Source organism: Lepus europaeus, unplaced genomic scaffold (assembly GCF_033115175.1).
Source record: "Lepus europaeus isolate LE1 unplaced genomic scaffold, mLepTim1.pri SCAFFOLD_3_1, whole genome shotgun sequence".
Classification (NCBI taxonomy): domain Eukaryota; kingdom Metazoa; phylum Chordata; class Mammalia; order Lagomorpha; family Leporidae; genus Lepus; species Lepus europaeus.
The window spans coordinates 15,059,635-15,118,269 of NW_026909276.1; the positions used below are offsets into that span (position 1 = coordinate 15,059,635).

The 58,635-nt window shown below is 41.3% G+C and overlaps 1 protein-coding gene across 1 annotated transcript; it reads left to right on the plus strand.

Moving 5' to 3' along the window:
• Positions 1–1,725: 1,725 nt before the first annotated feature.
• On the plus strand, positions 1,726–41,628 carry LOC133755246 (zinc finger protein 345-like). Its single transcript, XM_062185438.1, is given in 7 exon segments — positions 1,726–1,935; positions 2,148–2,224; positions 35,972–36,132; positions 36,372–36,464; positions 39,523–41,128; positions 41,130–41,395; positions 41,398–41,628. Coding segments are annotated over 7 exon segments (2,538 nt in total). The 3' UTR covers positions 41,523–41,628.
• Positions 41,629–58,635: the final 17,007 nt, after the last annotated feature.

Consider the following 58,635-nt stretch of genomic DNA (forward strand, 5'->3'; position numbering starts at 1 on the left):
ATATATATATATATATATATATACTATCTTGATATTAAACATAAGAAAAAAATGAAAATGACCATGGAATAATAGCAACTTTGAATTGCCTTCCTTTTTAGACAAGTTATAATCCTATGTTCTCTACAGTGTAGATTATTGTTTTAGGTACTCTTCCTCTCTCTCACATTTTTTTTTAAAGATTTATTTGTTTATTTGAAAGTCAGAGTTACACAGAGAGAAGGAGAGGCAGAGAGAGAGAGAGAGGAGAGAGAGAGAGAGAGGTCTTTCATCTGCTGGCTCACTCCACAATTGGCTGTAATGGCTGGAGCTGTGCCCATCTGAAGTCAGGAGCCAGGAGTTTCTTCTGGGTCTTCCACATGGGTGCAGGGAACCAAGGACTTGGGCCATCTTCTACTGCTTTCTCAGACCATAGCAGAGAGCTGGGTCTGAAGTGGAGCAGCTGGGACTCAAATCAGCACTCACATGGGATGCCAGCACTGCAGGAGGCAGCTTTACTTGCTTCACCATGGCACCAACCTCCCTATCTCTTGTTTTTTCCCCAGATGACAAATCTGGGGTTTTAGAAACTGAGCCCCAAGACAAAAGAATTTCTTAGACCAATATTATATTTTAGTTAGCTTTAACCTAGACATTTTAATAATATTGCCATGGGCAAAATCTAAACTCTTTGCACCTCAGTTTCCCCTTAGTGAACTCCTGATTATACTGTCTCCAGAATTAATCCAAGGTGTAAATGCTATGAGGTAAGGCATTTAGTCCCTTAATCTTGCTCCTAGAAGATACTTAGCAATGTTAGTTCAGTATCCAGTTCCTTTCTTTGTTTCTATGCTTGAGGAATTAAAAGATGGTGTAAAATAATTTGAGAAGAACTATAAACATCAGTAAAACACAAATAAAAATTGTATTATCAAATCTGCATGTTAAACTCTACCCTCTACACCTCTGCTAAAAGGTATATTGCTTTCATAATCATTTATTATTTGAAAGAAGTTTCCAGGAACAATGCAACCCATAAGATGTTTCCGGAAGAATACAGAGGTTATGAAGGAGCCAGGATTTGGGATCAGTTACAGAAGAGAGTGCCACACTTTAAGATTTTATTCAGGAAAGAACACCAACTAATCCTTGAGATCTTGGGGTGGGAAGGAAAAGAAGGAGGGATGTGAACAGAGCGAATGCCCTCTGCGGGCCAGTATTTCTCCATCCACTCCACACTGAAGGCCTTGGGGATTGCCCGCCGGTCTCTAAAAATGCGCAGCCTGGACTCCATTTCCCAGAGCCACCAGGTGCCCTGACATTCTGCGTTCCGATTGCCTGTGCGTGTGGACGCGGGAGTACCTGTGCCTGCATTTGCGCATGTGGGTGCCTGCCCTCTGGCGCAGAGTTGAGAACAGAGGAAGATCATTCACGGATCAGAGTCAGCCTGAGAGGCCATGCTGCTCCTTCTCCCGCATTCACTGCGGTTCTTGCTCTGCACACAATCCCAGGAAGTCTGCGGAGACACCCTGAGCCGCCACCCGCTGCTTCTGTGCCTCTTCATCTGCTGCCTGTGGGTCCCACATGCCGGGGACTTCTGCCCCACACTCTCCGCTTTGCTCCCTGAGTGTCCTGAAGCAGGGGGACGGGCTCCCGGGACTTCCCACGGCAAGTATGGAGAACAGAAGGGGGCACAGATGTGTGTGTGGGAGAGGGGTGGGCGAGAGGGCGGCTGGCGGCTCCGCCATGTGGCTCACTTGCTTCTCAGTGATCCTGGTGGCTTCCCAGGGCATGGACAGGGCTGGAACCTTGGCTCTGTGTCTCCCACCGCCACTGCCCAGCCTCCCAGTGCCCGGCCGGCCCGCGTGTTACCTGGCTCAGATTTTCCTCAATGTGCTTTATGTGGTGGTTACAAGACAGAGAGCACCGGTCAGGACAACTGCACTGGTAGGGCAGGTGAGAGGGCGGGGAAGGAAGCCGGTGAGGCTGCCAGTTCGCTCTATTTAAATAAGCCTGGCTCCCACTTCAGGTGGGTCACAGAATGCCTTCTGGCTGCTGCTTCTGCGGGGCGGGGCTCAGTGGCCTTCAGAGGAGTGCCGGAGGCAGCGGGGGTGGGAAGGAGGGCAGAATAGGAGCTGCTCCATGGCCCCCATTCTGCACCTCCTCAGGCTTTGGATTCCCCACGGACACACCTGGCAGCGGTGGCCCTGCTGCTGAGTTTTCGCCAGAGGGAACAGCGTGAAGGGTGAGCAGTAACTGCGGGTTGATCCTTCTTCCATGATTAGTTAGCAGACTTTTCAATCTGGAGTTTGAGGCCACAGAATCTTAGCTGACGATTTAATTGCTGCTTTTCAATTTCTGTTGTCAGCCCTTCTTCCTTCTGCTGTTAGGAAGGATGTCAACTGTCATTGCCTGCCGCTGACCCCTTTACAAAGTGAGAGCGAACTGTGCGGCCAACAACTGGAGCTATTTTAGTCTGGATTTGCATGAAGTGGAGAACTATAAACACAAATACAGAAAAATAGCACTTTCTCTGCCCAGTTCTTCAGTCACCCAGTGCTCCACCAGGCTGATTATTTTACAGTCCATACTTTTTTTTAAAAAAAGATTTATTTATTTATCTGAAAGTCAGAGATACAGAGGGGCAGAGGCAGAGAGAGAGGGAGAGGTCTTTCATGTGCTGGTTCATTCCCCAAATGCCTGCAATGGCAGAGCTGGGCTGACCTGAAGCCAGGAGCCAGGAGCTTCTTCTGGGTTTCCCACTGGGTGCAGGACCCCAGGACCTGGGCCATCATCTACTGCTTTCCCAGGCCATAGCAGAGAGCTAGATTGGAAATGGGGTAGCTGGGACTTAGAAAAAATTCTCCCCTCCCTTTGAAAACAATCCACCTGGCAAGGCCCATATTGGATGCCGGCACTAAAGGGGGCAGCTTTACTCACTCTGCCACAGCCCTGGACCCCACACTGAATTAACTAAGAAGTCCAGTTACTGGTCTTATTTTGGATTCTGTGTTTAACCCATGACATTTTTTGACATAAGACGATATTCTACATTTTCATAAAGACCATGGTCTGTGGAAGCATCTGTACAAGTTGTCAATGGGAGGAAGGGTCAAAAAGAAGAGGGGAAAGAAAAAAAGTTCACCCTTCCCCCCACAGAGATGTGGAGTAGAAGATGTGACCTTGCAAACTATTGCTGAGTCAGTTTCAGTGTAATGCAGTTTTCACATGAATAACTGAGAGATTCCAGTGTCCTGATAGAATGTCATTGTCACCAGATTACCAGCTTATGAAACTCATTTAGCATAATGAGGCCATCTAGGAAGTAAACACAGAAAGTGATTTCTGGATAGAGGATGTTAGGGTGACAGCATTTCTCCTCTCAACCCCAGTGTGTTGTTTGTGACCTTTTCTCTAGTGCCCTCCCTATCACAGTGCTTGTGAACGGACAAGCATTTTTGTGTTTCTGGTGGGAAGAGCTGTTTCACACCCATGAAACAACTGTAAGACCATTTTCTGAGCAACCATGTTGTCAATATGACTTGGAGAAAGCTGAGAACAGGATGCTTAGACTCATCAGGCTAACTGGCTGTCCTTGGCTCATCATTCCCCTCATGGCTATAGGTTTCTGGCAAGTTTTATAAAATGTGTAAGAGAAATATTTTCATGAGATACATAAGCTGGTAATGAAGTAGCACCTTGACAGTAGGAACTCCATTTTGGAGCACCTGAGACTCCATCTTGAGAAAGCACCCACCCCCCAACCATGAGACTCTGGTCTGAAACTATGATCTAAAGCACCATGCATTTGTGTCCCTTCCTCCTTCTTTCCTTCAATGCTGGAGCAGCCTGAACAGTTAAACTGGGCAGCTCTGGTCATTTTGGCTTTGGGTGCTTGGAAAGCAAGAGGAATTGTTTTTTCTGCAGAAAGGGATTGAGGAGGCAGTAGACAAAGTCAGCACTAGCTTTCTTGGCTCTATCTTATGTCAAATTGAGTCAGAATATTTGTGGTCAGTTTTCTTTTTTTTAAATTTTTTAAAACTTTTTTTTTTCAAACAGAAAGGCAGAATGACAGAGAGGGAATTTTTAAAATTTGTTCTCTTTAATTTGAATCTTTTTTCTATTCTAAGAGATTTTCGTCTTCTGGTTCACCCCCCCAAATAGCCACAACAGCCTGTGCTGTGCTAAACTGAAGCCAGGAGCCAGGAGCCAGATCTCCTACATGGGTGTAGGGGCCCAAGTATTTGATCCCAGGCCATTGGCAGGGAGCTGGATGGGAAATGGAGCCACCAGGACATGAACTGGTTCTTATATGGAATGTCAGCACTGCAAGGGATGTTTTCAACTAGCTGCACCACAGCGTGGACCCCCTTTTAAAACTTTTTAAAAGAAATGTATTTATTTGAAAGGCAGAGTTAGAGGAAAAGATAAACACACACACACACACACAGAGATATCAATCTTCTATCCACTGGTTCACATCCTCAGTGGCTACAACAGCCAGGGCTGCACTGGGTCAAAGCGGGAGCCAGAAGATTCATCCTAGTCTCCCATGAAGGAGCAGGGACACAAGCACTTGGGCTATTCTCTGGTACTTTCTCAGGCACATTACCAGGGAGCTGAATTAGAAGTAGGGTAGCTGGGACATGAACCACAGCCCATGTGGGATGTCAGTGTCACAGGCAGTGGCTTTACATAATATGCCTCAATACTGGCTCCACATATGCTGGAAATATATTTAAGGGTTATTAGAAGGCCAGTTGATTGCCATCAGATGCCATTCAGACCTGTCCTACAGAACCATTTTGAAATAAGAAACATTTCTCACATGATTGAATGTCGGTCTACAAGACTGCTTCCTAAGGGAGAGAGCTTCAAAGGGGGCAGTGATGTAGCAAGGGAGTAGGAGTGAAGGATGAGGGAGGAGGTGGAGGTCAGTAGAGAGGTTGGGAAGTACTCAAAAGCAAAAAGTAATAGGACGCAGGTCATTTGTGTAGATTGCCAAAATTAACCATGTATATATAGCTTTTTAAAATTCAGAGTTAATTTCTGACATAATTTCTGATATAGTTAACTCTCATTTCTGTGTTTTCATATGATAATGTTTATTTATTTATTTATTTTTTGACAGGCAGAGTGGACAGTAGAGGGAGACAGAGAGAAAGGTCTTCCTTTTTGCTGTTGGTTCACCCTCCAATGGCCGCCACGTTAGGCGCGCTGTGGCCGGCGCACTGCGCTGTTCCAATGGCAGGAGCCAGGTGCTTATCCTGGTCTACCATGGGGTGCAGGGCCCAAGAACTTGGGCCATCCTCCACTGCACTCCCTGGCCACAGCAGAGAGCTGGCCTGGAAGAGGGGCAACCGGGACAGGATCAGTGCCCCAACGGGGACTAGAACCCGGTGTGCCGGCGCCACAAGGCGGAGGATTAGCCTGTTAAGCCACGGCGTCGGCCCCATATGATAATGTTTATAAGCAGTAGGGAATGGGTGTAATTAAATGCAAAACCATACTCCTATATAAGAAATTTGTATTAGATACCAGCACCGCAGGCTGTATTATTTCCTATGAAATTATTCCCATGTTTCTTGATTAACATTCTCTGTTGGTTTAAGAGGATGGCAGGTTGGGAGACCAGGTAAAGAGCGAGCACCTGTTTTCTGTTCAGTTGTGCTGAGCTGCAGGGAAACAGTCAGGGAGGTTTGTGAGCAGGAAACCTGGGGTTGGAGGGTGAGAGAAGGCAGTGTAGAAGGTAAGTAGAGAGTAAATAATTGCAGAACATATTCACAGATTAGTTTGGCAATACACCCAAGTGTGATTAGAGACCTAAAAGAGGGAAAGAAAAGTTGAAGACAGAGAGAGAAGAAATGGGAAATTGGAAGCATCAGAAGGGGCTTTGACTCTGATTACACACATTTTTGGAAGGTGTGGGGAAACAGGCCCTTGCACTCACATTGGCAGGAGAATAACACAGTACTCTCTGTGGAGGATACTTTGGCAGATCAAAGTTCTTTAAATGTAAATGTCCTTTGCTAGGATTCAACTTCAAATTTATCTTACATATATTTGGTCAAATACATGAAGACCAAGTCAGTTCTTTGTAGTATTGTTGAAGATGGGAATAAAACAGAAGCAACCTAAATGTATATTGACAGAGAATTGGTAAAATGCATTATGGTATATCTGTTCAGTCAAATACTAAATATGTAATATGTCTGAAAAATTATGTAGGGACAGAATACTTATATGTAAAATAAGGTACAGAAAAAATGCCCCTTTGTAAAACAAAAGGACACATGCGTATGTATCTCTATTTTTTTAAAAAAATTATTTATTTACTTGAAAGAATTACATGGAGAGAGGCTAGGCAGAGAGAGAGAGAGAGAGAGAGAGAGAGAGAGGTCTTCCATCTGATGGTTCACTCTCCACTTGGCTGCAATGGCCAGAACTGTGCTGGTCCAAAGCCAGGAGCCAGGAGCTTCCTTGGGCCTATGTGGGTACAGGGGCCCAAGGACTTGAACCATCTTCTGCTGCTATCCCAGGCCATAGCAGAGAGCTGGATTGGAAGAGGAGCAGCCAGGACTAGAAATGGCAAACAGATGGGATGCCAGTGCTTCAGGCCAGGGCATTAACTCACTGAGCCACAGCGCCGTCCCCAGCCACAGTGCTGGCCCCATGTATCTCTTTTTATAAAATTTAATTATTCATTTTTATTTCATTCAGAAGGAGAGATTTTCCATTTCTCCCTGTGAATCTGCTGATTCACTCCCCATATGGCTGCAATGGCTGACGCTGGGCCAGGCCAGATCCAAGAGCCAAGAGCCAAAGAGCCAAGAGCTTCAACCAGGTCTTCCACATGGGTGCAGGAGTCAAGGACTTTGGCCATCTTTCACTGCTTTCCCAGACACATAAACAGGGATTTGGATCAGAAGTGGAACAGTTGGGACACAAACTAGTGCCCATAAGTGATGCCAGCATTAAAGGTGGTGGCTTAACCCATTTATGCCACAATGCCAGTCCTCTGCATATATATCTTTATGAAGGCACTTCAAAAAGTTCATGAGAAATGGAATTAAAGATGACATTATTTTGGTGCAAAACTTGTAATTAATGCACTTCTTTTCATAATACTACACAAATGTTTTTGAAACGTTCTTGTATGCATGGACTTTGAAATTAATTACAAGGGCCAGCACTGTGGTGCAGCAAGTAAAGCTGTCACCTGCTGTGCCCACTGGGCACTTGTTTAAGTCCCAGCTGCTCCACTTCTGATCCAGCTCTCTGCTATGGCCTGGGAAAGCAGTGGAAGATGGCCCAAGTCCTTGGACCCATGTACCCATGTGGAAGATCTGAAAGAAGCTCCTGGCTTTGGATCAGCTCAGCTCCAGCCATTGTGGCCATCTGGGGAGTGAACCAACAGATGGAAGACCTCACTCTCACTCTCACTCTCTCTGTCTCTGCCTCTCTGTAACTCTGCTTTTCAAATAAATAAAAATAAAAATTTCAAAATAAATTAATTACAGCAAACTAGATTTAATCATTTTATGGCATTTTTCACGATACTTTAAAATACTCTTGTATATATGCATATGAAATCTCAGAAGATAATGTAAGAAATAGTTAAGAGTAGTTTGTTCTGGGAAATATGACTACTATAGAATGAAGGGAGTCATGCTTTCATTTTATACTCTTCTGCAGTCTTTAATAGCTAATATGTGCATTGCTACTAAAGATGTACTTTTAAAGGTAGTTAGAGAGAGAGAGAGGGAGAAGTTGAGGGAGTGAGGGAGAGAGAGAGCTTCCATCTACTGTTTTCTTCCAGAAATGGCTTCAATATCTAGGGTGGGCTAGGATAAAGCCAGAGACCAGGAACCCCATCTGGGTCTCCCACATAGGTGATAGGGATCAATGTGGTGGAATGAGAAGGTGAGAAGGTCATGCCAAGATGGCCACTGGCAACAGAAACTGCCTGGCAACAGGCCGTGATTGGGTGGCTTTGGAAACCACATGACAACAGGCTGTGATTGGATGGTTTCAGAAACTGCCTGGCAACAGAGCCTGACTGGCAACAGGCTGTGATTGGATGGCTTTGTAAACTGCCTGGCAACAGGCTGTGATTGGTTAGGGCATAGACCACCCCTTGACCGGATTGGCTGCCTTGGCTATACAAGCAGCTGTAGCAACTGAAATAAATGAGTCTGCAGACTGCTTGCCTCAGGCCTGCTTTCACCTGACTCCTGGGTCTGTGTGGTGACTCTGCACCTCTTTCCTCCACCACGCTGTTCCTCTTAGAAACGAATCCACAGCTACAGGGATCTAGGCACTTGGGTCACTGTCTTTCCAGGTGCATTTCAGGAAACTGGATTATCAGGAAGCTGGAACAGGAGAGCAGGCAAGACTCATATCAGGCTTTCTGTTATGGGATACTGGTGTTCTAAGCAACAGCTCAACCTGCAGAATCACAATGCCACCCCCATGTATTATTTTTATAATTAAAATGTCTAGATTTTGATTTTAAAATGATAATTTGTGATTACTAAGACAGAAAAAGTATATTATGCAATAACTGAGGAATTGAAAATGAAATAAAGACTTTAGTTAATGATATGTCAATATCAGGGCCAGTGTTGTGGCACTATGAGTTAAGCCACCTCTGCATGCAAGCAATCCCACCTGCATGTTGGTTGCAGTCTCAGCTGCTCCACTTCCAATCCAGCTCCCTGCTCGTGATGTGGAAAAACTAAGGTAGATAGATAGTTCATGAGCTGAAAGCCATACCTCCTCCACCCCCAGGTAATCCTATCAACCCACATGTCAAGCAGACTATGTAAACACTGCCCTTTTGGAAGCTCATAAGGAGCTTGGTGAAGGGGAATGCATACTTTCTCTCTCTCCCCTCGTGGATATAGAAGAGGCTGGTATGGAAGTCTGTCTTTCCCCTTCCTGCCACACTCTGCTTTAATAAAGACTATTTGTTCCTATGAATTCTTCTCACTATAAATAAGCCTCATCATGCTGCATGTTGTATTTGTGCCTGAACTTTAAGTAAAACTTTAAGTAAAAGGCAGAACATGAAATTGAAGTTTGAGCCTAAGCTAGCCCACAGCACTAATGCACCTGGGAAAGTAGCCCAAGTGCTTGTGTCTCTGCCATCCGTGTGGGAACTCAGATGGAGTTCCGGGCTCTTGGCTTTGGCTTATGATGGAACAAGGACATAAGCTTCAGTCGTTTTAGGTTCTTGTTACCCCTGCCTTCTTTCAAGAGACCAGTTCAGTCTCACATCCTATATTGTTCCCACCTCACCCCCTACATTCTTCTCCAGGTTTGAAAGCCCTTGAAAAACTTAAGAAAAGCTCACTTGGCTTTAGACGACACATTGGGGACAGATCCCGCATGGGGTGTAAGTACACAGTGACTCCTGTTGCTGACTTAACAATTTGACACTCCTGTTCATGGCGTCAGTAATCTCCCTGGGCTCCAGTCATGAGTTGCAAGGGCTATGGAAGCCTTTAGGGTTCGCTGACTTTGATCTTATTCCGATAGGGTCATAGTCAAAGTGGATGTTCTCTCCTCCCTTCGGAGAAGGGTACCTCCTTCTTTGATGGCCCCGTTCTTTCCACTGGGATCTCACTCACAGAGATCATTCACTTAGGTCTTTTTTTTTTTCCCATGGTATCTTGGCTTTCCATGCCTGCTATACTCTCATGGGCTCTTCAGCCAGATCTGAATGCCCTGAGGGCTGATTCTGAGGCCGGAGTGTTGTTTAGGACATCTGCCATCCTATGAGTCTGCTGTGTATCCCACTTCCCATGTTGGATCTTTCCCTCCCTTTTTGATTCTATCAGTATTAGCAGATACCTATCTTGTTTGTGTGATCTCTTTGACTCCCAGACCTATCAGAGCTATCAATTGTGAGCTGAAATTGATCACTTGGACTAGTGCGATGGCATTGGTACATGCCATCTTGATGGAATTGTGTTGGAATCCCCTGCACCTTTCTAACTCCACCATTTGCATAAAGAGAATTGGAAATGAAAAAAAAAAAAAAACAACAACCTGGTGTTAAAATGGAAAAGGCATAGAAAATTAATTATTTTGAAAAAAAAATTATGTAGGATCTCTGTCTTTAATGTGCTGTACATTGCTATTTTATGCTATAATTAGTAATCCAATGGTAGTTTTTTCACTTGATGTTGCTATATGGGCAAAATGTTGAAATCTTTACCTAATATATACTAAACTGATCTTCTGTGTACAAAAAGAATTGAAAATGAATCTTTACACGAATGGAAGGGGAAAGGGAGCGGGAGGGGGGAGGGTTGCGGGCGGGAGGGAAGTTATGGGAGGGGGGAAGCCATTGTAACCCATAAGCTATACTTTGGAAATTTATATTCATTAAATAAAAGTTTAATAAAAAAAAAAAAAAGAAAGACAAAAACAAAAAAAAAAAAAAACCAAATTAAAGGTTTGTTAGACCCATGATTTTAAATTGTTTTGTGGAACAGTGGTATTGTGAAAGAGAAGTTGGAATTTTCCTCCGTTAATATTGAAGTTTTTTTCTTACTTCCAGGAGGTGGTTTAATGGTTAGAAAATTTATAATTAAATTGTCTACAAATTAGAAGTTCTGTTTTTACTACATTCTTTAAGCTAATCTTTTTTGTAGTTTTGATGTATTTACTAATTTGCTCTATAGATTCTGGATATTAAAAAAAAAAAAAAAAGAAAAGCTCATCTCCACCTACTATTCCCCACCTCTACCCTAACCCACATAAGATATAATAAGGCCCAGGCTACTGGGGTCTGGAACTTCAGCCACATGTTTGGTCTTTGTGCACACTGGCAGCTGGTCAACTTCTGCAAGTTCATTTTCTTTCTTTTTTTTTAACTTTTATTTAATGAATATAAATTTCCAGTGTACAGCTTATGGATTACAATGGCTTCCCCCTCCCATAACTTCCCTCCCACCCGCAACCCTCCCCTCTCCCGCTCCCTCTCCCCTTCCATTTGCATCAAGATTCATTTTCAATTCTCTTTATATACAGAAGATCAATTTAGTATAAAGATTTCAACAGTTTGCACCCACATAGAAACACAAAGTGAAACATACTGTTTGAGTACTAGTTATAGCATTAAATCAAAATGTACAGCACATTAAGGACAAAAAAAATTTTTAAAAATACAAAAAAAATACAAAAAAAATTTTAAAAAATACAAAAAAAATACAAAAAAATAAAAAGGATGGCTAGCAATTTTCTGTAATAATATCCTGGCCACATATAGAAGAAATTTTTCATTTCCATTATTTCATCATGAGCACAGTAAACATTTAAAATCTTCCTTTTCAAACCAAACTAAGGGAGAGAGGATTTTTTTTTTACAGGCAGAGTGGACAGTGTGAGAGAGAGAGAGAGAAAGGTGTTCCTTTGCCGTTGGTTCACTCTCCAATGGCTGCCATGGCTGGCGCACCACGCTGATCCGATGGCAGGAGACAGGTGCTTCTCCTGGTCTCCCATGGGGTGCAGGGCCCAAGCACTTGGGCCATCCTCTACTGCACTCCTGGGCCATAGCAGAGAGCTGGCCTGGAAGAGGGGCAACTGGGACAGAATCTGGCGCCCCGACCGGGACTAGAACCCAGTGTGCCAGAGCTGCTAGATGGAGGATTAGCCTGTTGAGCTACGGTGCCGGCCGGGAGAGAGGATCTTAATAATTACTTCAAAATTCATCACAGTTTAGATAGGATGGTCTTAATGTTTGATCTTACCTAGAGGGACATACCTTTCCTTATGGGCATAATCTTATCTTTCTTTTTTTATTTTTATTTTTTCTAAAGGTTTATTTTTATTTTATTTATCTGAAATAATTACAAAGAGAAAGAGAAGTCTCCCATCTGCTGGTTCACTCTGCAAATGGCCACATGAGCAGAACCATTCCAAAGCCAGGAGCCAGGAGCTTCTTCCTAGTTCTCCCACATGGATCCAGGGGCCCAAGGAATTGTGCCATCCTCTGCTGCTTTCCCAGGTGCATTAGCACGGAGCTGGATCAAAAGTGAAGCATCTGGGACTTGAACTGGTATCCATATGGTGAGCCAGCATTGCACGCTGGGGCTTTAACCTGCTGTGCCACAGTACCAGCCCTGGAAAACACTGTGATAACACGCCTGTGACCACAGATTTCTAGCTCTGGCCACCAAGGATTAGGGATGGGATTGAGCACCCCCTTGGCTGACCTTCCCAAAGGCTGCCTCTGTAGTCTATTTTAACAGAGACTAGGAGGAAATAGAGTTATTTAGGCAGCAGGACCAATGTAAGGATGGATGGCAGGCCAATTAATGGCTGCCTTACATAGGAATCTTCCACCAAGGAGACCCAACAAAGCCTGTCTACCTCAAATGGCACTGATTGGCAATATGAGCAGTCTGGGCATTGGGCAAGCAGCAGTCATGCTAGAAGATGGCTCCTGAAGGGGCCTGACAACTCTATCAAGAGTGACACTACTGGAAATGGAACTGCCCTGGAGGTTGAAGGACTCCAGGGTCAGAGCTGCAGACCCTGTTGGCCCTCCCTAAACTGAAAAAGCCCTTCACTCTTCCCAACTTCCAAAGTAACCAGCATGGTTGAAGGGATGACCTAGGATCAGTAACATTGCAGGCAGAGCTCTAAATTTCTTTTAGAGATGCCACCTATTAAAACTAATCTGTTCAGGCCAGCTCTCCTCTCAGGCCAGCTAGGTAATGGAAGTCAACAGGGTGTCTTCCCTAAGGAGGTTCCCACCTCATTTATGATGTCACTTCCAGTACCCCATGTGAAGAGATAGATAGGTCTGGGCCTCACTTATGCCTGGCCAGGCCTTAACATCAACCTGATAATGATCAAGCCCTTCTTGCCAGTTTCTTTTTCTCTCTCAGTGGGAAAACTCCCTCTTGGTTTGGACAGCACCTTTCTTAGATACTCTAGTACTGACTGTTGTGGTCTCTGTGTACCTAATTTGCTTGTTAGATTCATTTTCTCCAGACTTAAGCAGAGAAATTCTAGATGGTCATGCACAGGAAACCTTGAATGGAGACAGTTTCTGTGAGCTGGCACTGCAACCCCCTTGAGAGGCCAGCTTCTGCTGGAACGCTGTCTTGATCACAGGTCCCCGCTTCACCCCTACTCAGCTGGAAGAAAGAACAGTCTGCCTTAACCCCTGACAGCAGCCAGGGTTCCATACACAGAGGGAGGAAATGAGGGGCCCCAGGACTAGAAGGAGGCCAGACTAACTACCCCACAGCTCCTTGACTGCACATACACACTAAACAAAACAGGAGCACTCAGGCGTACATCTGTCTTCACATTAACTGGGCAGGACTCTTTTGCTCTCCTATATCCCTCTGTTCTCCTCATTTTGGCCATCTTTCCCACCATGGGCAATGTTTCTGATTTCTCCTTTTATCCTCATAATCATAATGCTTCCATTATTACCATGTATAATTAACATATTTCAAAATCTTTACAGGAGCACATGACTACTATATCCCCAGCAATTATACAGGAAAAACCCAAGACTGCTCTTCAATCAATCCAATCCAGAATATAGATACCCACTCCATGTCAATGGTTCAGATCAGCAAGAAGTAGCCAGAAGGAAACTGGCACCCCATGTCCTTATCTATACTCAGAGTCAGGACTGGTGGAACAAGGACATAAGCCTCAGTCATTTTAGGTTCTTGTTACCCTTTCTTTTTCTCTTTCTTCCTTTCTTCCTTCCTTTCTTTCTTTCTTTCTTTTTTCTCTTTCTTCCTTCCTTCCTTCCTTCCTTCCTTCGTTCCTTTCAAGATGTATTTTTAATTTGAAAGAGTTACCCAGAGAGAGAAGGAGAGGCAGAGAAAGAGAGAAAAAGAAGTCTTCCATCTGCTGCTTCACTCCTCAAATGTCTGCAATGGCCAGAGCTGAGCTGAGCTGAAGCCAGGAGCCAGGAGCATCTTTTGGGTCTCCCACAAAGGTGCAGGGGCCCAAGGACTTGGGCCATCTTCTAGGGTTTTCTCAGGCCACAGCAGAGAGCTGGATCAGAAGAGAAGCAGCCAGAGCTCAAACTGGCACCAGTAGGGATGCTGACACTACAGGCTGGGTTTTAACCTGCTGTGCCACAGTGTCGACCCAACAAAATTAGTTATCTGAATAAGTTGTTTCTTTTTTAATTAAGCAATGGATAATTAAATTTCACCATCCAAAAATCACAGACTCATAGGGAGGTACATAGTGAATAGAGTTTAAAAATGAAAGCCTTGGGGTGAGTGTTGTGTTGCAGTGGATTAAGTTGCCACCTGGCTTGTCCTCATCCCATGATGGAGTACATAGAATCTAGTCCTGTCACCACTCCAGTCCAGCTTCCTGCTAATGCACAAGAATGAGAAGCAACATATGAGGTTCCAATTACTTAGATTCTTTCCACCATCATGAGGGACCCTGGCTCTTGCATCAGCAGAATGGAGTGGACAGAGCAGATGTGTGTGGTCCGTGTAATTCCATTTAAGCAGTTCTATGAGTGGTCCTTTCTATGAGAACTTTTTCTTTCAAGATGGCATCATAGGTGGCAGGCCAGGAACCTCCATCCCTGGTCATTTCCAAATTAGAGCACTTTGCTCATCATGCACTATCAAGTCCAATTGTAGCCACTGACTGAGTTCTTTGCAGGATTAAGATTGAGAAAGAGACTTACCATTGTCTCAGTATGATATGTGCTCATCTCTCTTCCTGCCTTTGGTTAAGACCAAATGTAAGAAATTACCCCTTTGAATCAATTTGTATTCTCACCAGGAATCTCTGGACCCTATTAGCAGTTGGCATTGGCAACCAGCTGAAGAAGGGAGATCCTTGGTAGTTTTGGGTACAATCATTGTATTCTGGAAATCTCCCATCCCTTGGCTCTGGAACACTTGACTGCCATTGTCTACTTCTTTAGGACTGAAACCTAGGTACTCCGACACATGATGAGTAACCTGTTACCCACTCTTCCAAATATCTACATCTTATTCTTTTAATAGGGTTCCATTTTGCCTACTCCACTAAGGATATCCATCAAGGATAAATGTTTGCTAACTTTTCTTTTGATAATTTTCCTAGAACTTAAAATACACATTTACAACTCATTTAAACTGACTTTCAATTAGCAGTATACTATTTATTGGGTACTAAAACTATTATATTTCTATAGTTTCATTTAAATTTTTTTTACTTTTTTATTTGAAAGAATTACAGTGAGAGAGAGAGAATCTTCCAACTGTTGGTTCACTCCCCAGATGGCTACAATAGTTAAGGCTGGGATAGGCTGAATTCAGGAGTTAGGAGCTTCTTCTGAGTCTCCCTTGGGAATGACAGGGGCCCAAACAATTTGGCCATTTTTGCTGTTCTTCTTAGGCTATTATCAGGGATCTGGATTGGAAGTGGAGGAGTTCAGCACAAATCAGCACCCACAAGGGATGCTGCCATTGCATATGGTGACTACCACTACTCCATGCTGCTTGCCCTTCTCTAATTTATTTCAGCTATTAGAAGCTACAACTATCCAGTTCATTGTTTATATTATTGCTTTAAATAAATATTTATCCATTAGATGAGGTAGAAATAATTTAAATATTTTATTGTATTTTTTTGAGATTTAAAAGTATGCATTTGAGGGGCTGGCACTATGGCACAGTAGGTTAATCCTCTGCCTGTGGCACGGGCATCCCATATGGGCATTGATTCTAATCCTGGCTGCTCCTCTTCCCATCCAGCTCTCTGCTGTGGCCTGGGATAGCGGTGGAGGATGGCCCAAGTCCTCGGGCCCCTGCACCCACATGGGAGACCAGAGAAAAGCACTTGGTTCCTGGCTTTGGATCGGCACAGCTCTGGCCATTGTGGCCACCTAGGGAGTGAACCAGTGGCAGATCTTTCTCTCTGTCTCTCCCTCTCACTATCTGTAACTCTCTTTCTCAAATAAATTAATAAAAATCTTTTTTAAAAAGTATTTATTAGAATCAAGGCCCTCCAGCCAGAGCGGCATGGAGTGGGGATTCCAAGAGAGGAAAACCCAAAGGGGACTGGTGGCAGTTGGCTTTAAGTACAATTTTGAAGGAAAAAAAAACATGGCAAACAGATTGGCAAGTTACCAGGTGGAGACAAAAATCAAAAGACCTCATTTACAATTCTCCATTCTGTCTGGCCTGCTAAGGTGGGAGCTCAGGAGGAGCTCCTTGGCTATTCTCAAGGTAAATTTGGAGATTCGGAAAGAAGGAGGGCAACCTGTTTGTTCTTGCTAAAGATAACATTTTAGGGAAGGAAGCAAATATTTTATACTCAAGTTCCACTGGGCTCCCCTGACTTTCTAGTAACCCATCTGACTCCTCATGTTCCCTCCTCCCAGATGGATGCCATAACATCTGTTAGTGGGAACTGGATCATGGTGGTCTGGCTGCTGCCTGCTGAAAAGGGGCATCTTTGGGAAGGGGAGTCAACAGAGGGTTGCACCAGGAGGTGGCTTCTCCAGGGGGATGCAGTGCCAGCTTGCAGAAACTGCTTCCTTTGGAAGTTCCATGTGCATGGCCACCTATAATTTTACTTTTTTTAAGTCCAGAGAAAAGAAATCTCACAAGCAGTTTAAACTCACAGGATCTGAAACCAAGGACAGAGTAATTTTTAAAGGCCCTAAGAAAAGTGTCTAAACCATCAGCAAGTTTTTGCATGGAGAGGCAAATACAAACTGACAGAAAGGGTTTAAAAATAATCAAATGGGCTTAAGGTCTTGTCAGTTATGAGGCTCAGACCTATCTATATCCCCTTACATGTGGTACATCATAAAGGAGGCACCCTGTTGTCTTCCATTATCTAGCTGGCCTGGGAGGAGAGCTGGCTTGAAGAGAAGGTAGGTAGCATTTCTAAAAGTAAACATTTATTAGTTAATATACAGTTCTGCCTACAATGTTGGTGACCCTACTTGGCCATCCCCTCAACAGCAGTGGCTCCTTTGGGAGTTAAGGTGAGTGAGGGCTTGGCTTTTCAGCTTAGAGCGACCAAGGCCTGTGGCTCTGACCTGCATTCCTTTGACTCCAGGGCAGGTCGGCTTCCAGTGACCCAACTCTTAGCTGCCAGGGCACTTCATAAGCTAATTCTGCTGAAGCCTGCCTTTCTACCTCAAAAACCAATGCAATGGACTGGCCTGTTGGGTCTCCTTGAAGGCAGATCACTGTGTAAAGCAGCCACTAATTGGTCTGCCACCTACCTTTACACTGCTTCTGAAGCCCAGAGGAAACCTTTAAGAGGATGAAAATCAATGGGGTGCTTCGTCCCTAATCTTTGGTGGCCTAAACTAGAAATCTGTAGTTACAGGCAAGATCTGACAGTAGTTTTCTTTGAGGTGGACAATACCCATGAGGAAAGCTATGTCAAAAATGAGGACCACCTTATTTATTAGATTTTTTTTTTACATTTTATTTATTTGACAGAGTTAGAGAGTGAGAGACAGAGAAAGGTCTTCCTTCCATTGGTTCACTCCCCAAATGGCCGCAACAGCCAGTGCTGCACCAACCCAAAGCCAGGAGCCAGGTGCTTCCTCCTGGTCTCTCATGCGGGTGCAGGAGCCCAAGCACTTGGGCCATCCTCCACTGCCCTCCCGGGCCACAGCAGAGAGCTGGACTGGAAGAGGAGCAACCAGGACTAGAACCCGGTGCCCATATGGGATGCAAATAACAAATAAAATTAACCAAGTGAGCTACGGTGCCGACCCCCCTTATTTATTAAATTTTAAGTCATTAGTAAAACTCCCTTTGGTTAAAAATGGGAGGTTTTGCCTGTTTCTGTGCTCATGGCAAGTAAATCTAGCTGTGAAATCATAATTGAAGCTTTCATTTTGGCTTTTCTATTATTACAGAAAAGTGTTAGCCATTCCTTTTATAAGGTCTAAAGATCAAATTGTACATTGCAGAGAGTTATTCAGAATAAACTTCCTCTCTTTAAGAGGAATGTGGGAACAAGTGAGGCTTCCTAGATCGCTTATTGACAATAACAATATCAAATGAAAACTAGCAAACAATTTAAACTGTTAAGTAACAACTTATGAAAACACTTACCTGAAGGACCAATGCCTTCTATAAATTTTAAGACAATAGTGTACCTATTTGGAAACATCGCTTAAATATCTAACACAAGTGTAACTTGTTTGACCAGCAAACCCAAGTGCAAACATGGCAACAAATTTAAAACATCTGATACAAAAATTTAGGTCACATGAACCAAAAAGGTATCATTGATTAACTTAGTTTGGATTTGAGTGATTTTTTTTAAAAGATTTGTTTATTTGAAATTCAGAGTGAGAGAGAGGGAGAGGTCTTCCATCTGATGGTTCACTCTCCAAAATGGCTGCAACAGCCAGTGCTGTGCTGATCCGAAGCCAGGAGCCCAGAAATTCCTCTGGGTCTTCCATGTGGGTACAGGGGCCCAGTGACTTGGGCCATCTTCTACTGCTTTCCCAGGCCAGAGCAGAGAGCTGGATCAGAAGTGGAGCAGCCAGGTCTCGAACTGGCACCCATATGGGATGCCGGTGCTTCAGGCCAGGGCGTTAACCCAATGCACCACAGCGCCAGCCCTGGAATTGAGTGATTTTACCTATAAGTTAATTAAAACAGAACTCTTAATACATTTTCCATGTAGACATTCAGTACGTGTACACATGTAACATAAACACACATAATAGAACAATAAAGCAGCTTCTGAAACAGTTTCCTAAGATAGTTAGCTGATTTTTTTTTTACTACCATCAACCAATTAGAATTACTTTCTGCTCTTAGCAATATGAATTAACCATACTTTTTAAAGTTGGAATCTGTAGAACATTATTGGCTTTATCTGTTTATGGAACTGTCCCAGAGTATTGAACACAATAGAGGTCAGGGAAAAAGAGGTCCTTTGGAATCTGAAAGGACACATTTAAACAAAGAACCAAAATGTTTTAACATTATGAGCAGAAACTCTGATTCTTAAGGTTTGGAGAATACAAAACTCTGGATGCAGAGGCTTTAGCCATGTTTACAATTATAAACTCATTAACCAACAAGAATAGGCACTTGCTTATTACTTTAATGGCCAGAGTGTTGCCAGGTTGAAGTCAGGAGCTTCTTCTGGGTCTCCCATGTGGGTGTCAGGAGTCCAAGTACTTGGGCTATCTTCTACTGCTTTTCTCAGACCATTAACAGGGAGCTGGTCAAAAGTGGAATAGCTGGGATTTGAACTGGCACCATAGAGTTTGGCAATGTAACAGGTGGCAGCCTTTTCTACTGCAACACAACACCAGCCCCCCTCTGCCTTTCAAATAAATAGAATTTTTTAAAAAGAAATGAAAAAGCCCTTAAGGTAGTAAAAGTCATCATGACTGAGCATTGGAGAATCTTTTTATGTGATCTATTTTTTAAAAGAATTATTTATATATTTGAAAGGCAGTGTTATATTGTGTGTGGGAGAGAAATTGATCTTCAGGTTTGCTCACTTCCCACATGGCTGCAATGACTGTGGCTAAGACAGGCTGATGTCACAGCCAGGAGCTTCTTTCATGTCTCTTACATGGGTGCACAAGCTATAGCACTTGGCTCATCCTGTGCTGCTTTCCCAGATGTAGTAGCAGGAAGCTGGATCACTTTGGAGCATTACTGCCTATGATACTCTTCTTGCAGTTCAAGCATGTAGAACCCATCTGGCACAATGTCTCATTTATGTGTGGGCCAATTATGACAGCTTCCAACTGTTCAAGGGTGAGGGAGGTGGGTCCTGAGATATTGTGTTAAAATAGATTTTAAGCTTTAACTCTTGGCTTAAGCTTTTGTTAGCAAAATTTATGTTGCCAGTGATAATTCCAATGGCAACTTTGGGTCTCTGGAATGCAACCAATGAAGGCATGCAGACCAACAGTAATGAGATCAACAGTCAGCACAATGATGTCCAGCTGAACTTAAATGGCTTTTACTGTTTATTAAAAGGGTGACCTGCAGTATCCTAACATCTGGACATAGACAGTAGACATTGGAGGCCATCCCCTCTGCCACATGGAGTATGCCAAGTTTTGGTCCACCATATATATAATATATATATATATACATACATACATATATATATATATAATATTTTATAAATACAAATTTCATGATTTCATAGGTACAGCTTTTGGAATATATCAGTTCTTCCTCCCATATCCATCCCCCCCCACTCCTATCCTAATTCCTACTCCCTCTCTCATCTCATTCTTCATTAAGATTCATTTTTAATTATCTTTATATACGAAGATCAATGCTATACTGAGTAAAGATTTCAACAGTATGCATCTACACAGACATTCAAAGTATAAAGTACTGTTTGAAGACAAGATTTATCATTAATTCTCATAGTACAACAAATTAAGGACAGAGGTCCTACATGAGGAGCAAGTGCACAGTGACTCCTGTTGGTTTAACAATTGACACTTGGGGCCGATGCTGTGGAACAGTGGGTTAACGCCCTGGCCTGAAGCAACAGCATCCCATATGGGTGTTGGTTCTAGTCTTGGCTGCTCCTCTTCCAATCCAGCTCTCTGCTATGGCCTGGGAAAGCAGCAAAAGATGGCCCAAACTCTTGGGCCCCTGCACCCATGTGAGAGACCTGGAAGAAGCTCCTGGCTTTGGATTGGCACAGCTTTGGCCAATTGGGGAGTGAACCACCGGATGGAAGACCTCTTTCTCTCTCTGCCTCTCCTCTCTGTATGTAACTCTGACTTTCAAATAAATAACTAAATCTTTGGAAAAAAAATTGACACTCTTATTTATGATGTCAGTGATCACCCAAGGCTCTTGTCATGAGCTTCCAAGGATATGGAAGCCTTTTGGGTCCACAAACTCCATCATTATTTAGGCAGAGCCGTAAGCAAAGCAGATGTTCTCTCCTCCCTTCAGAGAAAGGTATGTCCTTCTTTGATGGCCCCTTCTTTCCACTGAGATATCACAGAGATCTTTCATGCAGGCCATTTTGCCATAGTGTCATGGCTTTCCATGCCTGAAATGCTCTCATGAACTTTTTGTCAGATCTGAATGTCTTAAGGGCTCATTCTAAGGCCAGAGTGCTATTTAGAGTGTTCGTCATTCTATGAGTCTTTTTAATTCTATCAATTATCATTAGCAAACATTTGGTCTTATCTATGTGATCCCTTTGAAATTTATTCCTTTCTTTATGATCAGTTATGCACTTAAAATGATCATTTTAACTAGTAAGATGGCATTACCTGCCAACTTAATGGTGTTTCCTATATTAGGGAGGCCTCAGTAGCTATGCTCTGATTTTACTGTTCTATATCCGTGACCAAAGTCCTAGTAGACAACATGGTTTGGAGAATCACAGGCTCAAAGTGTATGGGAGACTATATTTCCACTATAGCACAATGAATAGCCATCTAATTTAATTTTACTGGCATATAGCAAGGTTTCAAAAGAGGTAATTTTTTGCTTGACAGCCCTGGAGAACAAATGAACAGTACAGATGATCCTGAGAATTTAGGAGGCATGTGAGCCCATAGAGTTAGGAAGTCACTGAGAATACTAAAGACAGTGCCTATAGAATTTATTTTGATTGATTTCAGTGCCTTTTGTTGGAGGAGGATCCATATAAGCTGCAATTATTTATAGCTGACAGATGGGGATAGTTAGAACTATCACATTTTTGTTAGTTAAGTCTAATGCCATAAATTTTAATGAATAGACATTGAGTTTTGGGGTTTTGGGGGGCAGTATCTTATTTTAGCTTGTGTCCTTGGATTCTATTTTCTCTAGCCAATTTGTAGCTGAAAAATTTATTTTGTTACTCACTGTATTAGATCATCTCTGATTTCAGTGAAATTTTTTGAGTATATGTGACTATTGGAAATTTAGGCAGTATGATAGTTAAGTGAGATGTGCCAAGTAAATTAGTTATTTTTCTTCTGATAAATATTTTGTAACTTTTGTGTTGAGTACCCTGCTTAAGTTTTGTGGGATCCCAAAGTAAGAATGTTATTTGAGCCACACTAGAGGGAACATCTATGAAATTTTGTGAATAACTGCAATTTTTTTTACTTTGTTTTTCTTTAGTAGAAACCTTCACTTTAAAAAAAATATGAATTTCATAAGTAAAACTTTTGGATTATAGCGGTTCTTCCCCCATATCAGCCCTCCCACCCCCAAACCATCCCAACCCTGACTCCCTCTCCCATCCCATTCTTCATTAAGAGTCATTTTTAATTATCTTTATATACAGAAGATCAACTTAATATATACTAAGTAAAGATTTCAACAGTTTGCACCCACAGACACACAAAGTATTGTTTGAATAGTATTACCATTAATTCACATAGTACAACACATTAAGGACCGAGGTCCTACATGGGGAACAAGAGCAAGATCCAAATGCCTTAAGGGCTGATTCTGAGGTTAGAGTGCTGTTTAGGACATTAGTCATTCTATGATTCTGCTGTGTGGCTTGCTTTCCATGTTGGATCGTTCTCCTTTTTAATTCTATTATTATTAGCAGACACTTGGTCTTATTTATTTGATCCTTTTGACACTTAATCCTATCTTTATGATCAGTTATAAACTAAAAATGATCACTTTAACTAGTAAGATGGCATTGGCACCTGCTAACTTAATGGGATTTGGAGTCCCATGGCAAGTTTTCAGCATTACCCTTAGGGGTAAGTTCAAGGGAACATATGCCGAGCTATACATCTCCTCCATCTTTTATACTCTTATCACTCTTATGTTTAACAGGGATAAATTTTCAGTTGGATTTAAACACATAAGAATAATTCTGTGTTAAGTAAAGAGTTCAACCAATGGTATTAAGTAGAAGAAGAAAATACTAAAAAGAATGTCCAGCATTGTGGTACAGTGGGTTAATGCCCTGGCCTGAAGCATTGGCATCCCCTATGGGTGCCAGTTCTAGTTCCTGCTGCTCCACTTCCAATACAGCTCTCTGCTATGGCCTGGGAAGGCAGTGGAAGATGGCCCAAGTCCTTGGGCCATTGCACCCATGCGGGAGACCCAGAAGAAGCTCCTGGCTCCTGGCTTCAGATTGGTGCAGCTCCGGCCATTTTGGCCATCTGGGGAGTGAACCAGTGGATGGAATACATCTTTCTCGGTCTTTACCTCTCTCTGTGGCTGTGTCTTTCAAGTAAATACAATAATTTTTTTTAAAAAATAATAAAAAGAATAAAATAGTAAGCTGTTCCTCGACAGGACAAGGGCTGATCAAGTCATTGCTTCTCATAGTGTCAGTTTCACTTCTACAGGTTTCCTTTTAGGTGCTCAGATAATTGTCACAGATCATGGAGAAAATGTGGTATTTCCCTTTGGTACTGGCTTAGTTCACTACACGTGAAGTTTTCTAGATTCCTTCACTTGTTTTTTTTTTTTTTTTAAGATTTCATTTATTTATTTGAGAGGTAGAGTTACAAACAGTGAGAGAGAAACAGAGAGAAAGGTCTTCCCTCCATTGGTTCACTCCCCAAATGGTCGCCAAAGCCAGAACTATGCCAATCCGAAGCCAGGAGCCAGGTACCCCCTCCTGGACTCCCATGTGGTGCAGGCATCCAAGTACTTGGGCCATCCTCCACTGCCGTCCCGGGCCACAGCAGAGAGCTGGACTGGAAAAGGAGCAGCCGGGAGTAAAACCCAGCACCCATATTGGATGCTGGCACCACAGGTGGAGGAACAGCCAAGTGAGCCACAGCGCTGCCCCAGAGATTCCTTCTCTTTGTTGCAAATGACTGGATTTTTTTATTGCTGTATAGTATTCCATATGGTACATATCCCAAAATTTCTTTATCTAATCTAACATTGATGGGCATTTAGGTTGATTCCATGTCTTAGCTATTGTGAATTGAGCTGCAATAAACATTGAGGTGTAGATAGCTCTTTTATTTGACAATTTAATTTTGCTTGGGTAAATTCCAAGGAATGGGATGGCTGGGTCATGTGGTAGGGCTATATTCAGATTTCTGAGGTATCTCCAAACTGTCTTCCATAGTGGCTTTATCAGTTTGCAATTTCACCAACAGCGGGTTAGTGTGCCTTTTTCCCCACATCCTTACCAGCATCTGTTGTTTGTTGATTTCTCTATGAAAGCCCTTCTAACTGGGGTGAGGTGAAACCTTATTGTGGTTTTGATTTGCATTACTGACAGCTAGTGATCCTGAACATTTTTTCATGTGTCTGTTGGCCATTTGGATTTCCTCTTTTGAAAAATGTCTGTTTAAATCCTTGGCCTTTCTCTAAATGGGTTGTTTGTTTTGTTGTTATGGAGTTTCTTAATCTTTTGTAGATTCTGGTTATTTATTAAACCTTTATTGCAAATAATTTCTCCCACTCTGTCAGTTGCCTCTTCACTTTTTCTGACTATTTCTTTTGCTGTACATAAACTTCTCAATTTGATGTAATCCTAGTTGTTAATTTTGGCTTTGGCTGCCTGTGCCTCTGGGGTCTTTTCCAAGAAGTCTTTGCCTGTGCCCATATCTTGCAGGGTTTCTCCAATGTCCTCTAATAATGTGATAGTGTCGGGTCATAGGTTTAAATCTTTAATCAAAGTTGAGTGGATTTTTGTGTAAGGTGTAAGGCAGGGGTCTTGCTTCATACTTCTGCATGTGAAAATCCAGTTTTTCTAGCACTATTTGTTGAATATGCTGTCCTTGCTCCAGAAATTGGTTTTAGCTGCTTGATCAAATATAAGTTAGTTGTAGAAGTTTGGATTGCATTATGGTGTTTCTATTCTGTTCCATTGGTCTATCAATCTGTTTTTGCACCAATATCAGGCCATTTTTTATTACAACTGCCCTGTAGTATGTGTTGAAATCCAGTATTATGATGTCTCTGGCTTTGTTTCATTGTATAAGATTGCTTTAGCTATTTGAGGTCTCCTGTGCCTCCATATGAATTTCAGCATCATGATTTCCAGGTCTGAGAAGAATATCTTTGGTATTTTGATTGGTATCTCATTGAACCTCTAAATTGCTTTTAGAAGAATGGACATTTTGATTATATTGATTCTTCCAATGTGTAAAGATGGAATAATTTTCTATTTTTTGTGTCTTCTATTTCTTTCTTTAAAGTTTTGTAATTCTCATCATAGAGATCTTTGACATCCTTGATTAAGTTTATTCCAAGGTATTTGATTTTTTTTTCTGTAGCTATTGTGAATGGGATTGATCTTAGAAGTTCTTTCTCAGCTGTGGCATTGTCTATGTATACAAAGGCTGTTGATTTTTGTGTATTCATTTTATCTTCTGCTACTTTACCAAAGTCTTCTCTGAGTTTCCATAGTCTCTTAGTGGAGTTCTTTGGATCCCTTAAAGAAAGAATCATTTCATCTGCAAATAGGGATATTTTAACTTCTCCCTTCCCAACTTATATCCCTTTGATTACTTTTCCTTTCTAAAACTTCAGTACTATATTGAATAGCAGTGGTGAGAGTGGGCATCCCTCTCTGGTACTAGATCTGAGTGGGAATGCTTCCAACTTTTCCCCATTATTTTTTTATTTTTTTATTTTTTGACAGGCAGAGTGGACAGTGAGAGAGAGAGACAGAGAGAAAGGTCTTCCTTTTTGCCGTTGGTTCACCCTCCAATGGCCGCCGCGGTAGCGCGCTGCGGCCGGCGCACCGCGCTGTTCCGATGGCAGGAGCCAGGTGCTTCTCCTGGTCTCCCATGGGGTGCAGGACCCAAGCACTTGGGCCATCCTCCACTGCACTCCCTAGCCACAGCAGAGAGCTGGCCTGGAAGAGGGGCAACCGGGACAGGATCGGTGCCCCGACCGGGACTAGAACCCGGTGTGCCGGCGCCGCAAGGTGGAGGATTAGCCTGTTGAGCCACGGTGCCGGCCAACTTTTCCCCATTAAATAGGATGATGGCTGTGGGTTTGTCATAAATTGCTTTTATTGTGTTGAGAAATGTTCCTTCACCACCCAATTTGCTTAGAACTTTTATCATGAAAGGGTGTTGTATTTTATCTAATGCTTTCTCTGCATTTATTGAAATAATAATATGGTTTTTGTTCAGCAGTTTGTTAATGTGGTATATCACATTCATTTATGAATGTTGAATCATCCCTGCATACCAGGGATAAATCCCACTTGTTCTGGGTGGATGATTTTTCTGAGGTGTTGTTGGCTTCTATTGACTAAAAATTTGTTGAGAATTTTTGGATCTATGTTTGTCAGGGAAATTGGTCTGTAATTCTCTTTCTCTGTTGCATCTTTTTCAGACTTAGGAATTAAGGGGATGCTGACTTTATAGAAAGAATTTGGGAGGATTCTCTCTCTCAATTGTTTTGAATAGCATGAGAAGAATTGGAGTTAATTCTTCTTTAAATGTCTGGTAGAATTCAGCAGTTAGTCCATCCGATCCTGGGCTTTTCTTTCTTGGAAGGGTCCTTGTTACTCTGAATTTATGTCTTAGTTATGGGTCTGTTTAGTTTTCTATGTGTCCAGGAGTATATCAGTTTCTGCTAGATTTCCCAGTTTGTTGGCATACAACTCTTTGTAGTAATTTCTCTTTCTTTCTTTCTTTCTTTCTTTCTTTCTTTCTTTCTTTCTTTCTTTCTTTCTTTCTTTCTTTCTCTTTCTTCCTTCCTTCCTTCCTTCCTTCCTCCCTTCCCTTCCCTTCCCTTCCCTTCCCTCCCTCCATCCCTCCCTCCCTCCCTTCTTTCTTTCTTTCTTTCTTTCTTTCTTTCTTTCTTTCTTGGACAGGCAGAGTTAGACAGTGAGAGAGAGAGACAGAGAGAAAGGTCTTCCTTCCATTGATTCACTCCCCAATTGGCTGCTATTGCTGGCGCACTGCACCCATCCAAAGCCAGGAGCCAGGCGCTTCCTCCTGGTCTCCCATGTGGGTGCAGGGCCCAAGCATTTGGGCCATCCTCCACTACCCTCTCGGGCCAAAGCAGAGAGCTGGACTGGAAGAGGAATGACTGGGACAGAACCAGTGCCTCAACCAGGACTAGAACCTGGAGTGCCAGCAATGCAGGTGGAGGATTAGCCTAGTGAGCTGTGGTGCCAGCCTCTTTGTAGTAATTTCTGATGACTCTTTTTCTGTTGTTACATTTCCTTTTTCAACTCTAATTTTATTGATTTCAGTCTTCTCTCTCCTTTTTTTGGTTAGTTGGGCCAATGGTGTGTCAATTTTGTTTATTTTTTCAAAAAACTAGCTCTTCATTTTGCTGATCTTTTGTATTGTCTGTTTAGATACAATTTTGTTGACTTAATCTCTAATTTCAATTATTTCTTTTCTCTTACTGGTTTTTGGTTTGGTTTGCTGTTGTTTTTCTAGATCCTTGAGATGCAATGATAGCTAATTTATTTGGTGCCTTTCCAATTTCTTGTTGTAGGGACCTATTGCTATAAAATTTCCTCTTTTTTTTTTTTTGACAGGCAGAGTGGATAGTGAGAGAGAGACAGAGAGAAAGGTCTTCCTTTGCCGTTGGGTCACCCTCCAATGGCCGTTGTGGCTGGCGCATCTCACTGATCTGAAGCCAAGAGCCAGGTGCTTCTCCTGGTCTCCCATGCGGGTGCAGGGCCCAAGCACTTGGGCCATCCTCCACTGCACTCCCTGGCCATAGCAGAGAGCTGGCCTGGAAGAGGGGCAACCGGGATAGAATCCGGCGCTCCAACTGGGACTAGAACCCGGTGTGCCGTCGTCGCAAGGTGGAGGAAACTTTCCTCTTAACACCGGTTTTGCTGTATTCCATAAGTTTTGTCATCTTCATTTGTTTCCAGAAATTTTCTGATTTCTCTTTTGATTTCTCCTGTGACCCACTGTTAATTCAGGAACATGTTGTTCAGTCTCCATGTGTTTGCATATGCTCTAGAGATTCCTGAGTTGCTGATATCCAGCTTCATTCAAAGAGGTATGATTTTGATTTTTTTGAATTTGCTGAGATGCTTTATGGCCTAGTATGTGGTTAATCCTAGAGAAAGTCCCACGCACTGCTGAGAAAAATGAGTATTCTGCAACTGTAGAATGAAAAGTTCTGTAGATATGTGTTAGGTCTATTTGGTCTATAGTGTCAATTAAATCTTCTATTTCCTTGTTGATTTTCTGTCTGGTTGATCTGTTCATTCCTGAAAGTCGAGTATTGAAGTCGCCCAAAACTATTGTACTAGAGTCTAAGTCTCCCTTTAAATCCCTTAGCATATCTTTTAAATAGCCCAGTGTCCTGTAATTAGGTGCATATACATTTATATGAGTTACATCTTCCTTGGGAATTGATCCTTTAATCATAGTGCCCTTCTTTGTCTCTTGTAACAGTTTTTGTGTTAAAGTCTATTTTTCCTGATATTAAGATGCTACATCAGCTCTTTTTTGGTTTCTGTTGGCATGAATATCTTTTTCCAACCTTTCATTTTCACTCTGCTGGCATCTTTGTTGATAATATGTGTTTCTTATAAGCAGCAAATAGATTTTTTTAATCCATTCAGGCAGTCTGTGCCTTTTAACTGGGGAGTTGAAGGCCATTTACATTCAATGTGACTATTGATAAGTGATGACTTTTCCCTACTGTTTTTCCAAAAATATTCCTAATTTATACTTTGATCAGCTTTGATTTTTTACTGAGTGATTTTCTTCCTTTATTTTCTTTCGTATTGATGACCATGTTTCTGTGTTTCTTAAGCATTTTTTTGCAGGACTGGGTGGTTGGTGACAAATTCTATCAATTTCTGTTTGCTATGAAAGATCTTTATTTCAACTTCATTCACAACTGAGAGCTATGCAGGATATAATATTTTGTGCTGACAGTTTTTTTTTCTCTTAGGACTTGGTCTAAATCTCATCGCTCTCTCCTAGCCTGTAAGGTTTCTGATAAGGAGTCTGCTGTGAATCTAATTGGAGATCCTTTGAAAGTAATCTGGTGTTTCCCTCTTGCACGTTTTAGAATCTTCTCTTTAAATTTCACTGTGGTGAGTTTGATTACAATGTGTCATGGTGAGGATCTTTTCTGGTCTTGTCTATTGGGAATTCCGTGTGCTTCCTGTACTTTAATGTCCCTTTCTTTCTCCAAACCTGGGAAGTTTTCTGCTAGTATTTTACTAAAAAGGCCTTCTAATCCTTTCTATCTCTTCAAGCTTTCAGGAACTCCAAGAACCCAAATGTTGCTTTGTTTTGTTTTGTTTTGTTTGTAGTATTCTGTAGATTCCCAATAGTATTTTTTAGATTTCTAATTTCTTTTTCTTGTCTTTGGTTTGACTATACTTTCTTATACTTTCTCTCCTAAGTTCAATATTCTCTCTTTTGCCCCACTGATTATGTTTTTAAGGCTCTCCACTGCATTTATTTTTTCTATTGATTTTTTCATTTCATTTTGATTTTTCTTTATGATCTCCATTTCATGTTCTATTGAATTCATCATTTCATGTTGATTCCCCCTTAGGATCTCAATTTCATGGGTGAGATATTTTTTCATGTCCTGCATGGATTTCAGTAGTTCTTGTGTTTGCTTTTGATTACTTATATGTAATCTTATATTCAATTTTTTGAGTTCCATTTCTTAGATTTATTCTATCTCATTCTCTTCATAATCTAATATTAATGTGTTATGTTCTTTTGAAAGCATCATGTTGTCTTCCTTGTTCTTGTTTCTTGGATTATTGCATATATTTTTCAGCATTTGTGGAGATATCCATTGGTTTCTTCTTTTTTTTCTTCCACTGAGACAGCTTTTATTGTACTATGACTCTGTAGTTAAGTGGGTTTTCTGATTTCTGTGACTCTCTAGATGCTGTACTGGGAGTGGCCAGAGAGTTCTGTTCAGTTCTCCATAGTTAAGGGCATGCCTAAGGTGACACACCCAGTTTTGGAGTGTTAAATCTTCTCTCTTTTTAAACCAGAAGGTAAATATATTCTGCACAACTGAACTCTTCTCCTCAATGGAGACCAGTGCCTGAGCGTTAGCCTCAATGGGTATAATATCCATCTGCTCTGTCCCAAGGACCACACAAAGGATTGGTGCAGTCCTCAGTATAAGTTCAGATTCCCCAACAATGTCTCTCAGCAGGAATCCAGGAACTCCTGAGCTTATGGCATCTCCCACTGAGACTGCTTAAATTCCCAGCCACACCATGAATTCTCCCACACACCCTCAGTTTTTTTTTTTCACAGTCCCAGTTCAGAAGCTTCACACAGTTACAAGCTCCTAGCCCCCTGTTATTCTTCCCACCAGAGTCAGGAGTCTCCACTCAGTTGACTACCGGGCACAGATGTGAGCTGATACAGCTGGTACATATGTCCACAATGGCACCCACTCTGTTGGCTTGTCACAGTACACTTTTGTAAAGTGAGCAGAGAGAGAGAAATGTGTCCATCCTGTCCTTTTTTTTCTCCTCTAGTTTGGCTGATGCACATTTTGCCATGGGGCTTCATTCCCTCTCGGCTCTTCCTGTCATTTTTTTGCCAGTGGCTTGGGCTTCTGTGGTCTGATCTCACCTCACTTTCCAGCACTAGTGCATAAGCTCTTGGCTGTTGGAGTCCCAAACTGTGGGCACTCACAACCTCCACATAGGTCCATTGTGTCCCTCTAATTTCCATAGAGTTTCCTATGTCATTTTTTTTCCTAAGTCTTCCCTGAGACTACAATATATCCACTTTTTTAAACTATCTTTTCTTGGGCTGGAGCAGGAGCTCCCTCTCTATTCCGCCATCTTGGAACCTCCTACTAGTTGAAAACTGACCTCAAATTTTAGTCCTTTTGGAATCCTAAAATAGTCAATTTCACTCTGTGGTTATCATTCTCTTCATATCACAATGACTATATTTTTCATTCTTACTTTAGTGCTAATCAAGTATTAGAGCTCTCTTATTGACTAAGTGCTTGATATTACCATTGCCAGTCATTACTCAGAAGGTACATTTAAGACACATGGATGCCAGCACCGTGGCTCACTAGGCTAATCCTCTGCCTGCGGCACTGGCACCCAGGTTCTAGTCCCAGTTGGGGTGCTGGATTCTGTCCCAGTTGCTCCTCTTCCAGTCCAGCTCTCTGCTGTGGCCCAGGAAGACAGTAGAGGATGGCCCAAGTGCTTGGGCCCTGCACCCACATAGTAGACCAGAAGGAAGCACCTGGCTCCTGGCTTCAGATTGGCACAGTGCACCAGCCATAGTGACCATTTGGAAGGTGAACCAACAAAAGGAAGGCCTTTCTCTCTGTCTCTGTCTCTGTCTCTCTCTCTAACTCTGCCTGTCAAAAATAAAAAATAAAAAAATTTTAAAAAGACCCATGGAGAGAAAATTATTTGTTAAAGTCCAATCAACAACAACTGAGTGTGGCCTTTCCACTTTCTCTCTTCTCACGACTCACCTCAGAATCTTCATCTGCAGTTACAAACTGAGCAACTCCTATTGTCAGAGGTATGTGGCTACCACTACAGGGAGCAATAACTCTTGAAAAGGACAAGGGAATCCACTACTTCATGGTACCATTCTAGTTCATTAGTATCTGCAACTTCATCTTCTGTTTAAGTTGTATGATGCCAAGAACTAAGTAATAATTTGCTTTTGGGTCTGACTGAGGTGAAGTTACTTAAGATGGAAGCTCAAGACTGAGGTCTCCCAATTTGTAGAATAAAGTCATTGAGAGGCAATTACCAGATCAGAGATGGTACAGAAATTTGAACAGCATAATTTGTACATTGTACTTAGAAAACAAAAATGACCAATAGCTGTGGGCCAAGAGTCAATGCCCATGACACTACCAGTCAGATCGAGAAGAATTTGATAATAATTTCATGCCTATTCTCATTTAGACAGGAAAACAAGGAAAAGTAGATCTTTAACACACTTATTTTGTCTCATTGCCTAATTTGTGGGAGAAACCAGAAATTAAGTGCAGATCTAAAAAAATATTTTGTTAGATATATACAGATAATCAGTTGGGCTGATGAATAGATGAATTTCAGGAACTTTTGGGAAAGAAATATCAGATAGTACGATTTAAAATATTCATAAAGATATTAGAGAATACTCACCCTGTTTTCCAGCCATACTAACCCACTAAATGTATTAAAATAATTTTCCTCACTGGGAAGTATAATCCATTGATGGCCAACAAATTGTTTTTGTAGGAAAGATCAAGTGTAATTTTAAAGGATTAAAAATGTGTTATTCAGGACTATTAATTGCTTCAATGAAGATTTTAAGTTAAAAAGAGTAAGGCAGGGACAGGCTGAGGTCAGGATCCAGAAGCTTTATGTGGGTCTCCCACATTGTAGCATTTGCCCAACTTCTACATGAGATTGTGAAGTGGTGTTAACTGTATAAATTTTCATGTAATTCAGATTTCTCCCCAACTCACACAGTATGTATCAGCATTGGGTGTAGGACAAATCTGAAAACATAAAGCTTTACAAATAGCCATTTGATTTTTATTTCTGTTTCAGTATTTTGGGATGAGCTCAGCTGGGCAGTTTATATTTTCATTCTGGGACCAGAAATAAGGGTTCAGTCATCTGAGGGATGGATTGAGGCTGGAATCTTAGAGCTGGCTTCTTTTAGATGTCTGGTAGTTTGTGGCGAATCTTGGCTAGATTCTATCTCTTCAACCGGTAGGTCCCAGGGTTTTCCAGAAGATAACTGTCAAAAAGGAAAATCTGAGAAGGCAAATGCTTTATAAAATATCTGTTTCTATTTACTGATATATCATGGGGTAAAGTGAATTAAATTGTGAGTTCCAGGGTCTTGTGAAGGGATGGATATAAGGAATGGCATTATTTGGAATCATTAATGGTACAGTGTACTGCATTAAATATACATTATGTATACTTGTTCCAATGCAATTTTGGCCAAAAATGTGAAGCTGTAAATTGCATACTTTCTATAGAATTTCACATCTCCACAATGAAGCTGATGTTTTCTCAGTTAATATATTCTTTGCTCTTTATTTATTCTATCATTTTCTTTTTTTCCCACAGTTTAATGTAGAAGCAAACCAGAGGAGTTTTCTTTTAACTCCTTCCATTCACCTTCTGTTCCAGGTATCATTCTGGGCACCTCCATATATTTCCAGGAGCAAAGAAAATTAATATATCACCTGTAAGTGGTTTTCTTTTTGTAAAAGATTAATTAATTTTTTTTATTTGAAAGCAAAATTTACAAAGATGGAGGGGGGAGAGGTCTTCCATCTGCTGGTTCACTCCCCAAGTGTCTGCAATGGGCAGTGCTGAGCTGATATGAAGCCAGAAGCCAGGAGCATCTTCCAGGTTTCCCATGTGAGTGTAGGGGCCCAAGGACTTGGACCATCTTCCACTGCTTTGCCAGACACAATTTTAGGTAATTGAATCAGAAGTGGAGCAGCTGGGACATGAACTGGTGCCCATACGGAATGCCAGCACTGTAGGCACCACAGTGCTTTCCCCTGTAATTGGTTTTCTTAATTATTCCTCAGCTTGTTGTCATTTTTTATTTTAGGAGATGTGTAATAGTTTATTAATTAAAATGGAAAAATAAGCATAGAGTTTATTCTCAAGGAATACACACAAATAAGATTACTGATGAATTTGGAATGACTATGAAACATAGTCATCTAAGATAACATTTTGAGTTGAAACTTAGAGTACATTATGCTAATTTTGGGGGGTCATGCTGTCCAAAACAGTCTTTATTGTCACATAGATGATGTAGTGGGCAGTGTTTAGTGCCACCCTGGAAATAAACACTTAACATTCTGCAAGGGTAAGAGTTACTTAATGCTAAAACACAAATTAGTTAAATTTGTTTTTGAATTGTTAGGATAATGCAGTCCTTAATAATTTTGAGGAGCTGAACTGGATTCAGGGATAGGCTAAGGAATGTGTGCAGAAAAGAATCTACTGCAGGTTGTTTTTTATGATTTGTTTATTTATTTGAAAGGCAGAGTTACAGAGATTGGGAGAGACAAGGAGAAAGAGATACACCTTCCATCTATGGGTTTATCCCCAAATGGCCACAGTAGCCAAGACTGGGCCAGGCCAAATCCAAGAGCCTGGAACTTCATCTGAGTCTCCCACATTGATGGAAGGGACCCAAATATTCAGGCCATCTTTCATTGTTCTTTCGGCACATTAGCAGAGAGCTGGATTGGAACTCAATTAGCCAGGACTCAAATTATCTGTTCACATGGATTGTCAGCATTGCATGTGGGGGCTTAACCTGCCACACCACAATGTTGCTGCTTACTGTAGGTTCTTAAACAAATCTCTATGAATTTCTTTCAGTAAGTCACAAATGCATATTGTACTGCAGATTTTCCCAAGCTCTGATTTTGGGCAAGTAATTACATTGTTTTCATTTTAATTTGGCATAATGTATTTTTTATATTTAAGCTTCAATTTTATTTGAAGCCACAGAATTGGAAACCATGTAATATCTTTATTTTTTTAATGGAAACCTTTTATTTAATGAGTACAAATTTCATAAGGAAAACTTTAGGAATATAGTGATTATTCCCACCATACCTGCCCTCCCACCCTCACTCCCTCCGCACTTCCTCATCCCTCTCCTATTCCCATTCCCATTCTCCATTAAGATTCATTTTCAATTAACTTTATACACAGAAGACTAATTCTGCCGGCGCCGTGGCTCACTAGGCTAATCCTTCACCTTGCGGCGCCGGCACACCGGGTTCTAGGCCCGGTTGGGGCACCGATCCTGTCCCGGTTGCCCCTCTTCCAGGCCAGCTCTCTGCTGTGGCCAGGGAGTGCAGTGGAGGATGGCTCAAGTGCTTGGGCCCTGCACCCCATGGGAGACCAGGAGAAGCACCTGGCTCCTGCCATCGGCTCAGCGCAGTGCACTGGCCGCAGTGCGCTACCGCGGCAGCTATTGGAGGGTGAACCAATGGCAAAAGGAAGACCTTTCTCTCTGTCTCTCTCACTGTCCACTCTGCCTGTCAAAAAAAAAAAAGACTAGTTCTATACTAAGTAAATATTTCAATGATTTGTATGTACACACACAGACACACACACATACAAAATATAAAAAAAAACTATTTGGGAATAAGTTTTACAGTTAATTCTCATAGTACAATTCATTGACAGAGGTCTTGCATGGAAAGTAAGTACACAGTGACTCCTGCTGTTAATTTAAAAATGAACACTCTTATTTATGATGTCAGTGATCACCTGAGGCTCTTGACATGAACTGCCAAGGCTATGGAAGCCTTTTGAGTTCACAGTCTCCACCAGTGCTCTAATGTATTTTCATTTCTTCAAATGTTTCTCAGTAGAATAATCAGAGACAAAGCCAAAAGCTATTTTCTGTTCTATGTCTTACTTGAATCTTCTCTCTTGTTTAAAATTATTTATGAGCTTGATAGAAAAAGAAGTTGATGGAGCCTGAGAGAGATAAATAGCTCTCATGCACTTAGTTACTCCTTAAATAACCATACCAACCAGAAGTAGGGCAAGACTGAAGCCAGGAGTCAGGAATGGAGTCTAGTCCTCCCTCATTGATAGCATCACCAGTGCTTCACCAGATCTGCATTAGCTGGGAGCTGGAAACTAGAGCTGGCACTGGAAATCCAACCTGGGCACTCTGAGGAAGAGTATCTTGGTTGGCATCAAAAACACTAAGCTAAATGCTTGCCCTCTCTTAAATAATTTTTTCTCTGCCATATTTCAAGTGACTGTGCATGGTGGTTTCCTGGAAATTCTTCTCTGTTCATTCCCATCATAGATGATTTCTAGACTTTTTCCTTGAACACATCTATATTCTCCTTAACATAGCTCATTCAAGAGTCAACATTTTCCCCCTTTCAGCCTGCTGTGCAATTCCCTTTGATAGACATGGCCCTTTGTGATCTGAAACTCCTATTTCCCTTCAGCTTGGGCATTTTTCACTGTCTTTAGACCATAGGTTGACTCCCTGTCGAATGCCTCTCTGTTGCTGTCCAAATGCTCAACAAGTCTAAAATGAAATCATATTATTCCTTCTTCCTTCATACCCGTATACTAGATACACAACTGAAAGTCTGTGTTGTGACAGAGTTGAGATGTTGACCAGAAGTCTTCAATTACAGGTGATGATAGCATTTGAAGACCTGGCTGTGTACTTTACGTGGGAGGAATGGCAGAACATGAACAATGCTCAGAAAATGCTGTACAGAGATGTGATGCTGGAGACCTACAGCAGCCTCTTCTCCTTGGGTGAGTGACAGCCATCACTCAAAGGTAATAGTTTCTTGCTATTTGACAAACAAATGAACACTTTATAAAGTTTAGTGATGGTCAGGTATAGAATTTGTGAGTCCATGAGTAATATGAATGTCTACCATCTAAGAAAGGTTTCAAATTGGAACATTTGTTGCATAGCTCATGAACCAAGGTATGTTCCTTAAATAACCCAAGATAGTGATTTCACAGTCTTACATTGTTCCCATTAATAGGGCATTGCACTACCAAACCTGACTTGATCTTCAAGTTGGAGCGAGGAGCAGAGCCATGGATGGTGGAAGAATGCCTGAATCAAAGCCTTCCAGGTCAGTCTGCACATAATGGGCAGGGAGGCCAAGGCAGAGAGAGTGCAGCAGATGTTGACTGGTGCTGTTTCCATGAATTTTTTCCAAGTCTTACTCCTGAGGACAGCTGGTTTTGTGTATCAGACACATGTATTCTGGAATATCTAGAGTATCTATTCTATTTCTATCTCTAATTCTTTTATTCTTGGTGAACATGAATATCTAGGTTAGATACAAATTCTAACTTGTCATTTTCTACACTTCTATATCTTTCATTCCTTGTTAATTTGACAACTTATAAAAACTTGTTTCTTACTCATTGCTCAGATTGATTTCCCACTCATGGTTTTGGCCAGAAACAAAACTTGCTATTTTAAGCATCTTAGGACTAAACCAATAAATGTGGACTCTCCATTTCTTTGTCTCTTTCTCTCTCTCTTTTTTCCCATTCTTTGTGCCTGTCAAATAAATAGGAAAATTATAGGTTGTTGGAAACATTTGAAGAATGATCCTGTGGCTGGCAACCCTCTGTTTCATTCCCTCTTTGTGTCTCATTCTCTGTCTCTCTGACTCTCAGGTAAGTAAATAAGTAAAAAGTAAGAGATGGCTGGAAGTACACCTCCCTGCTGTGACATCAGAAATCATGACATTAAGCAGGAACTTGTATAGGAACATGAGAATAAGTGATCCTACACTCACTATGAAAGTGATGAGATTCTGAGACCCAAGGTTGAGTAACCTCATGGATTTATGTTGAGTGGCTCAGATTTGTTAAAGAGTAGAGTTTGAAGTATAAATTCTCTCTTATTTTTCAGTATCACTTAAAAACAAACAAAAAGAAAAGAAAGGCCCAGGAAATGGAGTTTTCTGTGAAAATAGGGGACAACTAATCAAAAGCCTCCAGAATCACAAATTGTCACAGAATATAGAAGAATTGAGAAGAGATAACCAGGGCTGGTGATTTCAGAATGACATATAAAACACTTTTCAAAGAAGGTCAACATATCCTGGATTGCAGAAACAGGCTCTTTAAACAGGTAGAGGGGCCAGCACCGTGGCACAGCAGGTTAAAGCCCTGGCCTGAAGTGCTGGCATCCCATATGGGTGCCAGTTCTAGTCCTGGCTGCTCCTCTTCTGATCCAGCTCTTTGTTATGGCCCAAGATAGCAGTAGAAGACGGCTCACATCCTTGGGTCCCTGCACCCACATGGGAGACCCAGAAGCTCCTGGCTCCTTGCTTTGGATCAGCACAGCTTCAGCTGTTGGAGCCAACTGGGGAGTGAACCAGTGGATGCAAGATCTCTCTCTCTCTCTCTACCTCTCTTCATAACAATATCTTTCAAATAAATAAAATAAATCTTTAAAAAATAAAAATAAAAAATTAAACTGGTAGGGAGTGTATACCCAAGGCAGTATATTAGGACTTTGTACCTGTTGTAGTTCTGAGAAGCTGAAGATGTCAGGTCTCCTTAGGAATATGGGGAAGCTGCCACTGAATGCAAATAAAAGTGGAATTTTTCATTTGAAAAAATCCCATGAATGCTGTTTCCCTGGGAAGATTGAATATGAGAAAAGCATTTATTCAAATCTTATTCCTCAAATGTGGTCCTGCCTAGAGTATAGACACTTTTCATTTATTTTAAAGATTTATTTCATTTATTTGAAAGACAGAGTTACAAAGAGAGGTAGAGCCAGAGAGAGAGAGAGAGAGAGAGAGAGAGAGAGAGAGGTCTTCCATCCACTGGTTCACTCCCTAATTAGGTGAAATGGCCAGAGATGAGCCAATCTGAAGCCAGGAGCCAGGAATCTCTCCTAGTTCTCTCACATGGGTGCAGGGGCCAAGGATCTGGGCCACCTTCTACTTCTTTCTCAGGCCACAGCAAAGAGCTGGGTCAGAAGTGGAGCAGCCAGGGCTCAAACCGGTGCTCATATGAGATGCCAGTGCTGCAGGCCAGGGATTTAACTTGCTGCACCACAGAATTGGCACCACATTTCATTCTTCTCCATCTGCAAGTAAATGAAAAATTAAACCTTCCCATATTTATGGTTGAAACATCGGAGAAGCACAAAATACACACTTGTTATAAAAATATGCTGGAAAAAAAGACCAGGGAATAATTGGCTGCTAGCCAATTGGTGAATATTTCTACTAAATATTTGTTCATTTTTTAAAAATCTTCTGTAGTTGTTTCATCTTTGTGAAAGGCAATGACAGTGAGAGGGGAAGAAGATCTATTAGCTCATTCTCCAAATGCCAGCAAAACTTAGGTCTTACTGGTCTGAAACCAAAAGTATGGAATTCCATTTAGTTTTCTCTGATGTATTGCAAGGTCCTAAGCATATGACCCATCATTTGTTGCCTCCCAGTTTACATAAGTAGAGAGCTATGTTGGAAGCAGAGTAGCCACAGCTCAAGCTGTCATTTTGTTATGCAGGCATCCTAAGCAGTATATTAACACATCTGACCACAAAAGCCATTCTGCCATACTTGTTAAAAATTCAGGTAGTAAGTCTGGTGCTGTGGCTCACTAGGCTAATCCTCCACCTGTGGCACCAGCACCCCGGGTTCTAGTGTCCCAGTTGGGGCACTGTTTCTGTCCCAGTTGCTCCTCTTCCAGTCCAGCTCTCTGCTGTGGCCCAGGAAGGCAGTGGAGGATGACCCAAGTGCTTGGACCCTGCACCTGCATGGGAGACCAGGAGAAAGCACCTGGCTCATGGCTTCAGATTGGCGTGGTGCACCAGCTGCAGTGTGCCAGCTGTAGCAGCCATTTGGGGGGTGAACCAATGGAAGGAAGACCTTTCTCTCTCTTTCTCACTGTCTAACTCTGCCTGTCCCAAAAAAAAAAAAATTCAGGTAGTAAACAGGATCATGAGTAAACATTGGTAAGTCTATTGGTACAATTGAATATATTAATATGTTAAGGAGAAAAAAAATAATGGTCATAACTAAGTAACTTGTACTTATTTTGATAAAATCTTATGCCACTTGTTTAACAAGTAACTTCATTTCTTTACATGAGTATGCCAGGAGAAACAGTTACATGTGATTCTGTGATGTGGTTATTTTTTTCTCATTTCAGTTGCCATGAAAAGAGATGACCTGATTTGGACAAACCAGGAAAATCAGGACAAAATTCTGAGTCAACATGTTATGAAAAATAAAACATCAACTCTCAAGAGAATTGAATTAAGAAAAAAACTTCATTTAAGTTCAAGCCATGTTCCAAATCTGATTAGCAAAAAGGGAAACTTTTTAAGAATGAAACCTGAGGAATGCAATGGATGTCACAACATGTATCCCCTCAGTGGGCCTGATCAACTACAAGCTGGTAAAAAATGTGATGCCACTAAGGTACCTGGGAAGTCACTCCAGTTCTGTGAGCCTATTAGTCAGCATCACAAGAGTCAGACTGTGAAGAACACACTTGAAAATATTGGACCAGGGAAAGTCTTCACAAGGGAGAATATATCTGTAAATCTGAAAGGATTCATATGGAAGAAACCTGTAATACATCAACTGTCACTGTTGAAAAGACAAATAAAAAAGACTTTCTATAAAAATTCTAATCTTAGTATGCATCAAAAAACCCATGCAAGAGAAAAAGTATATGAAAATATTAGGTATGTGGATCCCAACACTTACCAATCACATCTTGCAATAAATCAGAGACCACATACAGGGAAAAAACCCTATGCATGTAAACCTTGTGAAAAATCATTCGATTGTAAGTGCTGTCACAACATCCATTACAGTACTCACATACAGGAAAACCGCAATGTGTGTAATGAATATGGAGAGCCCACTTATCAGACGTCAGATCTCATTACACAAAAGAAAATTCACAAACAGAGGAGGCCACATGAATGTAAAGAATATGGAAAAGCCACTTTCCAGAAATCATACTTCATAACACATCAGAGAATTCACACAGGGGAGAAAACTTATGAATATCATGACTGTGGGAAAGCCTTTGGCCATAAGCCACACCTTATAAGGCATCAGAAAATTCACACAGGAGAGAAACCTTATGAATGTAATGACTGTGGAAATGCCTTTCGCAATAAGTCAGAACTCAGAATGCATCAGATAACTCACACAGGGGAGAAACCTTATGAATGTAATGCCTGTGGGAAAGCCTTTGGCCGGAAGTCAAGCCTCATAATTCATCAGAGAATTCACACAGGGGAGAAACCTTATGAATGTAATGACTGTGGGAAAGCCTTTGGCTTTAATTCAGTCCTCAGCAAACATCAGAGAATTCACGCGGGGGAGAAACCTTATGAATGTGATGACTGTGGAAAAACCTTTGACTGTAAGTCAGCCCTCAGTAGACATTAGAGAATTCACACAGGGGAGAAACCTTATGGATGTAATGACTGTGGAAAATCCTTTTGCTGTAAATCATATCTTATTGCACATCAGAAAATTCACACAGGGGAGAAACCTTATGAATGTAATGACTGTAGAAAATCCTTTTGTTCTAAATCACATCTCATTACACACCAGAGAATTCACACAGGGGAGAAACCTTATGAATGTAACGACTGTGGAAAAGCCTTTGGCTTTAAGTCAGTCCTCAGCAAACATCAGAGAATTCACACAGGGGAGAAACCTTATGAATGTAATGACTGTGGAAAAGCCTTTGGCCTCAAGCCACAGCTCATAAGGCATCAGAAAATTCACACAAGGGAGAAACTATTTATGTGATGACTGTGAAAAGGCCTTCGGCCATAAATCACAACTCAAAATGCATCAGAGAATTTACATAGGGGAGAAGTCTCATGAATGTAATGACTGTAGAAAAGCCTTCAGCCAGAAGTCAAACCTCATAATGCATTGGAGAATTCACACACAAGAGAAAATCATTCATGTAATGACTAGAAAATCCTTTTGCTATAAATCACAACTCATGAAACACCAGAGAATTCACACAAGGGAGAAACGTTATGAATGTTACAGTGTGGGAAAGTCTTTGGCCATAAGTCACATCTCATAATCCATCATAGAATTCACACAGGAAGGAATCTTATGAATGCAATGACCATGGAAAATCCTTTTGCTATAAATCATAACTCATGACACATTGGAGAATTCACACAGGGAGAAACCTCATGAACCCAGAAACTGGAATAGCCTCTGGCCAGAAGTCGAACCTCATATTACATGAAATAATTCACATGAGAGAAGCTTTATGAATATAATGACTCTGAAAGGCCTTTGGCCATAAGCCATAGCTAATAATCTATCAGAATTCACAGAGGAGAGAAATTTCATGAATGGTGCTCAAATTCTGGAGGTAACTGAAGTGTATTAAATAGATGAGCACAATCTCTGGTGGTAGAAGTCAAAATAATGATCTGGAAAGCTGGGCAGAGTGCTAGTAGGATCAACAACAGATTGATCAGGTAGCTTCCTGATACAGATCTAAGTATTAATATATGGGAATTCTTTCCTTAACAACATCAGTGTTGGAAAATACATGATGTGCACCTTTAGAAGCCATTTCTTAAGTCTAGGTGGAATGCCTTTTGTGTGTGTGTGTTTTTCCAATGTTTTCAATCACTAATGCCTCAATATATTTCTATAATCTAAAGCTCATTGGCATACATTCTATTTACAAATAATCCTGAGTGGCAGGAAGAGGACAGTTATTTTCAGAAATCCTCTAATATCTCAGAATTTTAATTTTGGTGTTTGATTCCTCCATAGATTATGGCTTCCATTGAGTGAGGCACTGGTTAGTTTGCTGACTGGTGCTGCCATGATCTCTCATTCTGGGAAATTGTGCATTTTCTGGCTTAGTATTGTTTTCCTCTATTCTGAAAGAGTTGCTGGTTTTCTGTATGGGCTTTCTGTAATTATATAGGACTTGATCTGAATAGGGGATGTTTTGATCTGGTTGGATTTCTTTACATCTTATTTTTACATCTTATTTTTCTTTTCCTCCATAACAGGATTGAGACTGTAGCACATGAGTGATTTATTTAGGACTTGAGGCCAAAGAGTGAAGACATAAAAAACATGAGGAGGGGGAGCAAGTTCACAGAAGAAAGTGCTGCTGAGTAGGTGGCTAATGTGAGCCAGTTGGTCTTTATATATTGAACTATGTGGTGCCAAGATATTGCTGTCAACTGATCTCCTGAGATTTGGAATCTGCGGCCATTGTGTATCACTGGATATTTTCTCTATCTTTTCATAATCTTAACTTGAGTAAGCAGTAAGAGAGACTGGAATATTCAATACAAATTAAGAAAAGAGCTTTGTACGTTTGTTATACTAAAATGTGCTGGTCAATGAAGAACAGATCATAGAGGTCCACTCAGTAGAAACACAGTTGGTCACAAGAGTGAATGAATGGAAAATTGTGAACAAGCTTTATATTGTGCATTTATGTTTAAAGTTGATTGATTTATTGAAAGGTCTTTGGTGCAATGCTTAATAAAGCACTTGGGATGTCCACACTCTAGTATGAATATGGAGATTTGTGTCCAGTTCCACTTCTGATTCTAGCATCCTGCTAATGCACATACTGGGAGGCTACAGATGATGGTTCAAATATTTGGATCTTGCCATTCAAATGGAAACCTAGACTCAATTTTCACCTCCTGGTTTTAATATGCCCTGGTCCAGCTATTGGGAAACTTTACGAATTAGACAAGTAGTAGAAGATTATTTCCTGCCTCTGAGTGTCTGCCGTCAAAACTTAAAAACAGCTAAAGATTATATAGTTTAGGCCAGCACCGTGGCTCAACAGGCTAATCCTCCACCTAGTGGCGCCAGCACATCGGGTTCTAGTTCCAGTCGGGGTGCCGGATTCTGTCCCGGTTGCCCCTCTTCCAGGCCAGCTCTCTGCTATGGCCCAGGAGTGCAGTGGAGGATGGCCCAAGTGCTTGGGCCCTGCACCCGCATGGGAGACCAGGAGAAGCACCTGGCTCCTGCCATTGGATCAGCACAGTGCACTGGCCGCAGCACGCTGGCTGCGGTGGCCATTGGAGGGTGAACCAATGGCAAAGGAAGACCTTTCTCTCTCTCTCTCTCTCACTGTCCACTCTGCCTGTCAAAAATTTTTAAAAAAAGATTATATAGTTTAGCTTATTTCTGTTCTTTGGATAAAGGGTCTGTTCATGGTTTCTTATGTGTCTGTCCCTGTGATGATAAGGGCATGTATATTGTGGCTTAGCCGTAAGTTTCCAAGGGAGAAGACACTTTGTGTGGGGTCAACTGTGGCTTGTCAGGAATGGCAATGTACAACCATAAATCTGGAAGCTAAATATTGAATAAATACAGCATTGAAAAAGGTTTACTGGGGCTGGTGCTGTTATGTAGGTGAGTAAAGCTGCCAGCTGCAGTGTTGGCATCCCATATGGGCACCAGTTTGAATCCCAGCTGTTCCACTTATTCAACTTTGTGCTATGGCCTGGGAAAGCAGTAGAAGATGGCCCAAGTTCTTAGGCCCCTGCACCCATGTGGGAGACCTGGAAAAAGCTCCTGAATCTTGTCTTTGGATAGGCCCAGCTCTGGCCATTGCAGCCATTTGGGGAATAAACCAATGGATGGAAGACCTCTCTCTATATATATATATATTTCTCTCTCTGCCTCTTTGTAACTCTGCTTTTCAAATAAATAAACACATCTTTTTCTAAAAAAAGGTTTACTGAAATTTAAACCTTGAAATTTTTTTATCAGATTTTGACTAGAACTTTTGGATATTTAAGTGGCTTGAATACTAGTATGGATTTATACCATACTTTAAGTATCTATGTGTGTAGAATATTTATGATGAAAATATAAAGGAGAACCACACGTAGAATTTTTTCAGTGTTTCTTTTTTAAATTTAATTTAAGGTATAGAAATTTCATGTACTTCATACATAAAGATTCAGGAATATAGTGATACTTTCCACCCTATCCTTCTTCCTACTTATGCTCTCACACTTCTTCCTCCACTTTATTCTCTTCTCATTTTTTATAAAGGTCTGTTTTTAGTCTAATTAATGCTTATGAAATTAACCCTAGACTAAATAAAGTGTTCAACAAATTGTATGAAAAATTATTCATCAAGACAAGGACTATTAAAAACCATCACATTATTAAATTTTTTAAAATATTTATTTTACTTGAGAGAGTTACACAGAGAAGGAAAGGCAGAGAGAGAGGGGTCTTCCATCTGCTTGTTTACTCCTCAGTTGGCTACAATGGCTGGAACTGTGCTGATCCTGAGCCAGAAGCCAGGAGCCAGGAGCCAGGAGTTTCTTCCATGTTCCTCACATGGGTGCAGGGGCCCTAGGACTTGGGTGATCATCTACTGCTTTCTCAGGCCATAGCAGTGGAGCAGCTGGGACTCAAACCGGGGCCCATATGGGATACAGGCGCTGCAAGCAGCAGCTTTACCCACTACAGCACAGTTCCAGCCCCCAAAATCATCACATTTTAAAGGGTCAATTTCACTTCTATAGATTACCTTTTAGGTTCTCTATTAATGAACACAAATCAGGAAGAATATATGGCACTTCTGATTGGGGACTGGCTTATTTCACTAAATATAATCATTTACAATTGCATCCATTTTGTTGCAAACAACAGGCTTTCATTTTTTTATTACTGTGTGATAGTTCATAATATGTATATACCAGAATTTTTTTATCCAGTCATCAGATGGCGGACATCTGGATTGATTCCATGTCTAGCTATTGTGAATTGGGTTACAATAAAACCTGGGGTTTTGGATCACTTTCATATGCTGATTTCTTTTGGGTAAATAACCAGGAGTGGAAGGGCAGGGTTATATTATAGTTCTATATTCAGATTTCTGGAGTATCTCCATATTGTCTTCAACGGTGACTGCACCAGTTTAAATTCCCACCAACAGTGGAATAAGGTACCTTTTCCCTCACATTCTTGCCAATATTTGTTGTTTGTTGATTTTTGTAGAGAACCATTCTACCTGAGGTGAGATAAAACATCATGGTAGTTTTGATTTTCATTTCTTGATGGCTAGTGATCTTGAGCAGTTTTTATATGTCTGCTGATCATCTGAATTTTCTCCCTTGAAAAAATTCTGTTTAGGTTTGCACATTTCCTAACTGGATTGTTTAGTTTGTTATTGTTGAGGGTCTTGAGCTCTTCATGGATTCTGGATATTAATCCTTTATCAGTTGCATAGTTTGAAAATATTTTCTCCCATTCTGTAGGTTTCCTTTTCACTTTGCTCAGTGTTTGTTTTGCACACCGAAGAAGCTTCTCAGTCTGAAGTAATCCTATTTGTCAATTTTGGCTTTGACTGCCTGTGCTTCTGGGTTATTTTCCAAGAAGTCTTGGCCTATGCTCATGTCTTGCAGATTTCCTCAATGTTCTCTAGTAATTTGATGCTAGTGGGTTGTAGATTAAGGCCTTTGATCTATTTTGAGTGGATTTTGTGTAAGGTGTAATGTAGGCTGCAGTTTTATATTTCTGCCTATAGATTCAGTTTTCCCAGCACCATTTGTTGAAGAGGTTGTCTTTGCTCCAGGAATTGATTTTAGCTCCTTTATCAAAGCTAAGTTGGTTGTAGATGCATGACTTTATTTCTGGAATTTCTATTCTTTTCCACCAGTTTATGTGCTTCTCTCTCTCTCTCTCTCTCTCTCTCTCTCTCTCTCTCTCTCTTTTTTTAACCAGTATCAGGCTGTTTTGGTTATAACTGCCTGTAGTCTGAGAAAGGTCTTCCTTTTCCATTGGTTCACCCCCCTATTGCCTCTGCAGCTGGCACACCATGCTGATCTGAAGCCCAGATCCAGGAGCTTTTTTCCTGGTCTCCCATGCAGGTGCAGGGTCCAAGGACCTGGGCCATCCTCCACTGCACTCCTGGGCCACAACAGAGAGCTGGACTGGAAGAGGAGCAACCAGGACAGAATCCAGCACCCTGACTGGGACTAGAACCTGGGGTGCCAGTGTTCAGGTGGAAGATTAGCCTAGTGAGCTGCGGTGCCAGCCCAATTATTTCTTTTTTAAAAAATATTTATTTATTAATTTGAAAGAATTACAGATAGGCAGAGAGAGAGAGAGAGAGAGAGAGAGAGAGAGTGAGAGAGAGAGAGAGGTTTTCCACTCACTGGTTCACTCCCTAAACAGCTGCAACAGCTGGAGCTGTGCCCATCCAAAGCCAGGAGCCAGGAGGTTCCTTCAGGTCTCCCACATGGGTGCAGGAGCTCAATGACTTGGATCATCTTCTGTTTCCCTCCCAGGCCATAGCAGAGATCTGGATGGAAAATGGAACAGCTGGGACTCAAACTGGCACAATATGGGATGCCGGCACCACAGGTGGCAGCTTTACATGCTATGCCACAGTGCCAGCCCCTAATGCATTTCTTTTTTAAAAAGATTTCTTTATTTGAAAGGCAGAGTTTCATAGAGAGAACAGAGACCTTTTATCCTCGGATTTACCCCCCAAATGGCTGTAGTGGCCATGGCTGGTCTGGACCAAAACTAGAGAAAAGGAGCCTCACAGGGGTCTCTCACATGCGTACAGGGGCTCAAGTACTTGGGCCATCTTTCACTGCTTTCTCAGACACATTAGCAAGGAGCTCAATTGGAAGAGGAGCCAGGTCTTGAACTGGCACATATATGGGATGGTGGTGCTGCAGATGGTGGTTTAATCCTCTACGCCCTAACACTGTCCCCATGTAATACATTTCACTTCTTGAATGATTTGATTTTTTTATATTGGCCCATTTTATTTAACTTAATTTGGGCTTTATAGGGTCCCATTTTATCTAGCCAGTTTGTCACCTCCAAAAATTGCTTTAGATTTATTACTCATGCAATTGGAATCTCAGCCACCAATGGGATATTTGGTCACATAGAACTGTGGAAAATTGAAGCAGTTTTAAAGTGAATTGACCAAGTAATGTCCTTGTTTTATATTTATTAATTTTCTTAAGATTACAAGTGGCTCTCTAAATTTATTTTTTAAAGAATTATTTATTTGAAAGTCAGAGTTACACAGAGAGAGGAGAGGCAGAGGAAGAGAGAGAGAGGGAGAGGTCTTCTATCTGATGGTTCACTCTCCAATTGGCTGCAATGGCTGGAGCTGCACCGATCCAAAGCCAGGTTCCAGGAGCTTCTTCCAGGTCTCCCACATGGGTGCAGGGGCCCAAGGACTGGGCCATCTTCTACAGCTTTCCCAGGCCATAGCAGAGAGCTAGATCAGAAGTTGAGCAGCCAGGTCTCAAACTGGCACCCATATGGATGCTAGCACTTCAGGCCAGGGCAGTAACCCAGTTCACCACAGTGCTGGCCTCTCTAAATTTATTGTAATGCCTAGTTAAGATTCTGATTTCAACCACCCCATTCATTACACCCATAAATCTGTAGATATTTGGCTTTTTAGAAGCTGTGAAAGGTAATTTAGATCTTATGTTGTAGGATCCCTCAATTCAATTAGTGTCATTTTTATATGTTTATCTAAAATAAATTTTAGATTTCTAACTGCTTCAGGTTGCTCCTCTTCCAGTCCAGCTCTCTGCTGTGGCCCGGGAAGGCAGTGGAGGATGGCCCAAGTCCTTGGGCCTTGCACCTGCATGGAAGACCAGGAGGAAGCACCTGGCTCCTGGCTTCAGATTGGCACGGCACACTGGCCACAGCATGCTGGCCATGGTGGCCATTTGGGGGTTGAACCAATGGAAGGGAGGAACTTTTTCTCTGTCTCTCTCTCACTAACTCTGCCTGTCAAAAAATAAAATAATATATGTATATATATATATATATGTATTCATGTACACAGCTAATTTATTCTTTTTTGTGTATTCTTCCTATTTCTAGTTTATTTTTGCCTGAACAGTTTTTGGTTTTTAAGAAATTTTCTTAATTTGGAAGTCACAGTGACTACATGGAAGAGACATATATATAAATCTTTATGGCAGATTCACTCCTAAAGTGGCCACATGGCCAGGGCTTAACCATGCCATATCCAGGAGTCTGGAACCCCATCAAAGTCTGCTACATGGTTGGCATTGGACCAATAACTTGGGCCACTCTTACAGCTTTTTAGTCACATAAGCAGGGACTGAATTATAAACATTGGAGGTGGGACTTAACTGGTATTCTGGTATGAGATGCCAACATCAGAAGTGTTGTTAACTTAGTATACCACAACATCAGCTGTGATTTTTTTTAATCTTTTGATTTTTTTTCTTTTCTTTCCTTTTTTTTTCCTTGGTTTTGATTTAGGCACCTAAAGCTATGAGTTTCAAATTATATTTCTTTCTAATACCCTGCTGTATAGATCTTCAGTGCTCTGCACCTAACACATGCATAAGTGAGAATGTACCACTTTGCCTTAGTCTCCATAATATATTGCCCTGGTTGGGATAATCTCTCCTAGTTCTTTACATTGGAATTCCAAGTCCAAAATATAGACTTGATTTCCTCTGGGTCCTCTTTACCTGATTTCCAATCAGCCACCATTTTGCTTTGTGCTTGTATGGTACTTCCTCTGTCTTTGTGCATCCCTAGTGCCTTATAAAGATCCCAGTCATTTGGATTAGGGATTCACTCCGTGATACCATTACAATTTAATTACTTATTTAATTGTTTTTTTGGTAAATAGTTTAATTTGGGATTAGTGTTTCTTTCTTTCTTTCTTTTTTTTAATAACCAGAGCTGCACCGATCTGAAGACAAGAGCCAGGTACTTCTTCCTTGTTTCCCATGCAGGTGCAGGGGCCCAAGGACTTGAGCCATCCTCCACTGTTATCCTAGGCCATATCAGAGAGCTGGATCAGAAGAGGAGCAGCCAGGACTAGAACTGGTGCCCATATGGGATGTCAGTGCCACAGGCAGAGGATTAACCTACTGTGCCATGGCTCCGGCCCCTGGGATTAGTGTTTCAAGATATGAATTGTATGGCCGGCGCCATGGCTTAACAGGCTAATCTGCCTTGCGGCGCTGGCACACTGGGTTCTAGTCCCGGTTGGGGCACCAGATTCTATCCCAGTTGCCCCTCTTCCAGGCCAGCTCTCTGCTATGGCCTGGGAAGGCAGTGGAGGATGGCCCAAGTGCTTGGGCCCTGCACCCACGTGGGAGACCAGGAGAAGCACCTGGCTCCTGGCTTCAGATCAGCGTGATGCACTGGCTGCAGCGGCCATTGGAGGGTGAACCAACGGCAAAAAGGAAGACCTTTCTCTCTGTCTCTCTCTCACTATCCACTCTGCCTGTCAAAAAAAATATATATGAATTGTGGCCGGCGCTGCATCTCAATAAGCTAATCCTCTGCCTGTGGCACCAGCACACCAGGTTCTAGTCCCAGTCGGGGCGCCGGATTCTGTCCTGGTTGCCCCTCTTCTAGGCCAGCTCTCCTCTGTGGCCTGGGAGTGCAGTGGAGGATGATCCAAGTGCTTGGGCCCTGCACCTGCATGGGAGACCAGGAGAAGCATCTGGCTCCTGGCTTCAGATCAGCGTGATGCACCAGGTGCAGCGTGTCAGCCATGCTGGCCATTGGAGGGTGAACCAATGGCAAAAGGAAAACCTTTCTCTCTGTCTCTCTCTCACTGTTCACTCTGCCCGTCAAAAAATAAAAAAATAAAATAAAATAAAGGATATGAATTTTGAGGACAAATGATTCAGCCTAGAACAATGAAAAGGGACCCAGTGCTCTGCCTCATAGATGGGAAGTTTTAAGGAGGACTGAGTATTTGAAGTTAGAAGCAGGGCTCCTCAGAGCATTTTCAATACAATCGCTGTCTTATATGGGCACCTGCATGAACACACATACACACACAGACACTTACACTTGTATACACATACACAAACCAGTATGGGATGGCTAAGCATTTTGCACAGGTAAAATCAATATAGTATCTGATATAATGAAATTAGGGAACAATTAACTGTGATGAGAAGTAGAAAAATGATAATAAAATCTGCAGTTACACATATATATGATGGCCACCATTCATTGTTCCTAAAAAGTAAACATTAGAATACATGATTTCTAATACATGATTTCTAGAAATCATGCCTTACATCAATACAGACTAGTCTACATGAGAGATGTTTTCTTAAAGACCTTGCAAATTTTAACTTATTGCTCTAAATTAGCCATTAGGATTATAGAACACATAGGAAAGAAACAATCCAAAAAGGCATAATCTAGTGATGCAACTAAAATTTTGGCATATTCTCTCATTTATCTTTTCATTACCTACTAAATTAAGTGCATACTTCATTATCAATGAATTTTCAATTCCTTGAAATTTTACATATCATCTAAGGTTTTCAAAATCATTGCCAAAGGTGTTTTAAATACTTGAATAAATTTTACTAATTCAATGAACTTGGGGTGACTAGTACAGAATTTTTTTCTAGAGATGTATTTATTTATTTGAAAGTCAGAGTTACACACACAGAGAGAAGGGGAGGCAGAGAGATAGAGAGGTCTTCCATCTGCTGGTTCACTCCCCAACTGTCTGCAATGGCCAGAGCTGTGCTAATCCAAAGCCAGGAGCCAGAAACTTCCTCCAGGTCTCTCACATGGGTGCAGGGGTCCAAGGACCTGGGCCACCTTCCACTGCTTTCCCAGGCCATAGCAGAGAGTTGGATTGGAAGTGGAGCAGCCAGGACTCGAACTGGCACCCGCATGGGATGCCAGCACCACAGGTGGCAGCTTTACCTGCTACACCAGAGCTCCAGCCTCTAGAATTTTTTACTTGCTAAATTATAACAACACATATGACACCTTGGCTTCCTCAAAGCCTCCAAAGGATGTCAATAACAATGTGACTTCAGAATATTGACAACTGATTGATGATGTTAATTGTTTGTCAGAGTTAATGTGTCATTACTGTATGACAATTACAAGTAATTCATGAATTACTGAGCATTTATTCATAACAATTGAAAGATCTTTATAAAGATTTCTTATAGGACAGCAAATAGTTCTATAGACCTACATTATTCTAAAATTGGTGAAAATTCATTAAATATAAAACAGAAATCCAACCCTCTAAATGTTCTTTAAATGGTCTCAAAGACAGCAGTGAATGAAAACGTAACTGCTAAAATCTACTAAGATTGGGGCTGGTGCTGTGACATAGTGGGTAAAGCTCCACTTCTGATCCAGCTCTCTGCTATGGTCTGGGGGAGCAGTAGAGATGGCCCAAGTCTTTGGGCCCCTGAACCTGCTTGGGAGACTCAAAAGAAGCTCCTGCCTTCTGGCTTTGGATCAGTGCATGTCTGGTAGTTGCAGCCATCTGGAGAGTGAATGAGTGGATGGAAGACTCTCTCTCTCTCTCTCTCTCTCTCTCTCTCTCTCTCTCTCTCTCCCTCTCTCTCTCTGCCTCTGACTCTCTGTAACTTTGCCTTTCAAAATAAATAAATCTTTTTTTAAAAAAAATCTGCTAAGATTAAGTAACAGCATGGAAATTCAAATATATTTGAATTTAGATTTTCTCTTTCCCTCTCCTTTCCTGAGTCTTTGTCAGTAAACTGTAGTCCAATTGTGTGAAGCCAAGAATGGGAAGTTTTCCTTTCTGCCAGTTGACTGGATAGCTTGGATGTGAGAAATCATCACTATTTTTCCTCCTTTCCATGGACCTGTTGCTGTTCCTATGCACTGGGAGAGTGCAATTGTGAGGTGGGCCCCAGGCCCAACTTGTGGATGGGCTCCACATTGGGCATGAGAACTCTTGGAAACCTGCATCCATCATATGGGATGTTCACAGTACAAAAATCTATGAAAAAAAAACTAAGTATATTTGTGTTTAGTTCGGGTTGGAGGGATGAAGCCATCATTAAGGAACAATTATAGGGTACTGAGTTTGTAGCTGAAGTGGTAAATGTGTTCTATAAATTGACAGCCATCATGATTCCATATATCTGTTAAACCACTCAATTGTGCACACTGAATGGAAAAATTACATGATAATTAAGTGAAAATAATATCTCCACAAGTAATTAAAAATTTGTATTTTAGATAATTTTAAAACATGTACATTTAATTATTTGAATTCATGTAACACTTTATACACTAATATTCCAAAATCAAGTATGCATAAAATGAGCATTCTCATCTTTGTTATGCATTCTATATGTAGACATGGCTAAAAATGCTTGAGAAAATTAAATGATTAACTCAGGGAGCAGGTTTTCTGTGGATGGTGAAGAGGAAAGTGATATTTATCTTATCTATGTCTGTTTCTAAAGAATATTAAATGAAATAATATAGAACTAAACATAATCAGACATGAGATGAATGAATGTATATATTTTCATTAATGATTATTACAAGATTGAATTAGATCTTAATTCTTGTAAGATCCTCAGTCAATTCCACTCTGATTATCACTCTTTTTATGTTTACCACAGCAGCTATATTTTGTAAATTTAACAAAAAATATATATTAGTACTCAGGTCATTGATAAGTGGCTTGAAATTACAAGCGCTAATCACTATGTGGGAGGTATAACATTGATTCAGACAGAGGAATTGAGTTGACAAAGGGAAGTCAGCCACAATTGAGTGTGGCTTTCCCACTTTCTCTTCTCAAAGATCCCCATTGAATCTATATCCCCAATTTCAAAATAAACAACTCCTGCTGGTACATTGTGGGGAATCCCACAGGAGTCCCAAAAGAGTTACAGAGCACCACTAGCCCAAAAAGAAAGAAAAATCAAACCAAGATGGAGTTGCTTAAGCTAATGCTACTAAGCACGAGGAACTGCCCAGACTTTCTGCCAGAAACAGACATAGCTTGTCAGCATGATAAGGACAGGGGAACATTACATTGTAAAGAAGCAGCCAACCAGCTGGCCACTACTTTACTTCACCCACTTTACCGTGTCACAATTGGTCACACTCAGAAGGCTTCTATTGCACCATTTGCCACACTGAAAACCAACTTCTGCTTGGTGACACCCAAAAAGGATGGGCCTGTGATTGGGGATGCCCTAGATCACAATCACTGCCCACCTACCCCAGAGGGGGGATAAAAATCAAGCCTCACAACTGCTTTCCATCCTCTTGGGCAACAATGGCTTATTGCAAGTGATGGCTGAGTGGATCTGCTTCATCTTGCCAAAGCTCTGCCAAATTGCTCACTGGCCAAAACTCTGCTTGCCAGACACTCTATCTTCTATTTGCTTTGCAGTATTCTTTGCATTGTTCTGTATAAACATACTGACTTACATAAAAGCAGAAGGCATATTTGGCATAAAAGTTATTAATGTTATAAGAGATGTTTTTGGCAAGCTATTTATGATCAAATATCTGGCACTTTGGTAATATTTTCATCAAGATGTTTCCAGATTGTCAGTATGATTGTAGATTGGAGTAGTAGGGTTGGTGGTGAAATATGTGGGGGGAGGGGAGGCTTGAGATTGAAATTCGAAGAAATTGAAGGATAATATAGGAAATGATGAGGCATCTCATACTATTCTGTTTCTGTGTCAGGAGCAGTAGTAAAGTTTGTCAAGAAGTCTTCTCATTGGTCATCACAATAATTGGTATACAATGGTGAGATGATGAATATTTAATTGTGGAAGTAAGTCATCGATATAGGTTATTATATTTTTGATGAACTATTCTTGATTTATACCAATGCTATCTGTCTCATCATCAATCAAGATGATATCTTCATCATTTTCATCTGTTTCCATTAACTCCTGGGCTCTTTATTCCTGGGTTGTGTATCCAGTTGGGAATTGATCCAGTGTAAAAGGTGATGAATGGAATCTTTGTATAACTCCATCTGGGCTCTGCAAGTCTATCATATATGTATATGAGTTTGTAGTGATTATAGTCCAGTTATTAATATCAATTGAATTTTATTCTTTTAAGGTTTTGATCAAACAGAAGGTGTAGTTGGAGATGAGCTTTCTCTACCAGTCACTGCTGTTCACTGACTGTTCATAAAATGTTAATGTCAAGACAGGACAACTGCAGTAAAGGTTAAACAGGTTGTATATATTGTAAGAAGTATGTTTGGAAGAATCTTGAAGTTGATTTATGGGGTTGCACAGGCAGATTGGCATCCCATCATTAAGGTAGATCAGTGTTATCGAATGTTAAATTTAATGTCTGTGTCAGTGTAAATGTTGAAGATGTTGGACTTAAACTCTGAGGTTGGATTCTTGTCCAGGATACTCACCAGGATGTATAGTAGTTGGTTGTCATAAATCCATCCAAGGGCAGTAATGGTTTTGATGAAGGTAGTGATGGCCTGCATTGTTGATGGATCCAGGTTGGGTTGGCTATTTGTCGACATGGTCCTATTCCAGATAAGCACAAGTTTTTTTTTTTTAAAGATTTATTTATTTATGTGAAAGTCAGAGCTTCACAGAGAGAGGAGAGGCAGAGAAAGAGAGAGAGGTCTTCCATCCGTTGGTTGGCCAAAATGGCTGGAGTTGTGCCGATCTGAAGCCAAGAGCCAGGAGCTTCCTCCAGGTCTCCCACGTGGGTGCAGGGGCCCAAGGACTTGAGCCATCTTCCACTGCCCTCCCAGGCCACAGCAGAGACCTTGGTCAGAAGTGGAGCATCTGGGTCTCAAATGGTGCCCATATGGCTTGCTGGCACCTCAGGCCAGGACATTAACTTGCTGCACCACAGTGCTAGCCCCAGCACAAGAGAATTGACTTGAGTTTACAAAAATATTAACTCATCTCTTCTTGGAAGTTTTAATTGTTCTTTTTTTTTGACAGGCAGAGTGGACAGTAGAGAGAAGACAGAGAGAAAGGTCTTCCTTTGCCATTGGTTCACCCTCCAATGGCTGCCGCGGTAGGCTCACTGCGGCCAGTGCACCGCGCTGTTCCGATGGCAGGAGCCAGGTGCTTCTCCTGGTCTCCCATGGGGTGCAGGGCCCAAGGACTTGGGGCATCCTCCACTGCACTCCCGGGCCACAGCAGAGAGCTGGCCTGGAAGAGGGGCAACCAGGACAGGATCGGTGCCCCGACCGGGACTAGAACCTGGTGTGCCAGCGCCGCAAGGCAGAGGATTAGCCTAGTGAGCCGTGGCGCCGGCTAATTGTTCTTTATTGCTTGTAGTCCAGTATGTGTTTCCTGGTCCATTAGCTATAATTTCTTGTGAGGATAACATTTGATCCTTAATTTTTTTTTTAAATTAACTTACAAGGTTTGACTTTGTGTTTTGAATTTTGTTGTGGTGTTACTTCTAATAAGTCATTGGCATTTTGTATTATACTTTATGTGGGTGTTCTGTGTTTATTCTTGTTCTGGAGTTTAATTCATAAACTGCAATGTTTAGGGCATTTTGCAATTTTATTATTGTCTAGAAGTATTTCAGGTTTAATTCACCTGTTAAACCTTTCTATGTTACCACTAGCATGTGGATTATATGCCATATGGTAGTTCCATATTATTTTCTATTGATTTATTTGAAAGTCAGAGTTACACAGAGAAAGGAGAGGCAGAGAGTGGGGGGGTCTTGCATTCAATGGTTCACTCCTTAATTGGCCTCAATGACCAGATCTGCACCAATCTGAAGCCAGGTACCAGGAGCTTCCTCCAGGTCTCCAATGCAGGTGCAGAGGCCCAAGGACTTGGGCCATCTTCTACTGCTTGCCCAGGCCATAGCAGAGAGCTGGATAGGAAGTTGAGCAGTCAGGACTAGAACCGGCACTCATATGGGATGCCAGTGCTTCAGGCCAAGATGTTAACCCACAGCGCCACAGCAACAGCCCCAGTTCCATATTATGTCAAAATTTTCTGCCTATCTTTTAACTTTATATCCCATAAAGTGGGATCCTTGATCACTTTCAATCACTATTTGGACTCCAAAGAGTGAAATCCATGTCCATAAATTACTAATAGTGTTGTCCTGGTTTGGGTGCTTGCATTCTCTAGCAATTTCCAATCCTGTTTCAGTGTCTACTATTGTACATGCATATTTCTTTTGGAGCTTGAGTAACGAATCTATAAAGTCTATTTGTAGTAAACCGCTAAATATTCTAATTTTATAATTTAATGGTGGTTCTCTGTGTCTAAATCTTGGTGATATATTTGGACAATCTGTACACATTTTAATAGCATTCTTACACTGTTGCCACATGATGGGTAGGTTTCAATCAGGAACCCATTTGTTTTTTGTTTTTATTTATTTATTTATTTATTTATTTTATTTTTGGCAGGCAGAGTGGATAGTGAGAGCAAGAGAGAGACAGAGAGAAAGGTCTTCCTTTGCCATTGGTTCACCCTCCAATGGCTGCCACGGCTGGCGCGCTGTGGCCAGCACACTGCGCTGATCCCAAGGCAGGAGCCAGCTGCTTCTCCTGGTCTCCCATGGGGTGTAGGGCCCAAGCACTTGGGCCATCCTCCACTGCACTCCCGGGCCACAGCAGAGAGCTGGCCTGGAAGAGAGGCAACCGGGACAGAATCCAGCACCCTGACTGGGACTAGAACCCAGTGTGCTGGTGCCGCAAGGTGGAGGATTAGCCTGTTGAGCCATCAGGAACCCATTTGTACATTGCATGTGTTCCTATGTGTCCTAGCCATTGATGTAATTGAAGATTTTCTTTTGTTATCTCTAATGGATCAGTATTAACTATTTTCCATTTGGATTTTTCTTTAATTTTAGTGTATTTTTACTTTATATTCTCAATTTTGTTTAGTGATTTTCAATTTAAGTATGTTAATTTACCAATTATTAGGGTTTTTTTAGTTTAATAGTTGCTATTTGATCTATTTTACTAAATCTGTCTACCATCTCATTGTATTGTGCTTCATGATTGGGTTTATTAGTATGGGCATCTACATGAGTAATCATTATTTTAAGTTTGTTAAATCATTGTTTTAAGTTTATTTGGACTCAGATATCTTAGCACATGTCTCATTGGACCATATATCTTTACCACAGACTTACCAATTATTTTTCTTCCGTTTACTAGGCCAAATTGTGACTGCATTGTATGAGCACTGTGAATTATTGCAAAGGTAAATACGTTTGTGTCCTTCCTGGATTGTTTTCTCTACTGCTAACCAAATTGCAAGAGTTTCTGCATGTTGTGCTGATTTGTCTATTCCCTCTTTTCTCAGGATCATTCCATCTGAGGGTCTACAGGCTGCACCTTTCCAGGGTCTACCAAGGCTGAGCCATCTGTAAACCAGGCATCCCTGAGTTGCTCTGATCACATTGGTCCCCAAGTGCCAATGGGTTTAGGTGGTGGTTTTTTGTTTGTGGTGGTGGAGTTGTCATCTCAGCCACTTGTGCAGTGACTTTTGATATGTTGCCACCTGTCTTTGCCTTGTGGTTCTTCAGGAATTCTTGGATATGCCATTTCCAAGTTAAAGCCTTTGGTTCCAGATGTATTCTGCTGATTGCCTCCCAGTCAAATTAACCCTTGGTAGTACAGGTATCATGGTTTGAATTTCTATAGGTTGGTCCTGGCATAGAGGTTCACATTTCTCAGCACTTCATATAAAGTCCATATTATTATTTGAAATAACCAGTACTTGAAAGCTGAGTATGGAAAGCACTTGCAGTAGAATTCAATTGGTATACTGTGTTTTTCAATAATTTTATAAAGTGCCCAGTTACCATACCCTTCCAAAAATATAAAGTCTATAGTACTTTTGTTTCCCTTTATATTATGTAATTCTTGGTATTTTTAACATATTATACATATTCTTTGAAAGTTTGGAGGGCTGTTGTTGTTGCCCTATGTAAATTTGGATGCTTTTCTAGTAATTTTATATATTGCTTTAAATATAATTTGTAAATATGGAATGTGACTCCTCCAATATCCAAATAATGCAATTAATCTTGTACTCCATTTTTTTTCTGTTGTAGCAGATAAACTTCCTATTTTATCTATTATAGTATTAGGGATAGTGTTACCCTCATTGTTCCATTCTATGCCTAAGAATTTTACTTGGTGGCTTGAATTTTGTATTTTAGATTGGGTGATTGTCCATCTATTATTTCTTAAATGTTTGATAAGCTTATCTAAAGTGTGTTAGCCACTCTTTCTTATTTCCATAAATTATTAACTCATCAATGTATCTTAAAACTTGCAGGTCTTAGCTATTGTGAATTGAGCTGCAATAAACAATCTGCAGATGGCTTTTTTGTTTGCCAATTTAATTTCCTTTGGGTAAATTCCAAGGAGTGGGATGGCTGGGTTGAATGGTAGGGTTATATTCAGGTTTCTGAGGAATCTCCAGACTGACTTTATTGCAGCTCAATTCACAATAGCTAAGACCTGGAA